The 60,948-nt window shown below is 40.0% G+C and overlaps 1 protein-coding gene across 5 annotated transcripts; it reads right to left on the reverse strand.

The window, feature by feature from the left end:
- Window positions 1-1,904: 1,904 nt before the first annotated feature.
- Window positions 1,905-45,365, reverse strand: LOC117427643 (sialate:O-sulfotransferase 2-like). 5 transcript variants are annotated; one of them, XM_058994424.1, is made up of 10 exons: window positions 45,019-45,365; window positions 44,728-44,819; window positions 22,163-23,163; window positions 13,636-13,750; window positions 12,465-12,649; window positions 10,578-10,699; window positions 9,608-9,782; window positions 8,660-8,824; window positions 8,088-8,288; window positions 1,905-4,802 (listed from the first exon to the last, which is right to left on the reverse strand). In XM_058994424.1, exons 3-10 carry the CDS (start codon window positions 22,518-22,520, stop codon window positions 4,450-4,452), a joined length of 1,674 nt encoding a protein of 557 aa, XP_058850407.1. In that variant the 5' UTR covers window positions 22,521-23,163; window positions 44,728-44,819; window positions 45,019-45,365; the 3' UTR covers window positions 1,905-4,449. The 5 variants fall into 5 exon arrangements, with proteins under 5 accessions (XP_058850407.1, XP_058850405.1, XP_058850408.1 ...); XM_058994422.1 differs by having other exon boundaries at window positions 45,014-45,365; XM_058994425.1 differs by lacking the exon at window positions 44,728-44,819 and having other exon boundaries at window positions 45,014-45,365.
- Between the last annotated feature and the right edge of the window lie 15,583 nt (window positions 45,366-60,948).

Here is a 60,948-nt window from a genome sequence, read left to right on the forward strand (position 1 = left end):
GTTGACGTTTCTTGCTGTAGAAAATGAACATATGCTCAGAGGTTAAAACAGATTCTGCACAAGAAGAGTCATCAAGATTTTTCATGTTTGTTTCCATTAAAACTGCCCTATCCAAACAAATGAGCTACATGGCTGTTGATTCATATCCATATTAGATTTGCCTTAAAAGAAAACATATGATTGCTTCTGCTGTTTTTCGCTAAATCAGACCTCGGTTTATTGTTCTGAATGACGTACTCCGAACGGCATGGATGGATTACTGTTGGATATTTCAGACTGGATTGGGAAACAAAGCATTAAAGTGATGCATGACGCAGTCACTGCAACACAGAGTAAGAAGTTCACTCATTCTGTGCCTGGGTGACTGTCTCATGTGTGCAATTAGAACGTGCCAATGGGAACTGGAATGGTGGCTCATTTATCAGCAGTGTGGAGTAGTGGTTAGGGCTCTGGACTCTTGACCGGAGGGTTGTGTGTTCAATCCCCAGTGGGAGACACTGCTGTTGTACCCTTGAGCAAGGTACTTTACCTAGATTGCTCTAGTAAAAACCCAACTGTATAAATGGGTAATTGTATGTAAAATAATGTGATATCTGTATAATGTGAAATAATGTATAATGTGATATCTTGTAACAATTGTAAGTCGCCCTGGATAAGGGCGTCTGCTAAGAAATAAATAATAATAATATATATGTTTATTTTTGTTCACAGCTTTTAACCATTGACCATTAACAGGGCATTTTCAAAGAAACATCGGCCCATTTTCACAAAGCAGTTTACCACAGTGCTAAGTTTTATAGCAGTTTTTTTTTTTTTTGGTAGAGTTGACATGTTTTATAGAAAACCAATTCTATCACCTCAAACGCACACATTCGATTTTACATGCCCCATTTTTGAAGATGAATTAAAAACAAAAATAATTGTGTTGATACTCCAACCATAAAAAATGAAATCTCAACCAAGACATTGGTAGTGGCAAGCGTGGCCCATTTGTTTCTGAAACTAGTTCACAGCCATTACACAACACAGACATGTATTTATATACAGTATATGAATAAACTCTGTTTAAGCCACGTTACATTAAAAAAAGTGTGTCTTTTAAGCTGCAAGACGGTTCTGGAATTCTCACACTAGGGTCAGAGAAGCATTAATCAGTGAACAAGGAAACAAATACGTAAACGAGGTAGGAGATGCGAAAGAAACTGGCAGCGATTTAGTTAATGGTTTACCGTGTGTTTACACTTTTCACAAAGTCTTTTTTTAATTATATAATAAGTAACAGATTGGAAAGCATTAATGCTTACATCTTGTATCTTAGGGTAGTTATTATAGTGTGATTTATAATATTCAAAACCCTTTGTCTTAAATAATTATCTTGCAATTCACTCCATCTCATTATATTGTTCTGTACCTGTGTAGAAGCTGAAGCAGAAACTTACATTTATAAAAGTAATCTTTGTTTAAAAGATATTTATGGATAGAAAGAATTGTTATTTGTGTGATGTATTCTAAGTTACCATTCCGAATGAGCGGTGTCTCTCTCGTCATTTCACACAGTTTGCATAGCCAGGAGCCCTCAGCGCGTGCAATCTCTTATAATGGCCCTCAGAAGTCATTAACGTTCCGGTGCTTTTAGGGTTCCGCAGCATCTAACTGGTCAACTTAAACTATTTGTTTAAGTTGACCAGAGTGCTTATTTACTTCCTGTGGAACGTTAGCACCTTGTCAAGAGAGAAACTTGATAAAATGTGCCTATTGTTAACAGTATACTAATGCCTATATCTATCTATCTATCTATCTATCTATCTATCTATCTATCTATCTATCTATCTATCTAAATATATATATATAGGATGGGGCATATGTGGAAGGGGCATGTAAAAAAGACACAAAACACTCATTCAGAATATTAGGAAACATTTAATTACAGGTACAACCTGAGGATAATTCAGGCAAGTGCAATATTTTAACATTATAAAAAGGGGGATTTGAGATAAATGTTTTTCTCCAGGAAATTTGGTTAAACATGCCAGAAACGTCATCCAAGAGATTGCACATCATCATATCCTGTTGACATCTTCCTTTCATTACAGTTCTTCCTTTTTTAAATGTATTTATTTTTGGGTAAAAATATCATTTATCGATTCCATACAAAATACATTCAAAGAAGAGACTCCATACCAAGCCCATAACGTTTAGCTCATTAAAAAAAAATAGTTGAGCTTTTTTTTTTCTTTTCTTGGTATTATAAATTTGACTTTCCTGCGAACTATAAAAATATATATGGAAATAGCCTTTTATTATGGCTTTTGTATTTTGGGAGAGGCAGAATGCACCAAATCTTTAATGTACTTTATTTTTGTTAAGAGCTCAGTGTTACAGTCTGCAATGCTTTGCAACGCGCCAGCTTCAGTAACTAAGAAAAACAACAGGCACGGCGTGACCAGGCTTAATAAGGTTTTTATATCAAGGATTTATGAAGTAGAGTTCTTCCATAATGATTTGTGCGGCTGGAAATCATTTGTAAGTGCTCTGTCCTCTCACACTCATAGAAATTGAGGGGGTCAGACAGAATGCCACAATAGCTGGGTGGTTTACCTGTCTCAGGTACCTTTCACAGCAGGACTACACTTACCAGAATGCATTGGGACGTGAGTTGAAAAGCCTGAACTGTCACAAACTGTAACCCTGGATGTGTGGCATCATTTGAACATGTAGCATTGGTGCTGAATGAGAACATAGCTGCACTAAACAATGCCCCCACAACCTCCTGTTTCCATACCCTACTAATACTGCCTGCCATGTTTCATTGCTCTGCGGCACCTTAATATACATGTGACTCTCTAGCCACTCTGCTTCAGGCTGACACTCCTTTCTTCACAGCTGTGAGATCTGATTGCTGTTCAAGAGTCTATGGAATAAAGCATCTTAACTGTAGATGAGTGTGGTATTACAGATATGCAGGGATGAGGTGATACCTTTAAAGTGAGCATGTAGAATGAAGTGCACTGAACGTTGCCAATAGGAATTCCTTGCTCTAGGATTAGGGGTGATTGGGGATTAGGGGTACTAGACCAACAGGCAATGTGATTTCTAATACTGTATGAATTCTAATACATGCCTGGTGACATTCAAATCCCAAGTGGTTAAAATAGCACAATTGTTCTGATCTCATTTCAATTCAATCAGGAGAATCACAGTCCCATACCCTTACACCACAAGCTGTTTTATAAGCACAATAACCCGCCTGAAGGCGTGGGTTTTACTGAAACTGATTATAACACCTTTGGTAACATCTCCCACATTTGTTAAAGTCTTAGTTTCACATTGACCTGTAGGGTTCAGGGCTATAACTAGTGCAGGATTTTCATCATCGACTGGGAAAAAAGTTGAAAGGTACAGTATGGATCTGCGTAACACACTCGGGGAGGTTGGGAGATGCTGGTCTGTGTAAGCTGGAAGCAATGCTGAGGCACACAGTATTATATACGGCTCTATGGATCATGTTCAATGCTTTCCCTACTTTTACATTAACCCTATTTTAAAGCTCTTCTGCTGTTGATTTAACAGCGTGCTTGGTCTTCAAGCAAAATAAAACAAGTGCTACAATTTTTGTTTTTGTTTTTAAATAGATTGGATAATCTCTCCTATTTTGCAAATATTGTTAGACACCTCTGTGATAAATAACAAATAAATAAATAATATGAAATCTTCTTGGTCAAGTCTACTGCAGCATCCTGTTCTTTAACTAACCGGGAAACTGTGAACTACATGTAGATCTTGTCTTTCTTTATAACATTGGCTGTGCATCCATTTGGAAGCAGTCTAGGAAGGTGAATATATATAATTGCTGGATAATTGCACGATCGATTTAACATGCACTGTGCAAGTCAATATGGCTGACGATCAGGGCTCCTAACTGATCCATCAGTTGCTAGGGGAGATTGGTATATAGAACATCAAAATCAATAAAATGAACTTAATTTAAAACAAAACAAAAATCGACTGTTCTACGTAAGGCAAGGCAAAACATATCTCCAGTTGTTCACATCCACCTGCCCTGTTACTAGAAAGGGGAAGTATTTATGCTTTTATTAGAGTTTATTTTGCCTGGCCTTACTGAACTGTGCAAGAGAAAGTAATATTCTTGTGGAGAAAAATATCAGTAGGATGGGTTTCTTAACAAACACTTTAGTTGTTTTTAACCCAGGACAGTAGTGCTTTTTACTCCCCTCACAGTATATATATATAGCTTCAGTGTGTGGTGATCCTGTTCAATTTGACATGAGCCAATAGCAGCACAAATGTATTTATATATTTATATCTTTGTTTTTAAAGTGAGCATGTAGACGTGAAAGAAAAACAAGCTGGCTGAAAGAAATCAGCCATAACTGCTTTTTTTTTCTTTAAAAAGAAAAATGAAACAAAAGAGTTTTGAGAGGAGCGCTATCATCTCGGGATGTAGTCCTCTGGGACACCAGTCTGGTTCTTCATCTTCAAAGCCTCGTCCACCTTCTTGATGAAGCCATCTATCATCCTCCTCATCTCGGGGGTGTAAGGGTCATACTCCAGCTTGCGAAGTCCAGAGCGCTTGAAGTTACCGTCCTTCTGCCCTTCGACACACAGCAGCCTGTCCTCGGACACCTCCAGGCCCAGGTAGGAGACCATCTTTTTCATCTGGCTGAAGAGATGGTGCTTGAGGTCCTCAAAGTGGATGACCTTCACATTCCTCCCATACTTCAGCCAGTCCAGTGTGTGAGACACCCACCACGGCGCATAGTTTTTCACAAATTCGGGCCACTCTGTAACAGAAAAATGACTGAACTTGATTATTTTTTATTAATGTTAACAAAAAGTAAAATTATTTTATTTCAATTTTTTTTTTGTATTTATTTAAGGACATGAGAAATTTCCAGTCTTGTGAACAGAATTGAAATTCTGGTGTTTTTTTTTTTTAACATTTTCTTTCTTTTGTAGCAACATAATATATTTATGTGTGTCACAGGGCTACCTCCTAATGATTTAGGAGTGATATCCAGGGTCCTTTGGCAGAACGTTGCAGATGGACAAGGTGGCACAAGACATTAATTACTCTTACAACAATAAGTTGTAGCCCTGTGACAAAATAAATATACACAATAACAGAACAGATGAATATCACACTTTTTTGTGAATTGTGAAAAGGTTCAGGTGTTTCCTTTTGCCACCTGATTAACAACCAAATGCATTAAAGTGCAGCTACACCCAGCTGCAAATATCAGATGTAAAGAGGAAGGGGAAAGTAGGATTCAAGTAAATTATTATAATATAGCATTTGTCATTTTCGTGTTAAATACACATTTAAAAAGGCCAGATTCCGACCAAGCACCGATCCCACACACCTGTTTCCACGGCACGGCTCTCTCCTCTGATACCCAGGAGCAGATGCCTGATTAGGCGGCTAACTGTAACCGAATCCCCAAAGAATCATCAAACACGGAATTGATTTAATTAAATAGATACTGCGCAATTCACCTTGTCTAATCACTGCACATAAACTTTACTTTGAAACGACCCCCGAGGGATGACTAAATTAATGACATTGAACAAAGATACATTTTTATAGACAGCTGGGAACGCACATTAAGAGGCTAAAAGGGCAGCCATGGATCATTGTACGTCAGCTTTTTTAGACAAAGTGCGTAATATGCATTGCCTATTAGGGTGGCTTTTAAAACGAGAATAAAAAGTTGCTTGTCATACTTACTAGATGTCAGTAACATTTTGTTCTGATCAAGAATGGGAAACTGGATTATTTTTTCACTTCCCCATTTTAGGGCAACAGTACTGCCTAATACTGTAAAGTCCCCCATATATCTTAGGCTCACACTCATCATGGTCTCCTCACATTGAACAACTGGTGCCAGAGTCTATGCTGCCTGGGTTTTCCAGCACAGGGTTTATCAAGCATGGCGTAAGATCACATTGAGCAAGCCATTGTGGGAACCACTCAGGAAATCAAGAAATTCTCACTTATTTGTCAATGACATGCAACAACTTTTAGATGACAGATAAAAAAAACCTTTCTTATGATGCAACTTGGAGTGTTGACCAACAAAACAAGAAGACTGCCGAGGCGAACAGATTACTTGCATACAGGGTTATCATACACTTATTAATGTTGTGGAATAAACATATTTTTCTATCATATTCTTAAAAATGTAGTGGAATCAAATATATTCCAAGGCATGCAATGCATGCATTGCGTACATAGACGGCAAGCCGCTGCTTTTTGTAATACCAGTTTTTTTTCTGCAATTGAAATCCAGGCTACAGTCTGTAACCAGCTTCTGCAGAACTTCTTCTGAAAGCTTGTTCATGCAATCTAATAACGAAACTATGCTTTAGGTTTTGAATCATCTTGTAGGCTACAGCAATTTGTTTTTATCTTAGCTTGTATTATACATGATAGTTTCATTGTAAAAAAAACAAACATTTCAAGCCCACCTACATTTAACAATAGATTATTTCATCAGAAGATCCAAGAGGCAAATATGCTTACAGAAGAACAAAACTGAAAACTTATTAAGGATTTATTTTTGTTTTTGTCGAGTGATAAAAATGAAACCTGACAAAGTGAGAAGCGTCATTGCTATCTGACAAAAGTGTTGAAGCTTCATTGCTATCTGACAAAAGTGCTGAAGCTTCACTGTTTCCAATTGCAGCTCCCAAAAAGCCCTTCTTTGGTGCTCTCACGGGACACTCAGCGCTTTCGGCTATTAAACTGCTCGCCTTTCTCCCCTGCAGTGTTTTTAATGTGGGAGGGGAGGAGATTCGAGAGTGAATGTGATTTATGTCAACTGCCCCAGAATTTTATGCAGCACCCAAAAGCAACATTTAGAGCACAGAGCACATGGATGTGTGTGTGTGTGTGTCTCTGTCTGTCACTCAGGTTCTCACTATGGAAAATGTTTATAAAATGTTTAACATGTAGATTTCTTTTATTGCATATACTGCAGTGTATAACTCATGCTTTCATTTATATGACTCTAGGCTTGTGGTGCCACTGGTCTTCAATCTGGTATTAATATTCACTTTCTTTTAATTGAATTACCAGTGTCAGCCCCATGCAGCAGTTAACTAAATCTTTCCATAAATCTTACTTGTCATGCACTTCTGTTTGCTACATACAGGTCTCAAGTGACCAGTTTTGAAAGAAACACACGTATTTCCATTTTGAACCATTATAGGTTAAAGAAAGTTCTCAGTTTGCTAGTCTTGCCTTCAGGGCATCTGTTACTGTTCCACTTCCAGGTCATTTCACCTCAACTGTGTCCTTCAGGTGAAATCATGTTACCCGCTCCACTACTATTTTTGTGAGTTGCAACCACTTGATATTGATATGTTTGTGACATGCAGTATTTTTATGAGAGGATGATGCTGTACAATCTGTATCTCATGTTCATTATCAGATAGGGGATCCATATACAGATATGATGGGTGGGTCTATGTGTGAGAGTAGATTCTTAACTGTTCATTCTTGATGCAGTTATTTTAAAAACCCATTCAAGGTGTCATAACAGGCCTTTGGAGAGATGCATCTCCTGCAGTTTATTTAACACTAAATAATAACCGTGGCTCTGTGGTTTTACCACTACAGTAAACTGCTAATGACAGTGGAAACCAATCCTAAAAAAACAGCATAAAATCGTTTTCCTTTGGGATTTTAGCCTAACGTTTTACAACCTCTTTTCACGTCTTATTTTCGTGAACTCTCAAGTCTTGCAGCCCTGAGGCTGGTGCAGGATACCTCATCACAGGGAGCTAAATCCACGCTCCCTAAGCAGCGTTTACGATAAACACAGAACCTGCATGGCTATGAAAACCTGAAGAATCCTAATTTCTTATATTGAAATTGACCATGCGCTTATTCTTTTTTTCTATTCAATTTTCATGTGATTGACCTTGCTTACTGATGCCTTTACAATGCTTTAGCACACTACACCACAGTATATATGCCACAGAAAACCATTGTAAGACCTAAAACCAGCTGTGCTTTACCACCAACTTGCTCCCACCTTAACAAAGAGGAATCCGGCTTTACCTACCCTTCCCTTTCCAGTGAGCTTGAGAAGCAAACCCGATGTGACCCCCGTACTTCCGATTGAACTCTGCCATCAGCGCTTTGTAGGGGTTACGGATCATCAGGATCCCCGAGTCGTAGGATTCGATCTCCTTCCTCCCGCTTTCATGCGTCTTAATGCAGATCGTCCTCCCGCTCCTCCAGTGATCCCTCTCTCCTTTGAAACCTTCAGATAAAGAGGCAAATGCCAGGTGCGTTGAAACTCTGCTGGTATCTCACAGGGAGAAAAGGTATGACGTGTAAACCCTCACCCCCCCCCCCCCCCCCTTCCCTCCGCGCCCACCCCCACCTACCCCATGAGTTTCCAACAAAGAGACACTGCTTGGAACCCCCTTCGGTCATGGTTTTTACATTTTTTCAGAAATTTCTGAACGGTTTGTGGGAACTCTGTGGAGTTCGAGAAGTTGCCCTATAAAACATATATGCATTTAAAAACAGATGCATCGATAGGACACTTAACATGGTACAATTATGCATGCAGTGACTGAAGGGGATATACTGCAGGTAAGATCTGACCTTGTGCAAGTTCCTCCTCACCCTTATTGTAGAGGGAGCCGTCAAAGTAGTAGCTCCCTGTGTAATAGCCCGTGGCCAGCTCAATGAGATGCCGAGCCCATGTGTTACCAGCCCCGGGAAAGCTGGCCAGTGCAATGAGCTGCTTCGAGGGAGAGGGCAGGAAACGTCTGTCCATGCAGCGGTTATCTGGAGACGGAGTGCGTTCAGCAATGAGGGACATTTCATGGGGGACAGATATAGGAGACTTTTTTTTTAAAAATTTAAATCATTGTTAAATGTCCAGATTTAGATGTCACTTATAAATATTGAAATTCTGTTAAGAAAAAAAAAAGCTTAAACAAAGGTAACTAGTACCACCGAAATAGAACTGTATTTGTGCATCTCAGTGTGATTCGTGTCAGCGAACATATACCTTAAAGTGTCTCACTGCTTTTTCAGGTTCATCATCAAATAAAGAAGTAGAATATGTTGTTTTCTATATTATATTTTAAGCTGTTAAGTGCTAACGAGCGGTGGTGTTTGAGCAGTCCTAAGATGAAGAAAGGGAATTAAAACTGGGTCTTTGTGCCATGAAAGGAAAACAGCATGAGGCAATCTAATCTAACAGTGAACCTCAGGAGTGTAAGAACCAGAAACACAAGATCAACTCAATGAGCCAGGTTCATTTATGGTAGCTTAGCTGTATGGTGGTGCCTTGTGAAAGACTTTAGAACTGCAATTTAACTGCTCACTTCACAAAGAACACCTTCAGGGCCCATAACACTGTAAAACAGACACTAAAACAATACTTGTGCTACAATCAGGTTGGTGCATCTCTTGTAGATGCTTACCACAGATTTTTGCACAGTGATTTTGCAGTATAGTTTGCACATTTACTCATTTTACAACGTTTTGCGGTGAGTAACTAAAAGGTAAGTGTGCTGCCGTATTGTAGGCACCCTCAGATTTCCACTGACCTCCCCCCCTTACCTTGCACCTGTGTCTGATACACCACAAAGTAGTCCTCGTTGCCACAGCTCTCAAACTCCTCTCCACTGCAGCGCTGTGAACAGAGCTGCTCGTCCTCGCGCTCATGGAGGGGGAAGCGCAGCGTTGGGAAGCCGCAGTGGCAGGTTTGACCTGCGAGGACTGCCAGGGAGTACTCCTGAAGAGGAGGAGGGAAAACACTTGTCTTTAGATAACAAAGCCAGCTGCACTGCCATAATAAAAACAATAACTAACCTCAAGGTCCAAGCCAAAAACATTTCAAATATGGAAAAACAAAAACGTTTAGAAACCTCTCTGACAACTCCCATGGATTGCAAGTGGAAGAGAAAACACTGCACTAACAAGAAGCCTGGAGGCAAACAAGCGTCGAGTTGACGATAACAGGAAAATAAATAAAACACCCCCACCCAATAACCAACAAGCCCCACAAGAAAAAGTCAGCTACAAAAAAAAAAAACTGTTGATGTGCACATGTTGATCAAAAAGTTCCATGCGCTGGCAGTGCATCTCAAATGCATCTTTTATCACAGAGATCAATAGTGTATAGGGGCAGTGGTGAGTTTATATGTGCGTGTTAACAGCAACTCGCATTACTAGTTTAGGTTATCATGCATTCAGCATGTCATTACAAACGGCTCCATCAGAAATAAAATGGTACACGACAGAGCTGTGCAAATCCATTCCTTTAGAGATGGGATAATACTAGAGATAATATCTACGTGGCGCTGTGAGCCAACAGTCACTTGCCTCTCGTGTCTTTCCCCAGTTGGAACCTACATACATAGACAGGATCTGGCCTGTGAGTTTCAGCACAATTTGGCACAAGTCCACTTAGCTTTCTGTTCTTACAAGAGGCTCAGGACTTTTGCAGAGCTGGGAGAGGAGGCTCCCATGGCACTCAACTATGGGGAGCACAGATCTATTCCGTACTGTAACCTGCAGCATTCCTCACCTTTTCTGTGCAGAAATCCACACACTTGTCCACAGTCATGTTCGGTATTAGGGCACTGACTGGCAGAGCGAAGGAGACGTTGTCTGGTTTTCTAAAACAGCCTTTGAAGATTGCACTCCCATCTGGAATTGAAGCATAAACAACGTTAGTGCGACCCTAGCCTAACCCTAACCCTAACCCTAACCCTAACCCTAATCCTAACCCTAACACAGCACTTTGCAGACCCAGATTGCACTTTTGTACAGTGGTTAAACACTGGGGAGTGAGACATGCTGCACGCCACGCGTGTGAAATATCAAGAGTTCTCTAAACCATTGATTTCTTCTTGCTGCTTAACACTTTGTATCATTTCCTGTTTTTACTCATTTCTAATCAAAGTTCTAAGCATTCCTCTGGTCTCAACAGAGCAAACCCTGCCTAACCCCCAAGTACATCTGGCACCTCAGAGTGTAACCATCAACCTTTCCCCACTGTAACACTGCAGTGGATGCAACAAGAAGAGGTTGGTTAAGAGAACCTATACCAGGTTGCTCTCTAAATCCCCATTACATCAATATCCAAGACCCTCATAATATATTCTATGAATAAATACACATTGTGAATACAAGAGAACGATGTTAGTAATGAATTGAGTGAATAGACATCTAATAGTGTACTGATCCCAAAAGTAATTAAGACTGCAGCCCTCCTAAGTACAGCTGTCGTGATTGAAAAATCGACAGAATTACTCATCGTGAGTGGGATTAGCGTGATGTCTCAGAAGCGACAGCAGCAGCTATTTGAAACCCTCTTCATCCCATACGGAATATAAACGTTTGCTCGGAAAAACTGTGTTTGCATTTTCCAGCTCCCCCTCATGCCGCCTACTCTTGTGATTAACAACAGAAGCTCTCTTCATTGTGAGAGCATGCTTTTACTGTGCCTCGCTGGGTGGCTGATAATACAGGGCTGTGTGGCGCTAGTGCCTGCGTGAGAGGAGGGGAGGCGTTTTCTGATTTATTCATTCTGTCTCACACACACATAGAAATCTCTTTTTTCATTCCCTTTTCCATTCTTTTCTGTTTCAAGCAAAAGAATATATTCGTTTTTCACATTAGAAAACCAATGTTTTTTTTTTGTTTTTTTATTAAGTGTTCTTTAAAGATCTGACATACAGTAAATGTGTCAGCATGCATGCATAGGATGTATTTAGGTATTATTATTATTATTATTATTATTATTATTATTATTATTATTATTATTATTATTATTATTATTATTATTATTTATTTCTTAGCAGACGCCCTTATCCAGGCAAATCCACGATGGGTAAACACATTTATATTGCTTGTTTGTTTATGTTTTGAATTGTTTAACTGTGTAGGTTGAATTGCATATTTCACTCTGCCAGGGTCCCATTGAAAATGAACTATGCTGTACACTGGGCATCAAAAGAACCAAAAAACATTAGACATGTCGCTGAATCGGAAACCTGTGTTTGAAACATGGGAATTACAATAAACTTGACAGTCTACAGTAAAGAAAACAAAGGTCTAGGGAGAGGGGAGTTTTATTATCCCAAACCATAATGGTTGAGTTTGAACAGTCGTAAAATAAACAAGTCTTTGCTTTGGCAGTATGTCTCATCTAGGGAGCCATCCATCTATCAGAACAGATGGGAAAGGTCTAAGACCAGCCCCAAAGGCACGATTAAAAACGTTAACTTTGGGACTCAGAGACAGTCTTATTGAAACACAGTATGTTGCATATTTACACGTTTCATTTAATAAACGTTTCATTACAACCCTTTCAAATACAGTATGTAACGTACCTGTGAGGCAATACATACTGTTTCACACATGTGTAACATGCATTGGTTTTCTACATGGCTAGCTATAGAGTACTCACATCGCCTGGCTGACTCCTGGCTCAGCTCCAGTCTGAAGATGGTGAGCCGGTTTGTCCCTCCGCACATATTATTCTTTTCCCCCTTGCACTCCATGTTGCAGTCCGACTCGCTGGCGTTGGGGGCTTGGATCCTGTGTCCGCAGTAACACTCTGCTCCAAATTCCAGACCTGCATACATATAGCCCCTGTTTCCACAGACAACCAGAAATAGACCGTCTCAGTGCTGGGTGATTTTTACCTGCTGCTAATCACTAAACACTTTGGTTTCTATATCTATCTATTACTTTATCTTTAACTGCTTTGGCCAAAACAGTTAAAGAAGATGTACAGGGATTATGCACTTGACAAATCTAACAGAAAACACTGCAAGCACCCACCTGTGGGAATGCAGATTGAAGACTGAAGGAATGGAATGAGGGAGGCTGTTTAAAAAAACTATTACAATGACATTTGAAGCTGCTTTCTCTTCAAGCTGCAACACTCCTCAACACAACAGCTCATAAAATATGTAATCGCCTGCTGATCGTGGTATTGTGGTAAAATATTTAAACACAAAGAAGGTCCCCCTCCACATAATAAGCCAGGGAAGAACCGCTGGTATGGGAAATACGCAAATGAGCAGAATCAAATTGGAATCACTCATAGTTACAATAAACTCTGCTGGGGTAACCAACTCACATCAGTCAAATCGTTCTGCTGTGTATTCGCCTAGGCAAAGAGCTTTTCAATGGGAAGGAGAAATAAAAACAGTTAAAATGGGTGTCATTCTTCAAAGGCTGGGAATGACAGGAAAAAGCTAACAATAAAATATAAATATTTATTTTCTTTCAACAAACCAGCGGTGGGTGTAATGGGGGGCACTCAGGTGGAAAGCTTGAAGTAAACTAAGAAAACGCTTCTGAATAAACACAGGGAGGGTACAGTACACCTCAAAATACTGATACATGAACTTCCCTGTAGCTGAAGTTATGTGCAGTGTTCAATATTCTCTGAACAGGACTGCAGAGACGGTTATTTTCTGGATTAATGGAGCATCTCATTCAGTCCCCCTCATCACATGCATACCATCACGGAAATGACTCTTTTGTTTCAGGTTGTTTACAAATACCTGCAGATTCAGAAAGAAAGAAAAAAAAGAAGTAAAACGAATCTTCTTAGTTCCCGAGCCTACCTTTCTGCACAGTTGTCTTGGCAACGGAACACAGTCATCTTTTTGTAGTCGAAAAAGGACGATCCTCTCAGAGCTCTCTGCTGGGTGTTGTCAGTGTAACAGCCGATGTATTTGGCTGGGGAAAGAGAACAGATAAATACAAGGAATTGGTCATTTGCGTAGAAAGACTTTGTTCTTTAAAGCAGATCTTTCAAGCAGACGTATGCAGTACAACTGTTAATACATGTAAGCAAATCAGTGTATTGTATTATATCCTGCAGTTGAATGCATGATCAAATTAATTATCAAGTTAACTAAATCTATTTTCCTTTTACATGTTCCTAGATCTGTAGGTACAGTAGATTAGTCAAGCACCTCCTAAAATAGCCTTTCTGTGTCCACTTTATTCTATAATTAGATCTTACAGTATTTGACTTGAGTAGGGAAACATTAGTTCAAGAGCATGGCAGGAATCAAAGAGCATTTACCTGCCCATGATTCCTCTTTGGTTATGATGGAAATTAATGGGTCCCCAGTGGCTAACCTATTAAAAGCAGGAGTTCACATAAGCCATGCAAGTTTAGTTTGGATCACACGTTGCTGGGTATTTTGCTCGGTTAGGGAGGAAAGTCAACGGGGCTACAGTAGTTCACATCATCACACTTCAGCCAGTCCTGGTCAGGCACCCAACGAGTCCAGGGCTCTGTAACCTGGTAACATCTACTACTGAGGCTCACCCAGTGAAAACTGTCACTCACATGTTATCTTCCTGATGGGTGAGTGGGTTGCAGCAGTGAGATGTCATTTCAACTGAGTAGAAAACAGATGCCAATTCCACTGCCTGTTATACATGGCTTAGTGCACCCACTAAGAAGCACACGAGGCTGGCGGTTGAGTGCTTCAAACCTGAGGGTTTGTGGGGAAGACGGCTGTTGTCTTAGGAAGTGGTGCATCATCAGCAAAATAACAGAAAAATGCTGTGCGTGCTGAAATACTCCTTTCATGGATGTGCTATTGATCACAAGCTGCCATTTGGCGTGAAGGATTGCTTAACCACACTCGCCACTGAAGTAGCTGAAACCTACCCATGTGGCACGATAAGGGCTGGGCACATGATCAAAGACCCTCTGCATCGACTCAGACAACACAAAGATCACAGAGAGAAGACAGCAGCCACATGGAAGACAAGGCTGTCTTTATGTACTGATTCCACATGTAGATTCTCAATCCCCACTAATTGAGACAGCTTCTCTTAAGCTGCCGTCTCAGACACAGACAAAGTATTTTCTTTTTGTAGAGGCGGCTATCGAGCTCCAGTGGACAAGACCATGGGCCAAATTATATTACGCTTCATTATGGGCATGGTCATTTGTCAAAATGCAATAAAGAATTGTTCATTTGAAATCCTGTGGATGTCTCCTTTAACTGAATTAATCTGGGTTCATTTCTGTGTGGGTGTGTTTTTTTTGTAATCAATAGTTGGGTTTATTGTACTGCATTGTGTTTTCTTTGTTTTGTGGATTGGTGCAATTATTTGTCTACTGTCTGTTACGAATAATAAAATAAAAATGAGCCTGGGAGACCGAAGCCTTTTGTCTTGCCTAAAGCTGGTCTTTCTCTTCCATAGAGGAGTTGCAATGCAGTTATACACAGTCGCAGTGAAATCAATTTCCAATTGATTAGACTTGCATGCCCTAGCAAACATATCGCTGCCTGCAAAACACCCTTCTTCCCTTTCTAGAAACCTGGCCATTTGCATTACTGTAATTGTGTCAACATTGTGGGCTGTGCGCTAATCTTATTCACAGACATGCCCTATTTTGTAGAAATAAAAGAGCCCATTTAAAAAGGGTAACTTCAGTCTGGAAGGTACTGTGAGGATAAGGAACAGCCAACATAGTTTCCAACAGACGCCAATGCCTGCTATGTGCTTCCTCTTTTCCTGCGAGTTTCACTAAAGAGAAGCACATACAATGTGACACCCCTGTTAACATAGTGGCAGTAATTATTGCAATGTTGATATTCATGGCTGCTGTATGGTGCAATGTAAGGGTCTTCAGGGGTTAACCTTCGCTTGTCCAGCAAATTCAAATAAAAGTCATTCACACATTCTTGAATGAATCAGCTAATTTGCAGGCGGAAACGGTACAAATTACAAAGAGTTTCAGTGTCAGGGGTATTCTCTCTGATGCCCATCTCCTCCCAACTATGTGGCGCACCCATTGACCTTTGTGGTACTAGGCCTCTTCACAGGGTCTCTTGGGTACAGTGGGGTTCTTAACATCGTGTTATGTGCTGAACACAAAGCAGAGGTCTATAAAAGGCAAATTCCCTAAGGCAAAGCTATTATCTCCAAATCCTATTTGCTGATATTGATTCGTATTGATTATCTTAAAAAAAAAAAAAAAACACCCACACTACGGGTTTTACATTTAGATATGTTAAAAATAATGTTTTCCAGGATATCAAAAAAATTTTGACTTCAAAGGTTGTATAATTGTACTACTTAGCAAGCAAAACAAAGAAGAAACCGAAGTTCTGACGAGAACTTACCACTGACATCTGGCAGCTCTGGCTGACCAGAGCAGCAGCTAAGCCTAACGCTTTGTGTAAACCTCCAGAGCCATAATCCTGCTCAGTATTGCATACGCCAGCACAGAGCTCTGAACATATGAGAAGAGTTCATTACAGATGCTCCACTCAGGTCGAGGTCTCAGCACAATCAACTGCACATGGCTCAGTCACAGAAAAGCTCTTCTCAATGAATTATTACAAGACTGGCTCTGTTGTATAGATATTCTATGTCCCATGAGCTCCTGATCAAATACTTAAAAGCTCTTAGTACTACTAGATCGCTCGTCCCAAAACATCTTAGCCCCCTCACACTGCAAATGTCTTTCCTCTTGGCAGATGGGCTCTTGGTGCTAAAATGTATATAGTTGTTGCTCAAGAGCCAACTTCCCAACGTTTTGGTTTGTTTAACAGACCTTCGTCAAGGGAAAGTGTTTGAAAACAAACAGTGGCGGCACTAATAGGCTTTTGATGCCATGGTAACTACGCTCACTTATTATCTATTTAAATCTATTAATGTGTTTGTGATGTCATGTACTACATAGTTAATGATGTAACGATTTACGATTCCTTTCTAATTAAACCTTGAGGCATCAGGGTAATTATCCATTTATTTTCCTTTATTCTTCTATATTGCACATTATTTCATCTAATTGTAAAGACTTGGTTAATTTACTTGTATTTCTTATGTTTGATAGGTGATTCTGTCTCTATACACACACACACACACACACACACACACACACACACACACACACACACACACACACACACATTACTGGTATTTCACTACATACTGAAGCTCATTCTTGAATTTTTTTTGTAATGTTTCCAAAGTTTGAGCACATTGTTTTCATTGGTGGCAGGATAATGTAATCTGATGGTCGTAAGCTTAGTCCCCAGTTTGCCAGCAGCAGCTGAGAATGGGAAAGCATCCCTTTCCCCTGCACACTGTAGACTTTCTGCCCCTTTCTGACTGCTCTTAAAATGCCCGTGGTAGACTGCTGTTTGATGAGGAGCCGATTTAACATTCCAGATTTGAAACATTTGATGCCAAGGCAAAAAGGTCAGCTTTGCAAAGAGTGAATTAGTCCAACCGCCTTTGTCAGAGTGCCGCAGTTTCCTCAACGAGAGAGAGAGAGAGAGCGAGCGAGAGAGACCCTGCTTGATGAGTTAATTAAACACTAGCGTTTGACACTCCTGCCTAGAGAAATGAAAGTGCTCAGGAATGCATGGGCAGCAGGAGAGCAAGAATATGATTTACCAGCCAGCGCTCCGGAGTTAGTGTTGGAAGATATGAAACGAATAATGTATCACTTCCACTGCAATAATAAAGGTACCGCTAATCTTTAGTGCAGTTTGCAGGTAATGTCCTGTACCAGATTCACCCCCTGGTCTCCAGCTGTACACTGGAACACCCCCATCCAGCAACCCAAATTAAACAAAAGCTTGTACATTTCCTCCACATTGATGCTTCAAATTTGTTTTTGTTTTTTAACCTCACAGAGTAATGCACCTCATCAAAGCCTTCATGACGGCCCCATGAGTCAGTTACAGGCCGTGTACCGTTCACAGGGCAAGAAAGCTTCTGCACCAAAAACGCCTGTCTTAACATGGCCCCCAAAATGTTTAATACCAAGCTTGGGCCCTCTGACAGTTAACCAGCCTCTTAGCTTCTTTTCTCCGAGATCCCTCCTTCACACATTCACACTCCAGTTCTTCAAAGCCATTGGCTGTGTGTGTCCCCCTGCAGTATGCATGCTTATTTCAGACCCTGTGTGTGTCCCCCTGCAGTATGCATGCTTATTTCAGACCCTGTGTGTGTCCCCCTGCAGTATGCATGCTTATTTCAGACCCAGGTTTTTGTCTTCGATTACATCACAAACTCACAAAGCTTTCACTCATTTTGTTATTTGAACACGTTTGCTGTTCATAAAACTGTCCAGTGCTGTTGCCATGTCTTTGGAGTCTATGTGGGCAAATCTCTTTTAAAACAAACCTGTATTATTTAGGTTAGGTTTGGGGGTTAAGTCATTGAAAATTAAACAGATAAAAGATGACGGCTTACCAACCTTAGTAGTATTACCCTGCAAGCATTTCATTTTTAATGTTTTGCATATTAGAAATCTGACTGAAGCGATAAAAATCTGAAAATGCCACCCACATCATATCATTTGAACAGATGGAGACTAACTATGACTCCCTGTAAGTTTAGAATTATTCATGAACACAGCTTCACGACTGGTGGTGACTAGTCTTCAAGGGCTGGCGATGAGCACGTAACATGCTTCACTGCAACCATTTCTTGCACTTCAATGTCCAGTGCTTGAAAAGCCAAATGGAAATAATGTCTTCTTAATGAGATGATCAGTCTGGGGGCAGAATGTGAGCTGCTGTGCATAAGTATTAAGGGTTTTAAATGATAGAAACTGCAATGACATTTTGCAAAACAAAATCAACAGGACAGATGTCCTACGTTAAACACCCAAACAATGCACCAAGGGATGTCAATACCCAGTATACGTTCAATAGACAGTACCTGTCTATCGATCAATCATAAATGTGTATTTAATTTACCTGACTGAGCTGCTTTATTGAACTGAATGGGCATAACAATAAACGTGCAGTACTTTCCATGCATGTCCATGCAAACCCATACTACAGTAATCTATGTATAGTACTGACCAAAATACAATGCAGTTGAACCTGAAACTTTCAAACTGGAATGGAGGCTTACCATATATCTGAAATGTCTCTTTATTTCCAATGACGTAGTGCATGTGTGGTGTTTTCATAGGTCTGCATATTTAATCTGAGCTATACTACTGCAGAAAACATACAAAAAAGACCAGAGAGCCATGCTTACCAGACGCTCTGCGTCTGAGCTTCATGTTATGCACAGTGGTTAGGAGCCCTGCTTCTGGTTTCAAGTGTGTTTGGTTGTCCACTCAGTTCATAACTGTGGTGTTTATAACTTTGAGGTTCTCCCGTAGTTAACTTTAAGGCCATATCGGATGAGACATAAAACCGAGGTCCTGTTGTAAGTGACTCAGTTGTTGTTGATCCCCCAAGTCTTTGTAAGTCACTTTAGATAAAAGCGTCTGCTAAATGACTAAATAATATCTACAAAGTTTATTTGGTCTGCAGGGATACCAGAAACCTTTATCAGAACTTTTAGATCATTTGCGTTCACTTTTCCTCGTTCTGTTGTAATCTCTTGCTGCAAGTGATTTAGAAAGGGCAGCTCTGACAGCAGCTGGATGTGGTTACAGTACACAAGGAATCCATCCTGTAACGTATCCACTGATAAGTGAATTTCGGGACCTGGGTGATCGTTTTGCAATATTAATGGCTAGATAATCTTACAGTGACGCAATTAATTTCCATCACTTGGAGGACGAGGTCGTTTTGTCAGAGGTTAATTGCTATGGACACATTACATATGGGCTGGAAAGGGAATGCTGTGTGTTTTTACAGTGACTGGAGATTTGTACTTAGAAACCATCTGCTAGGAATTCTCAAATTGTCAGCTCAGATTAGCTTAATGAACAGAGAGTGATGCAGTACACTCTTGAAATTAGTTTTTCGTAAGATTATTATTAACTGTTCAGAGTGAAGTCTTTTTGTTTTTAAAATAAACAATAGAGTGGATTACTGACACCAGCGCAGACTATTCCATCATTAATTTTGTTTGCATCCCCTTGCATGCCCTCCTTCGTCTCACCTAGCGTTTGCTTGGATCTGACCCATTCTCCACCTGTCCAGGTTTTCCCCCCTTCTCCTAAGGTGTCACAAGCAAACAATCATCTGAAGCACTTTTAACAAATCATTATCGAATCTAAAGCTTCAAAACCCTTCAATGAGAACCTATTACACCCTAGTCCCTTGGAGCTGTTGCAATGCAAGGCTGGGCAAATATGGTATGCTGTTGCTTACATCATTCTGTCATTAAATAAATGATAACACTGCAGCTATTTCCCTAAATACCAGCACAATCCATTATGCTGCTGTCCCCGATTCAATGTACTATAGCAGAATGGTACTGTGTGCTGCCTCTTGTCAGTGACCCACTTTATTAATGACAACAAATTGCAACCACATTCATGGTCCCAGGGGGTCAGAACCGGCTGTTGCGAAGAGTCCTACTCTACTGCATTTTAACAGTGCAATCCACTTAATCCATATATCTTTGTCAATTATCAATAGAATCCCTGGTTCTCTTTTCAAATTCAAATGTTACCACTCAATCAGGAGGGCTGAAGATCAACCGATTACCTCTGTTTCAAGCCAATCGCTCTCTTAACCCACCGCACCTGAGCAAAGGATGCTGCCAAGTTACTGAGGCAGTGGGGGTCGTCCCCACCCATGGGAGCGCAAAGGCCAATGCAGAGCCAAGACGGTCCAGGACTGGAACCTGCAGGAACCTGTAGGACTCACCCTGCATCCAGTGCAGTAGTGCCTTTACCAAATGAGTCACTGTGGGACCCTGTGTGGTCCAGTGGTTAAAGAAAAGGACTTGTAACCAGGAGGTCCCTGGTTCAAATACCACCTCAGCCACTGACTCATTGTGTGACCCTGAGCAAGTCACTTAACCTCCTTGTGCTCCGTCTTTTGGGTGAGATGTAATTGTAAGTGATTCTGCAGCTGATGCATAGTTCACACACCCTAGTCTCTGTAAGTCGCCTTGGATAAAGCCGTCTGCTAAGTAAACAAATAATAATAAAATCCATATATTCAAATTGTACAGAGGTATTCTCTTATTTATAATCAGAACAAGGGAATAGTGATGTGACTTTAATAGAGGTCTGGTCACAATCGACTTCAGATTGTCTTCCAGTTAATACTGATAACATGATTTTAATGGTGAGCTATTTTTGATATGCAGATGGTCAAAAAGAGAGATTTTACAGAAGACTATAAGAAAAGTCATGACAAGAGGGGATCTTCAACATTAAAGAATGGACCGACGTTAATATATATATATATATATATATATATATATATATATATATATATATATATATATATATATTATTATTATTTATTTCTTAGCAGACGCCCTTATCCAGGGCGACTTACAATTGTCACAATATATCACATTATTTTTACATACAATTACCCATTTATACAATTGGGTTTTTTTACTGGAGCAATCTAGGTAAAGTACCTTGCTCAAGGGTACAGCAGCAGTGTCCCCCACAAGGGATTGAACCCACGACCCTCCGGTCAGAAGTCCAGAGCCCTAACCACTACTCCACACTGCTGTCCTATATATATATATATATATATATATATATATATATATATATATATATATATATATATATATATATATATATATATATATATATATATATATATATATATATATATATATATATATATATATATATATATATATAGATATATAGATATATAGATATATAGATATATAGATATATCATTAACAGCAATTGGAATGTCTGTAGGCAAGACAACTAACATCAAAACATCAAAAGAATAAAGAACTCACAAAATGTGCAGGTTTTAGCCTCACTACCCAACTTTGTTCTTTCTTCAAGAGAGAAATAAAACCAAGATGGACTGGCTTCAGAAATGTATTATCTAGGAGTCAATCTTCCTCATGTCCCAGTTTATATAATACAGAAATAGAAGACAAGTCTTATTGAAGGGCAGTTTGGCTGTTTACTGTGGATGCTTAAATTAATCACTGACACTTTTAGTTACTAGACACATGTTACCCAGTAACAATAACGTAATAACACATTTCCACAGCATGACTAACACATCATATGATCCTAATCTAATCCTAATCTAATCCTAATCTAATCCTTACACTAAACCTTAACAATACAGGTATATGATGCATTAAAACTGAAACATAATTACATCCAGTGTATGTTATACTTAGACTGGAAGTACCTCATAAGCTCTGTAAGTGCTCTTTAAAATTAAAACTAACAAGAAGGCAACTCACCCCTGCTTTCTTCCTGGTCCCTGGTGCTCCTCCCTTTGAGGGCACGGCTCCAGCTGCCCGCTCTGTCCTTCTCTGACGGATCCTTGGAGGCGGGTTTCAGCCAGGGCGGCCCGTAGCGCCTCGACGGTTTGGGGGTTTCCTTGAAGACCCTGCCGATCAGGCCCGGGTTCTGAGTGACCAGAGCTCCGTTTATAGTTTCAACAGCTACTGGTTCCTTACTGGTCTCCGTAGATTCCCCAGCGAAGCTGGAATGCAGGAATGCAAGACTCCCAGCCGTCAGGTACAAGATGATGAAGGAAAAGAACCGCACAGGCTTCCTTCGGAAGTAGCGTTGTAGTTTGAGCAATAGCTTAGCCATTCTCTACCTGGCTGCCAGTGCCCTGCTTTACTGAAACTCTGGGCACTGAAGCCGGACATAAAGCCACCGTATTGCTGCAATCTGCTGGGTGCCTGGTTGTCTATATCCAAAGTCTTTCTTAAATGAAAAGTAAAAAAAAATAAAAAGTAATATTTAACAATGGAATACAGAGCTAGATCCTTACGCACACTTTAAAAAAAGAAAAATGTTTTAAAAAAACTAAACACCGATACTGTAAAAAAAAAAAAAAAATTCCACTTTCAGTTTTTCCGTCAGTGGGAGACTTGCATGGTATCTATTCCAGTGGGTTAAATGTATCCTGTGTCTCGCTGTTTTAGCGCTCCTCTTATTTAAGTCCCTACAGCATGCCCAGGAGACTCATTTCTTGGAGGGTTCATGTCTTGTAAATCGAACTCTCGCCGGTGATTTGAAAGACGATCAGCTGACGCAGCTCCAGGTCTGTTTTCAAGTCCGGAATGCAGGCTCTTTGGAGCATTTTCTTTTCCTAATGGAATTGGCTCTGTCTACGATTCCCAGCCAGACCCCTGGCTGCCGATTCTCAGGTACAAAGTGCTGACTGATACCCTTCCTTTTAACAAACCACCGTTTATGCAATCTCAGGCACAGGGGAGAAATTCAGCACCTGCAAGTAAAATAAACCAGCTCGGTTATTTGTTTTCTAGCCCCTTTAGTCTAAGGAAACATCAGTCATTAGCATCGGCCTTTCTTTTTTAATTACTTTGTCATCTCTTTTCTCTTTTCATGGAAACAAACATCGGCAACATACAGCACATCATTAACTGTCAATTAAAATACCCTGTCCCTTTTGTGAAAAAAAACCATAATGCAGTTAGGATAGATTTATCACATTATCAGTGTGTGCACATGAGATAAACTAGTCAAAGCATTTGCTTTCTGATCAACAGCACTTTTTTCGTGGTTACACAACTGACTGAGTCACAAGTAGGTACAGATACAATGTTCCTCACATATGGCATCATTATCAAATAACACAGCATTATTCCAAAGGGCATATTGAGTAAGAGGAAACCACAAGTTCCTTAAAAAACACACTGCTGCTGTGGTCTACTTATTTTCTTCAGTGTAAATCTGTCAATGGGGCTTTGAAATCAGAAATGCTTTTCAGAAAACCATTGGATTGCTTGTGTGCATTATCCTTGATTGTTTGACAGTTGGGGTGGCAAGGCGGTGTGGCAGGATAATGCACTAGCCTTTCATCTGGAGTGAAGCCTGTATTCCCACTGCTTGCGCTGTCTAGCTCAGTGGCTATAAAGAAAAGTTTGTTTTTAATTACGTTTTTTTCTTCTCTGTGAACTAAGATGGTAGACTTTTAAGAACTATAAATCCTGGCCATGGAGATGAAACAATACAATGCTGTGGTAATCCAGGCCTTTAGATTAAACAGGTACATTAAAAATGTAAAGAATTTTCAAATAATGTATGTCAGAATTACTTTATAATTCCTATTAGTTTTTTGCTATTAAAGAATGCAGCTTTATCTAATTGGAAAAGTACCTACTTTTAAATGTGTGCTTCGCTATTGGCTTCTGTCTATGCATTGTACGAGATGTCATTGGGTGACATTGGTGTTTAATGGTGTAATTGGTTATAAAGTAGCATCTCTAAGTTTCCATTCTGTTTATGCCTTACTGCCCCATTATCAATTTTGGAAATTGCATCAGTCCTTCCTACAACTGTCAAGTCATTTAGCGAAGTTGCAATCTTTCAACAGGAATGGAATTTTCCAATTGGTTCAGAAACAGTGGCGGTTGTGTGACCAACAAAGCATACTTGTTACTTGATACACAGATCCTCCTTTCTAATTTCCATTATTGCAAAGGGAACTGAGGAGCCAGCCTGTTTTAAAGCTTGGGCAATTTATGGTGCTATGATACTATGCAACCAAGTGTTTCTGTAAGTAGTATCGTATGTAGTAACACGTAAAGACCTTGATGAATATCAGCTATTATTTTGATACAGGACCTCATTACAAGGAACAGAGAGAAAAAAACAACCATTACTTGTATTTATTTATAGCCAATGTTTGCAAAAATAGCAGCATCTTTGTGTTGCGAATAGAGTTCTTTGTTAATTCACAGAATTCAACCACCGCTGCCTTACTCACTGCCTCCTTGCTCATAACACGCCATGCTCAGCCTTATGCATTTAAATCCATTTTTAAAAAATCCCTGGTCCTAGCATGAATGAAGCGTATTCAATTACAGAATATTAGAACTGCAGCAAAAATTTAAATTAAAAAAACAACAATATTAAGATCTCAAATCCCACACCTGTTTCACGCAACTGTAATGGCATCGCCTCCACATTAGAGAGAGAGAGAGAGCGACACAAGCAGCTGGCAAACTGCATTTCAGATAACAAAATGTACCTTTGTAGAAAGTTATTAGGTGTAACTAATTTGGTTTCAGTATAATCCGCTGCAGTGGGTTTCATGTCCACATTATTTCATGCTGCAATGGAATCATTGGCGTCAGGTCCCTAACTCAAAGCAAACTACATTGCAGACCCCTATTGGGGTGTGGGAGTCCTTCTTGTCCCATGGTCTCTTACCGCAGACATCAAGAGGTACATTCCATTAAATAATCGGTGCCTATTACAGAGCAGCCATGCCTATACTGATATAGTGGCAGTTTACAGAGGATGAAGTACATTATTGTGAGTCATGAATAATGAACCACGAATGAGAAAGGCACAACTAACACGAAACGGATTCAAAGAGGAAAAGCTATTTCAATATGCGTGAAGCGTGTAGGTTGCTGTTTACAATTCTCTGCCTAGGATCAGTCTTGCCAGACACTGGCCTCAGGCCATATCATAAATATCACCCCCATAATAACACCCTCTTCAACAAAGAATACCACTCAAGGTTACAGATAACAGTTTGCATTCAGTGTTGGGTCAGTATTCAAATATTTCTGCTGTAAAATATCTTTAGATTTAGATCACTATATCAGTCACTGTGTGCATAATTGTACCATGTTAAGTTTCCTATCTACGTATCTATTTTATAATGCATACATGCTGTTTTTTTCAAGGCAACTTCTCAAACTCCATAGAGTTCACACAAACTGTTTTAAAATTTCTACACATTTTATAAAAAGTTTTGAAATATTGCCCCTTGCATTCAGAACAGCTGTCATGTGTGTTATACTGTGATCACTCTACATTTACATATGCAGAAAGCTAAGTGGATTACAATCACACTTTTAGAACAAGCTCAAGGGTAGTTTGAACAGGGTATTACAGATGTGGAGGTCAAATGAATGATAGTGGCTTCCCTTACTGTAGCTGATTGACTTTGCATCCTCCTGTCTAGTACATCCCTCAGGTGCTTAATAATATTTAGTTTAGTTATGATGTGGTAGATTGGGTGTTACCTTGAGGTACTATATGATGGATAAGAAAGATATCACCCATGAAGATGCCATTTGTATAGCTCTGCGCAGTGCACCTTGAGGTTGAGCCCTCTACATGGTCAGGTGCATAGGGATCCATGAGCAGGGATCCCTCTATTCCCACGAGTAAGGGACAAGGATTTTACAAAACTATTCAAGTGCAGATGGTATAATGGGTGCACTCGTCTTACATTTTATACTAGAAAATAAAAGATTAGGCTGCATACTGACAGATGGTGATTGCGTTCAGGGCCATGATTTGATACAGATCCCAGGCCAAGATGCTAGAAGCATTAATTAAAAAAGCAGCTAATTAACTACATTTTGATGCGACCAAATCAGTAAAATCAACTAGCCAGAATGTGCTGGGTGAAACCCCAAACCAGCAGGTTTTATGGACTTGTAACAAATAACTAAATTGAAGGTTAAATTCAGAAAACACTCAACACATAAGATTTGCTGTCAACATAGCAAAATAATAATAATAATAATAATAATAATTATTCTCATAGCCCTGTCTTTTCTTTGTGTCGGCTTTGGGTCATCTTGTGAGATTTCAACATTGTTTTAAAAAAATGTAAATGATAAAAATGGGGAAATTTTTTAACAGCCCAGTCACGGTTAGACCATCAGTCAGCAACCACAGGCACAAACCTCTGATTGGTCATTAATTTAGATTAATATTTAATGAACCAGCAAATATTGAATCAGAGTGGATTCCGGGAGAAAATGTCAGAATTAATCATCGCGTAGCCTACGCTTCAGGAGATGTTACGCCAAACAGAGAAAGGAAGCCCATAAATAAACTTGATTTGTCAGGGGGCACTTGTGTGTTGTGAGGGGGAGGATGTCACATTGTAGTTTTATGATAAAATATTAAAAGTAACACAGTAAATCTACTACTTTTGCTACAACAATTGTATCTTCTTTCACCTCGGTAGAAGAAAGCCTGGGAAGATATACGGAAGTACTTAAATTGCATTGAAAGACATTTGAATGATTATTACCAACATAACATACATAGAGTTATTTCCCTTAATCCTTTTGCTTGGCAAGTGACTAAATAGCCCCTGTAGTGTCTCCTATTGGGCACAACAGGAGCCAGAGTGTCTGTCAGCACCCCACAGCCAAGAGCTGTGCCCTTGCTCAACCCTTCTCTGTTTAATGACAGCTGATATTCCATGGTTTTGCCCACACCTCACCCACAGAACCCCCACACAGTCCCCATCACATCCCCTGCCATGGATTGTTTTTCTGTTGCTTATCCAGTCCACATAGTTGACAGTCAGTCAACTGAATGACTGGGGATCCTTTGTACCCGTGTTGTCTCTATTAGCAACCCTCTCGAACGGCACACTCAGTTGGATTGTAAATACCATAAGCAACCAGGGTGCTGTGCACAAACACACCTGCACCCTGAATTTGGGGCACTTAACTCAAACAGTCTTGAGATTCTCCTATGATTTCTGACGATTGCGGAAACCAAAAAAAGATAAAAAGAAAGAGCCAACTCCTTGATCTTATCACAAAGGCCCACGCCCCATCCAAATCTATGTCAATCGAACTGGAACTCAAATACAGCCATCATAGCCAATGAATATGCATTGCAACCAATACCATCCTTCGGTGGTAATTCAGGATTCTGGACAGCACTCCAGTGTTAAGTGAAGCCATGGAAAACAGAGAACAAAAAGACACCCTGCTACAGAAGAAAAAACATACAAATATATATATATATATATATATATATATATATATATATATATATATATATATATATATATATATATATGCAGCCTGGAAAAATGCACCAGGTCACTATATCAATTCTCCAACATGAAAAAGAAATATCATAACATTAACGAGTTTGAAGAGTAGAAGGGTAAAAGAGTGGCCCCAGAGAAAATGCTATCAGTTTCCCATCCCTGTACATTGACCCTCTGGATACAATTTCTACTGGAACATCAAACAGGTCTATTAAGATCTCAGGAAGGAGAGATAGAAACGCCTACGGGGAAAGAGCTTTAGAAGGCAAACCATCGCAGGGAACTGAAGGCAGCTGTTTGAATGGGTGCTATTTTTATGCTGCATGGATTATCAAAGATATACTGTAGTGCATAGATTCAGGTTTTACTCCTCTGTACTATATTGATTTTTTTTTTTTAAAGCACAAACTATTGTGAAGAAAAAGATAAAGGACTGACGACCATTGCCACACTGTTTGTTGGTTTACGTTGGTTTCATTTGAGTCTCTGAACAAGTTACAGGTGAATCTCCATAATTCTAAGCAGACGTGCTTGTTGGATGATGAATATATTATCCATAGGATTTAACTGGGGGCACCTATAGGAATTGGCACAGGATGAGAATGGAGTGACAGGTTTAATGATTTAACTGGAGAGACCTTTCTGGCCTCTTGTAGCATTACAATTGCAAGTCGGCTGCGACTGCTGTACCCATCAAATCAAATGACCGCATTTGAAATGATTTCTGTAAAGACTGATCTGCATGATACAATGTTTACATTTCCACGCTCCAAAGCTTCAATAATTGTTGCCCCCAAGCCTTTCTCCCTGTTCCCGTGTGATCGCTGCTTTGAATCATATGATAGTCTGGAACATGTTCAGCATATTTATTATCAAGACAACCCAGTCAGCAGCTTGGGGACATGCTTTAGGGACATATGCACTGTATTAATATTAATGGCACACTCGAGATTATTATATGATTGTGTTAGACTGCAGAATGAGCACCCCCTACTTGATAATGCATTTCTTTGTAACCCCCCCCCCCCCCCTCTGTTTTTTTTCAGACTATAATCATGTTAAGATTTTTTTAATGTTTTAATTTCTCAGGAAAAAAGGAGAAAACTTTACACTCACTTTTTTAAAAAGAGCCGGTGTAGGTTTTTTTGACTCCAGTAGACGCTCATGGACTTTCTGAAACGCTGAGCTGGAGCATCATAGTAGGATTTGGATGTGTGCCAGCCATTTTAATTAGAGAAAAAAACAAAACAAACCTCTTTGGGTTTGCGCAGTTATATCCAGAGCCAGGTCCTATTAAACGCTGGCACTTAGTCAAATTCTCAGGCCCTATTTTCTGCTCCACTGTGCCAGTTTTGAGGCCCAGTAAAAGCCAGAAAGCCTCCATGGAAATGCCTTGACTATCAGACACACCTGCAGCATTCTTCTGCCTCCTCGCCTCTCCACAGGGAAGTATGGGGGGTTTTCATTGATGTCAAAATCCTGTCTTCATTATATTTGCCCCTCAAACTGGTGTTCTCTCCACACACACAATGCAGACAGCTGTAGAGATGTGCACGCACACCACCAATGAGAATGTGTGATGTCTCCTCCTGGCCTCAGAGGAGCTGCTGCTGCTGTGAGCACAGGTGCAGTTCCCAGTGGGGGGGTGGTTCACATTCACTGTGCTGTGCTAAATTAACACAATCTAATTAATGCTTTGGATTAGCAGGCAGATCTTCAAAGTGTGTTTCTGCTGCACTGCCAAATCTGCACCTGGTAATGCTACTAAAAATAAACCACTAAGAAGGTTAATTTAAGATGTCTGAGGTGTAGCAACAGTTTGCTACTTAGTAAAAAAAAAAATCATGTGTTTGAACTCATTTTGATTATATATATAGCAGCGCTGTATTTAACCCATTCTTCTAATCTTGACATAAGAAAATCTGCACATGATGAAGGTACTATAACTGTGTTATAGATGTCATTGGAAATGTATTATCCTACTTTTTGCTGTGTTCAGATTTCTCAGTGTTTATGTGTTTTTTTACTCTAAAACCTGCTAGGAAGATTGCTTTATAACTGCCACAATTACCATATCAGTGGGAGGCAATTCATCGTAGAAGATCTTAACCTTCCAGATGATACAAATATGATTTAACGTTAAGAGCTGGGTAGATCCTACTAACAAAAACAAATTCAAAAAGGGTCTGGATTAATCTGTTCAGTCTGCTAGAGAGGAAGCAGGCAGACACTGTAGAGACACTGCATGGGAGACCTGCTGAGTCTGATTCTGCTGAGCAGCAGGGAAAAGCAGAGAGAGAGAGAGAGAGAGAGAGAGAGAGAGAGAGAGAGAGAGAGAGAGAGAGAGAGAGAGAGAGAGAGAGAGAAGAGGGGGGAGAGAGAGAGCGAGAGACAGAGAGAGAGAGAGAGACTTATTAAGATATACTCAGTTGTGTCCTCTGGTGCAGCTTTTATCCTCATTCATCCAAAGTGAGCTCAAGCAATGACAGGAATTAGGAGGCATACACTACATCCAACATATGTCCTTACATTGATAATAATACCTGCACACACACACACACACACACACACACGCACACACACACACACACACACACACACACACACATGCACGCACACGCACACACACGAACACACACATATTTTGCATCAATCACTACTCCTTCTCTTTTTCTTCAGATCAAAGAAGGGACAAGAGAGTTACTCTACCAAGTGCACGTACATACTGTAGTAGGATTGCTCCAGGGATTTAGGGCAATATTAATTATAGAGCAAGGTTATTGGATTAACTGAGATTTCATAGTCTGTATCTCTGGTCAGCAAAGGTTTAAGACTACAAATAGGCTTTTGTTTACATTGCACCTGGAGTGCATTTCAAAATCTGAATGAACACTAATACTACTGTATGATCACCTCAGTAAGCTAGTAAATGAAGAAGGTACAGTACAGCAAAGCCGATCTACAACAGGCACATTTAAAATGTCACAGATATAATTTACAAAAACATGTAACAATCACGCTGCTGTGCTCTCACAAACTGATTGAGCTCGTAGATCTATTAATCGCCCATGGGTTCTGTCTGTGTTTTGTGGGAACGATTTGCTATAACAATCTGCAATTGTGCATTCATTCCCTGTTTAGCCAGACAGACCCCTAAGTCTGTCTCCTGCCACAGAGCACTCTCCTATGCCTGTGTAATTGACAGACATTTTAAACAATCAGACTGCTTCAACGGTTCCTTCACAGAAGTAATTATCTGCAAAGCCCCCAATGGGACAGGCTGTCAACATAATATCAAACGATATGACCACCACAAATTGCTGGCAAGAACAAAGCTGGTTACTTGAGTCCAACAGCATAAAAATATATCTCAGAAGAACAATCTCCTGTGTTCACAGCAAGCACTGATTGTTCAAAATCCTGTTGCTCCACAGTTATACCATTTTTTAACTATTAACCATCTTTGAGACTTTCTTGTGCTCTGAACGTTAGCTCTGTAAATGGTGCTGCATCCAGCCGCAGAAACAAATCACTGCATGTGGCAAAGTTGCGTCGCGGTCAGTGCTGGCCAGCAGCAAAAATAGCACACATTTTCTTTAAATAACGGGACAAACATAAGGTTTAAACAAACAGATAAATCCAGATCACATCAAAAACAGCACCCAAGCACAACTATCCCGGCGCAGAGACAGGGAGCACAACATGCTGCTTCCAGACTCCTGTCTAAACTAGTCTCCTCGCCTTTCCCAAACAAACATTTCTTGGTTCTTGGTACTGTCTTCTTCGGGTGGCTAATTGACTGATTGATCAACCAGCCAGGAACTGCATGCCTAGCATTCTCGGGCTGATTAATCAGACAACCAACCGCCCCAGAAAGACACCAAATTGACACCATGTGGCTGTGCAAAAGGTGGCCATTGTGGCTCCAGGCTATTCCCCTTCTGCCCTGTCACATCCCAATACTGAAGGAGTTTATTCACCTGTCAAGCTGTTCCGAACCCCACATTAGCAATCTCCAGCCTCCACCATCCACTGTCACCATCCGCTGAGCTTCTGACAGCTTTGCTTAACTTGCTCCAGCTTTACTTAACTTCCAAATTAATTCACTAGGCTGGCCAATCTTCAGAGCTGCTCCTGAGTGAGTAGACAGACAGCTGCTTAAGCAATGCTGTCACCTGGGTGTACAATTTGTTTGGCCTAAGAACGGATTACTGCAGGGCCTCATTGCAAATTACACTGAGGTGACATAAACAGGTTTGCCAGTTATCTGCACGCTGTGTAACCTACAGTGTATTAGAAAAGACAATAGTATCTGACAGTGTCAATAGCAAGCACTAACTACAGAATATTTTCCAGCACTATGATATACGTAGTGTACTACCATACAGTATATTATATTGTTAAATACGAGAGCGTGACTCATTACAATCCTTCATTTGGTTTCTTATTTATAAGGAACACCGGTACTGCAAATACTGGTTGAGAGGATCACACCAAACCCATGCTGTCCTCCGAAGCGTGTGCCGTCAGCCGCCCGCTTCTTTACACACTGCGAACTCACCGTGCAGCCGCCTCAGAGCTACAGCGTCGGAGGACAACGCAGCTCTGGGCAGCTTACAGGCAAGCCCGCAGGCGCCCGGCCAGACTACAGGGGTCGCTGCTGCGCAGAGAGCCGAGGGCACCCTGGCCGACCTAACCCTCCCTCCCCCCGGGCGACGCTCAGCCAATTGAGCGCCGCCCCCTGAGAGCTCCCGTCCACGGTCAGCTGTGGAATAGCCTGGACTCGAACTCGCGACGTCTAGGCTATAGAGCGCATCCTGCACTCTAGCGAGTGCTTTTACTGGATGCGCCACGCGGGAGCCCCCAAACCCATGTACTTTAATCAGAATTCTGTGACTTCTCTCCAAGACAATCAGCATGTCTGATTTTGACCAGGGGGGATGGAATTTATGAGTCCCTGAATGTCATTATGCTACATCAGTTACAGAGCGTATTTTATGTTCTCCGCATTAATTTAAAAAACCTATGACCTGTGCTTTTCAAATACATAATTCATAAAGACATATGTTATCCGAATGCCACAGGAAGTGACCCTGTAGCCATGGTGTCAGGAGAGGATTTCTTACTGAAACACTCGGGACAGTACAACAGGATAAAAGCCTCTCCTCTGAATGGGTGGATCAATGCGGCTGCACGAAGCAGTGGGGTTTTCTGCTTAGCAGTGGTTTCAGCTATGTGTTATGCATGTCTGAAGTGGAGGCTTCAGTCTCAACACTGTGATAATGATTTGGGCACTCATGAATCAACAAAGCGGGAGCCTGCATTCGAGAAAATAGAGTAATGTGATCTTTCACGACAGATAAAGAGGATTCTCAGTGCCCTACACTTGTGTTTAAACACATGCATTTGAGCCAGTCTGCTCCTGCTTAATGATTACAGCTACAGTACCAGCTATGCTGACTGTGACCAGGATCGTGTCAACAGGAATTGTTCTATTTTTTATGTTTTTATTTGTAGTGCTGTGGTTTTTTTTATTTTATTTTTTATTTTAGAGTGACCAATTATTATTTGTATTTATTTTTCCCCCAATTTGGAATATCCAATTAAATTTTTTTCTCTTCACCGCAGTGAGTCCCCGCACAGCACAGACGTTCTGAAGGCGTGTGAGCGTCCTCCGATCTCACAGGCCTAAAGCCAGAATCGCTTTTACGCTGAGCAATCCAGAGCAGAAGTGGGGGCGGAGTACCGATCCCGGTTGCACGATAACGCTCCCCCACCCTGGGAGCGTCAGAGCCGATGTGACGCCTCCTTCGGAGTCCCCAGCAAAGTTCAGCCTCTTTGCACAGCCCGGACGCGAACTGGCGCCACCCAAGCTGTGTGACTCATCCTGTACTCCCAGCGGCAGCGCTTTAACTGGATGAGCCACTCGGGGACTGAATTAGTTTCAACCCGTAATTCAAAACAACATATTAACATCAAGGCCCATGCATGGGGTCTGGTGAATCTGGTCCGGCTCCAGTTTGGCACTGCCTTCTCCGGTTTCCTCACTGTACAAACACACAGAGCTGGTAAATCTGGATAAAACCTAGCTGTGCGTTCAGGAGCCATATTCTGTATTCTGATGGCATGGCTACACACTTTTTGTACTAAACTAGGAAAACTGCAAGCACAGGCATGTTTCATACAGGTAATCTAATTTAACATAAGCTTCTTGACTATACTCTTTACATAATAATGTGGGGATTAGTTGTGCTAAAGCATGTGATACATATGTCCGCTATTCCTGTGTGCTAGATTGTAGAACACACTTTGAACTTTTGTGACCCTGTGAGAAACTAACAATACTTATTAAACAATGTGTCTGTTTATTGCGGTAACAGCACAGCAAAGTGCAGTAAACTTAGTGAAAACATGGTAAACTACCGTTAAGTCAATGGGAACTATGGTACTGAACCTGGTGAACCATGGTAAAGAGAAGTAAATGCATATTATGATTATGGGGGAAACGAAGGAAAGCGCTAAATGAGCATGGAAATATACCATGTTAAACATTTACAAGAGCCAAGGGCGTGTTACCAGGGAGAGAAAGAGAGAGACAACAGAGGGTCGATTCTGTGTAAATACATTTATAACGTGTAATGCTTTTTAATGGTTGAGGGGCCATAGGATTTTCTCTTTGCACATTTTCTTGAGTGTGTTTCTGTAGAGAATTCGAAAAAGTGTCACTTGCAACTGCACCAGTGGTAGTGGTGATGGGAAAAAATATTACTATATTTTACTGGCATCAAGTTATTTTCAATATGTTATCTCCCTATACGTGCTACTATTTTGGATAGGGGGCAGTTGGAGAATTGGGAAACACCTGTCAAATTAGAGGTAATACAAATCCGTCTCTCACTGGCAACGTGACGTTAGCAGCAAGAAATCGTTTCCAGGCAAGGCAGCCTGGGGATAAAAACACTAGCCGGGGGACTGATTGAACCTGCCAAATTAAACGCTGTGGAGGGAGGCTAACACTGCGAGCACCTCACACAAACAACGGAGCGCTCTGTCCTTTATCATTCTTCCTAGATGGGATTTCCTCCAAACAGACCTACCTCTATGTAGATTCGCAGTAGCAATTTGCACCTAATTAAAAGTGGTCATTTTACCTCACATGCAGGTCTGGTATACATTGGTAACACTTTACATTGTGTCTATACTACACTATAGTTACACATTACAGCTATGTAGTCACAATGCAACAATGGTAAAATAAAAAAAGGTTGACTAGTTGGCATCATTTGTAATTACTCTGTATTCACACATGTGGTTGTGTAATAGCAGATGTAATTACACATGTAATTACAATGCAGTTACAGTGTTATTGCAGTGCTGTTAGATGATTTTTGGGAAAGCACTGTGCTGTACCGGGCACACCTCTTTATCACCCATTGTGTTACACACTCAACTGTTAAAAAACCATCAAAGTTAGTTTCAGTAGCAACAGGGACACAAGCCCCTTCTACTTGCTTGATTCTCTCGCCAGCGTTTATTAATTCCTACTTTTTAATCTCTTTTTTTATAACTCAGGATACAAAACAGAAATAAAAAAATGTTGTTTTGTTTTTTTACCCTACAAGTGTTTGTACACTCAGTAAGCCTAATGTCTGATGTGTCTGAACAGTGCTTCTGTATCAACTGTCCTATTTGCAAAAGGATAAGGAGTCTGGAATTAACGTGTGCTTTGAGGTCCTGTAAGCAAATCCTCTACCCTCATTTTACAAGAAAAGATTATAAAGCTGTCGAGACCTTAAAGCAGGGGTCAAGAAGGTCACACTCCATGTAGCTCTGGCTTGTACCACCTTGTAACCCTCTGCGTGCCAGGGGCTAACTGCTAAAGAGAGCTGTGGGTTGTCAACATTTGAAGAAACTACTTTGGAAACTCAATATTTTTGTTAGCCCTTGTATCCTGGAAACATTAAATGAGAAATGATGTTGTCTAAGCAGGGATTTGGTTGATTTTTTTCCCCCCGGTTGCATAGCAACCAGTGTTGCCGCACAGCAGCAAAACTCTGGTGTCTTTTTCCTACACAACTGTTTCCTCATCACCTATACAGAGGGTTTCTTACACGTGTGGAAGTGTTGTTTTTTTTCAATGAGGCGCACTGTAGCAGTTCTCTAGACTGCTGTACTTAAAGCAGACAGACCCTGATTCCCCTGTCAACTATGACCATCACAAATCCTCAAGGCCTTTCAGAAAGAACTTATATTGCAAAGCAATCAGTGTTAAATGGTTTTGTTCCTCCCTCCCAGCTATTTCTCTATTCCTTATTCCTTTTTTTATACCACTTGATTAAAAACTGCAGACTTTGCTGTAAATATTATTCTCGCTTATCACAGAAGTATGATATCAAAGTTTGGTTTCTGCAGCTGCATTTCATTCTGTTGCAATAGTTCAGAATATATGTTGGGGTTCAGGTTATACTGTACTCTTGGTTTCTAAGGTAGGGGATGGACCAGTTAATACATTTGAGTCTGAACGTGGTAGTTCAGACAAAGGGTTAAAGAAACTCACTGAAACAATGAGTCTGTACTTTGTCCAGCACCTCTTTTGTGTTATTGTACTGCAGGCAGTTTGACAGCTGCAGAGATTTTTGTCTTACACTGCTACAACCTTGTGGGTTTTTTGTTTTGTTTTTGTAGCTTTGGGCGGCTGATTTCTAACCACCTTTGACCTCTGTTTTCCTAATAGTGGCCAAGACTACATAAAGGCTTTATAAACAAAAGGGTTAGCGCCATCTAGTGCATGGCAAGTGTGTACTACAAGTAACGGAACAAATGTGAGGAACCAGCTGTGCATCACATTGAGCAAGATCTAACAGACAGACTCTGCATATCTCGACTTTCTTATACATGTAGGCTACTCTTTGATATGTAATGGGAGGCCACATAGCAAGACTGTATGAACTGTGCATCCACCTGAACTGGGAGGGAAGCATCATATGCAGGCTTTGGAAAAGACTAAATACAATAATCATGATTTATGGGATAGTACTGTGTAATAGGGACAATTACTGGTAATTGGGAGCAATAAAACTTATTAGATTAATAATAAGGCCTATATCAGTCAAATCCAAATATGCAACAGAGTCTAAGAACAATGGTGAAGTGGACTGGTCATGCAAAAAAAAAAAAAAAAAAAAAAAATCCTTATTTGCTGCATTTATAGAATGTACCGAGATCATACATATTTCTTGTTGGACAGGTCAGAATTTTCTAACCCTAATATTGGCCAAGGCATTAGAACATAAAAAGAAGTAAGGGCTGTCTGGAGATTGACAGATGTAGATGATCTCATATCCTAGGTTACTTTTGGTTCCAGAAAGAACCTGGCAATAGACCTGTTTTGGGGAATTATAGTGGACTTAGACAGAACGGTAAATAATTGATATTTCTACTCTTTGCTTGCACAATAAAAGAGAGACAAAGAGTGAGAGAGGGAGTCTAATCCTCGGATTCTCCAAAGCTGATAGAAAATACTGCAGATAGGAAAATGCTTCTTAAATCTTTCTTAATTCAAGTGTATCCTATTTCACGCTGAGCTTTTAAAGGTGCTCTCCCCATGCTAGGTCTAAGAGTGACAGAAAGCAGTAATTAGCAGCACACGCTGCAAAGGGACTGGCGTTCAGATTCAGAATCCGCTGATTAAAAAGCAAGTCGCTGCAAGACAGAGGCTCGCTTTAAGAAGCCTTGATCAGAACTGCATTAAACACAAGCCCGGAATTGCCTTTCCTGAACAATATTCAGACACTCGTTTTTTTGTGTTGTTTTTTTTTTATTTTTGGAGAAACAAACACAGGAGAAATAACGAGGTACCTGGTTTACAGAGGTATTAGAAAAATCCCATTAAAATCACAGCTCCCTAAATAAAAACTGTCTCGAAAACATTTTCATTAAAAAACAAGTTTTCACCACTGGTAGGTACCAGAAACTAATGAAAAATAAGTCAACCTGCAAATCTAGCCAATGCGATGTGTTCTGACAGCTCAACAAACTGGCCCTTCAAAGACATGTTCTACTAACAGCTCTTTGCTGCAATTAAACTGTCTTTACAAATGGGGTTTCTGTCTTTTTCAGTTGTCTTAACACAGAAGGATGTTTCTGGACCGAAATCAGTCACCAGTTTACCAGATCTAGCTGCACAAAATCTGAAAATGTTCTACCCAACTGTACTGCTTATCTGTCTCACATTTAATGTCTAAAATATGGGACTGGTCATTGTGGACAACCTACATTTAGCTGGAACTGAAGGACACCCTTTAGCTGCGTGCATTATTAGAGAAGGCAATGGTTGTAGATCAGACAGCAACTGTATTACACGGTCCCCTTGAGAAATACATTGTCAAAAGGACGACTGGCCATGGAACCTGTGCATTGTCATGAAGGGATAGAAGGGCCTCTGAGCCGTGACCCATACAGACTCCTCAATTAGGTGAGGTATAAACAGAGCACAGTGCTAACACTGTGACAGATTTCAGGAATTCCCTGCTTTATCAGCTAAAAATATACACACAGTGTGTCCATATATCAAAACTCTGGACACCAAGAAAAAGCTTACACATTGTCCTCTGCCTAGTATATCCCTAGGCTGATCAACAACAACCTACTATTCTCTGTACGCAATTACTAATCCCAATGCACTGATATCTTAATCTCCATTAATGTTGTTAGCTGTAGGCAGCCTTTAAATGTAGCTAGCTTTCCACTGCACTGTTCAGTGGCAAGTATATTCACCACTGCCCAAGCTGTCAATTCAGCGGGGTAGTGTGGGTGTCAGTGTCATAATAAATAGTTTCACTAGACTGTTTTAAGAATACAAAAAATGAATCACACACATATCTGAATGTTAAGAGCTGGCTCTCCAATGAGTCTCAACGGAGTAATGATTCACCAGGAGTGCTAAGAGGGGGGCAAGACGTGTTGGTGAGCCACTGATGCTGCCTAATAGAGAACGCCAGTGGGTAGCTCTTTCATTGGCTGTATCCGCATTATCTTTGAAATACGACTAAACCCAGTAGCTGTTATAATTCAGCTGGACTCTGAGAGTGATAAGCGACCACAGTCACTGCTCTGAAGGTTAAACAATAAGGCAACTGGCTAAGAGGCATAGGGTCGCTAACATTGCCAAAGCAATTTCATTAACCTGTAAGGCAGCAATGTTGGACACAGTATGCACATACACAGGAATGTGTTTTTTGCATCTTGGCGTCCAATTATTCAGGCTTCGGCTTTTTGCACACCCATCATTATAATATGTTCTGCCCCTGTTCCTGGACTTAACCTGGCCAGATAATCTTTTATTGTCTCCTGTAGTGTCAGCTTTCCTAATGCCTTGATTTATATTAGATTATATTGTATTGTATTATATTACATGATCCCCCGGTTGCCTTTGTGTCTGTCAAGTCTCTCATGGTTTGCATTGTCTCGTTTTATAGATCGAGATGGCCTTGCTAAAGGTATGCAGACTAAATTGTCTTCTATAAGTGTTAACTGTTTGATCCATTTTAAGGACTTGTATAAATACTGTATTTTTTTATACCACGGTTCTGTATCTTTATAGATCTTAATTAAGATCTGCCAATGTACTAGTGGTGGATAATTATTTAGATTTACCTGTGCTGGCTATGGCTAATATAAATAAATACATAAGAAAACCTGCCCCCTCTCCCTAGATGCAAGAGATCAAGACAGCTCATAGCAGCATCTTAAAATAGTGTAGAGTGATTAGTAATAATAATAATAATAATAATAATAATAATAATAATAATAATAATAATAATAATAATAATAACAGCAGTGTGTTATACATTTAAAAAGTGTCCTCCAACTCAAAGCAGTGTTACTCAGTCATGAATCCCAGTAGTCAAGCAGGTCACATTTGATCCATCATCCCTGCAGTATAAAGTCACAAATGGGTTCGTGCTGCCTGCAATGTTGACAATACGAAGTGACAGTCTGCGCGCCCAGGTGCCACTTTGTAATTCACTACAGCTGTGCTCAGCAAACTCAGGCTGCAGACCTGCCTCGCCGAAGCGGATCCCTTGGCTTGTCTGTGTGCATAAAGAGAACACATCTGCAAACGTACTCAAAGCAACCGCTGCAATGCAAAGGATGGGCGCATTCGCATTTCCATTGCACACATACACTACAAAAGCAGGTTTGGAATACGCAGCCCCAGTGTTTTATTTTTAAAACAGTTCAGGAAAGATGTGGTGATAACACTGTCCAGCAGCAGATACACCCTTCACTCCCCTATGGTACACACTTTCAAATCTGGAACTGAACACCCAAATCTAAATATATATATATATATTATGTACAACTATTCAGCAACAATTATTTGAAAGCTGAAGGATCTCAGTGACTTCACAAGCTGGCAATGCTGTAGGTCAGTGTTTTCCGTCTCTAAGTAGCTGAATGGATTTGCACTGTACTGTGTATGGTACATACTGTACACTAGCACATTTCCTCCATGCATTTTTAGTTTGCTTTGAGTTTGTAAAAGGATACGATATATAAATAAGATTAAATGGCAGGTACAGTTGGATAAACAAACATTATAAAACAGCAGCCTGTCATCAGTCCGACTGAGTGATGAGGATGAAGTCAAACTCAGAGCTGAAGCAGCAGTTAACTGACTTTTCTATTAAAAACCAGGCCCTTAAAACAAAGAGACAAGCAAAGACCCAAGCACTGAGCCATATAATAACTAGAGGACTCATTGAGAGTATACTGCAGCCTCCACTGTTAATATTACACTGACTTTGTCTCAGAAGAACGCTGCCCCTCGAACACTCCATGTATCCTGCAGTTATCGCTCAAATATAAGAAATCAGTACAAACTGTTCGACATTACTGTGCCATTTTAATTACCCGAGGAATCTATCTGTGATTCATTGCTCACATTGATTTTTTTCCTCACCAGTCTCTCATCTATTCATTTATATACCCTTCAACCAACAATGCCATCTGTCTGGCTATCTCTTTATCTATCTATCTCTGTCTGTCAGCACTCATGGCAGGTTTTTTCTTGGCTGTCAAAATCACCTATTCATCTGTTTTGCCACTATCAAACAATCCATCTGTCGGTCAATCTCTCATTGTTCAGTGTACCTGTCCTCTGATTGTGAATGTACTATACATCATGCATCCATCGTCACTATTTATTGAATTATTTACATTCACTTTCAGTATAACATTAGTACGGATCACTCAGCTTTGTGGCTGGTTTTACAGACCCTAAATAACACACATCTCAGACTATCTGTGGTTAAAATTAAGTAATCCACGATTAGTGGTAATTGGGGTCTGTGAAACCAGCTGATCAGTTCTCTTTAAGTTCCTTACACCATGTGTCCACCGGGTGATGCTATGGGCCAAGCTAAAACCTAGATGGAATTAAAGAGCCAAATAAAAAGATTTTAAAGTGAAGTAGAAGACTGCTGGGTAACACTTTACATAAAGTGACTTTAATTACTGTGTATTTACACCGTAGCTACTTAGTAAATACATGTGTACTTACACATAATTACAATATTACTATGCATAGTTGCACGATATATGCAAGTACACAATTGTATCAGAAAAGTGTTTGGGTTAAGGGGGTTAGGTTTAGGTTTAGAGTTAAGGTTAGGGAATAAGGTCACAGTTAGGGTCAGGGTTATATCGTGCAAAGAAATGTACACAAGTAACTATGAATAATAACATTATAATTATGTGCAAGTACACATGTATTTGCTAACTACCATGTAAATACACAGTATAACTGTAAAGTGTTACTGGCTGTTGTAATCAATGTCACTGGCCTTTAATGATCCTAAATTCAGCCTTTACTTTTTGTCACATACTGTATAACATAAGAAGCTCACTGCATTTCTCAGGCTCCGCGAACAAACATTCTCCAGAATGAGGCATCGTGAAACTCCCACTACCTGTCAGCTCACAGCCTGGCTTCCTGCCTGAGTGCTGTCTGCTGAGGGTTAGGCTCTGTTTCTACAGCTCCACAGGTGCAGAGCCTTCAGATTGCTAATGTTTAAGTAAGGTCTGAGTTTGTGGAGGCGCTTGTGAATCGCCTGTGAAAACATTAGGAGGCAGTGTAAAAGGTAATTTTGGATCTCTTAGGGTTTTGTAAGGCTTTTAATCGATTCTGCGAAATACCAAAACGTCTGAACTTAAATCATATTAAAAAAATATAAATGCATGCAATTACTGTATGTAGCTGCTTTACGTTTTGACAAACAGAGAAGCCCAATGTGCTTTTCAGACTCTGTGAAACAATATGTAACCTGCTTGTATAATTTCATTTATACCACAAGTGTGGGTACACAGTTATCTAGCGTGGGATACATTTTTGTTATTCTGCTTAAGTGGAATAAAATGTTTATCAGCACTAGTTTCAAATGTGTCTTTGCTTACATGTTTCTGTATGTTTTTTAATTGGCCTTGAGAGAATGTCCTTACATAAACCACTGGGACGTCCTCCTGTGGTGAATAAAAACCGTATACCACGAACGATCATTCAGTACCCTCTATTTTCAAGTCCGATGTTGTGCCACTTAAAAATGTCCCAACATCAGCAGTATTTCTTCTTTTTTAATGCGTTCACTGCAGTGGTTGTGTTTGTATTTTAGTAGTTTGTATTTTACTTAATGTTTACTACAGTTCCTCATGACATGGGGCTTACATAAATATTTGTTCATTCACATGCACTAAACAGCTACATACCCAAGAGCACTACACAGCTGCACAACCAAAAGCACTCACAACACAGATTCCTGTTTGTGCAGAATGGTTGTTCAGTGGTGAATGAGTTGTGATTTATTGTTGGTATGAATACAGCCGCATCTCATTTAGTTTCTCATTAAAGATAAGCTTTCTCTTATTGCACATCATGCGAATAAATCCATCAGATAGTCACATGCACTATGACACATATAGTACTGTGTCGCTCATAGCGTGATAAGCATTTGACTTTAGTGTATCCTAAAGCATTATCAACAAACTTATAATCTTAGCCCTATAAAAACATCCTGGGCAGTGAAATGGGATCATTAAGTATATAGGGCACACAGATCCATAATTATAAAGCATTTGCACACCTGTGGGTGCATTGCGGTGCTTGCAAATGCAGCTTGTGCATCTAAATGTCAGCTGCTTATGTATTAGCTGTGTTTTTGCTGAACAGCTGATTTTATGGATCCACTTTGCGAACATAAGTCATTCAAATGCAATGCCGTTTGCGTGCATCCAGGATGTTATGTTATTTCTTACGGTAGCGCGGCATCCTAAGTGTTTTGCAGTTATCATAGTAGTCTAAACTGTTTGTATGCTCCTTGGTCAAAAGGAAATGTAGGATTATTTTTTGGCAATCAAAACTTTGCCACAGGCAAGTAGGATTTTTCTGACGTGGATCCATTCCAAATGGAAACACACTGTAGCACAGCTGGGATTTACTGGTCAAGTACTGCAGTGTAGAAGCTAAACAAATTTCCACAAGTATGTCGCACCGTTGTGAGATCTGACCAGGATTTTGTTCTGAACAATTTTTCTCACAATCTCAAGTGCAAGATTGTATTTCTGTTAAGTCTTAACTTCACCCAAAAGTCAATTTTACAGATTAAGTTGCTTACAAACCCTTTGGACAGATCTGTACACAACTGACAACTATGGACATATCCACTGAGGGCATGTATTTTATTGCCAGTGTTGAACACACAACATGTTGATTAAACACACACACACACATACACACACACACACACACACACACACACACAAAGATAAAAGTCCCACAACTGTGGTTAACTGTAACTGAAATAGATGAAGAACATCAAGCCTAAATGATGTTTTATATATATATATATATATATATATATATATATATATATATATATATATATATATATAATTGCAATTTCTCACATTTGTTGTATTGTAATTATTAAAAAAGCCATCCTGATTTGTATTATTCAAAGCCACAGTCATCCCTGATCCAAGCTACTGCAATCACTGTAGTGAAAATATTATTTTATTATATACAGCACAGATGTATCATACCATTCCAGACACCCATTTCTTGGGAAAAAATCTAATTAAATGTCTCACCCAGTCCTAGAAAATGCACAAGGTTTTGGATACCGCTGTGTTTGTTCAATGGCTTGCTCTTTAAAAATTTTGCAAAAGCTATCAGATATATCGATATTTACTTAGCAAGGGATCCGAGTGCTGTAGACTGCAGAATGAAGAAGAAATCCCTGTCGTTCTGTATTCACACTCTGAACAACTTTACAGAAATACCAAGGAAAATAATGAGTTTCCACAAATATATAGTCTGCTGGTTTATCTTGTAAATCATCTTGTCAAACCCGTCTCTTTGCAGCCAGTCTGCAGTGAAAGATTAAATACAGCTGTCCCCACTGATGCAGACCGTTTATTTTGCAGTGCACATTTAGATACTACAGTACAGCACACACTTCCAGACATTGAAAATGGTCCAATCTTACTGTATTGTTTTTCCAAATGTCATTGGAGCAGCACTAGATTGACAGCAACTTTCAATGCAACTGCTTTATTGTTACTCTGAAGGCAACACCGTACAATATGTTGTCAAATTGCTCATCAAAGACAAAGTATAAGGATACGCAGACTAAGCATATCTTGCAGTACACGCAGTAGCATAGATAAACTGAAGCCTGCAGTGAAAGTAGTAAGGAGATATATCTACCTACCCAAGGTAAATCGATACTTCAGGAATGAGAGTGCAGGCTCTTTATTTATTAAAAGGTGAGTCACGCATTATCGCTGTACTATCACGTAAGTATATGTTATCATTTGTTATCACTTGCTTTGGATATACATAATGAACATTTTGACAATCGGGGCACTGTTGTTTTCACTTTACTCAAAAGCATACACAAATGGGCAGGTGAACACGGTCCACGTCCGGTAATTATTATTGCTTACCTCAAAATAGAAAAACTGCTGTTCCGTTGAGAACACAGAATAAACCCGAAAAGCACACAATCCTGGTCCTCTGCTCCCTTATCATGTAAAACCTGGTTGACGACAAACAATTGACTTGAGTAGTACTGCTGTGGAAACTCATAGATATTATTTTTCACCTTAATCTTTCTTTATCTAAGGAAACATAGTACAACGGTCTGATTAATCCACTCTCCAGGTCGCATTTTCATTTGATTCGTAAACGATTAATCTTAATATATATATTTTTTTTAAGTAAATAACAAACCTCACTATTTTTTCAGCCGGTTTGTCTCTGTCTCTGCAGTTTACATACACCTCGTACGATACTGAGCAGCCCCTCTCTGTCCAGTATAGAAGCTGGGGTTTCTTGCTGCAGAAGAGCAAAAGCAAAATTGCAATGGGAGAAAAGAAAAATGGTTTGTTGTCCTAACGCTTTGACAAAGGAGCCTTTTCGTGGTACAATCGTGTAGTCCGTGGTTCCGTCTACGAATCAGGTCAGATCTCTACACCTGCGATGTGTCTGATCGGGGGGAAGATCAGCCTATTGCTCCCTTCCCCAGCGTGGCTGTCAGACAGACCCTCAGCTTTCCACACAGCAGCATCGCAGCGAACTAGGAGAGCAAGCACGTTGCACAAGCCTACAGCACTGCCTACAGTATTTAAAGACATACAGCATGGGATTAAACTAGAAAGAAAAAAAAGTCTAGACTACCAGGCTGGCCCCCACACACCCTTGAAATACCGCTCCCTGACAATTGTGTAGATCTGAAATACTGCTTGCTGGTTTAAATCTATTATTTGAATTACATGTGCACACTTTGCAAGGGAGGCCCCATCACTTGTTATTGAAACGTGATTTAAAAGCTAGAATCAGATACCATTTTATTTTCTGGATTTCCCAGCAGTGTGGAGTAGTGGTTAGGGCTCTGGGCTCTGGACCAGAGGGTCGTGGGTTCAAATCCCAGTGGGGACACTGCTGCTGTACCCTTGAGCAAGGTACTTTAACTAGATTGCGCCAGTAAAAACCCAACTGTATAAATGGGTAACTGTATGTAAAAATAATGTGATTTCTTGTAACAATTGTAAGTCGCAGTGGATAAGGGCGTCACCTAAGAAATAAATAATAATAATAATATTGGTTAAATATCTCTTATTTTATTGTTTTTCTTTACCAGAAAGCCTTAACAATAGCTAAACATGCTTAACGTTCTTGATAATCCACGTTTTAATTTATTATTTTTATTTTCAGAATAGAATATAACTGTTCTTCTTGTTACTATATTATATTTTTCAGGTTTATTTCTTACACGTCTAATAAATACAGTTCAGGTATTTTCCACCTGCCAAGCTGTCTTCCTACACACAGCCATCTGGTTGCCAAGGGGGCTACAGGTGTCTTTTGTTTAATCCCTATTCACCTGGATCTACCGTTGCCAAGAGGGCTTGTCAGTGAATTAAGTAACAGTTTTCCTCCATCCTGAGTCTTCCCTTGTCCTTATTTAATTAAATTGCAGTGATTTGTTAACACAAAGAGGCAGTGCCATTAAAATAAAACATTAAATATTAAAAAGGAAATGAGCCGCACAATCCCCGTTTGGATTTTTCTTTTTCAAAGAAAATCACCCTTGTCAAAGGACCTTATCACCGTCTGTCTAGGGAAAATATTGGCCTCTTTGATCAACTGTTATCAAGTATCTAGAAGTGTCTTAACCCTGGGCTTGTAGGGAGGTGGTGACCCAAATGTCATTCAGGTCTAACCTCTGTGTCTAACAAGTATTTGGCTCTTGCATTCCACGTTGTTGAGCGGTCACCAGAAAACTGAAGCCCCAAAGTTGAAGCTGATTGGGACGGGGCTGGAGGTGAAGGGAATGGGTCGTGCTCTTCTCTTCGTGAACGTCAATTTCAGAAGCATTGTGTACGGCAGCACTTGCTGTTCAGCTCAAGGACATATACTAAAAGTGTGCAGAATTATTTGTATAGGACTCTCTCTTCAAAGAGATGTGTTGACATTTTCTTCATAGGGGATGTAAAAAAAAGTTTAATTTCGGAAAGGCTTGCTACCAGCCAACCCCCCAGGATTTAGGAACTCATATGAAATCACCCCCTTTGAAGTTTTCTGTGTATACACTGTATGCAGTTCTGTTTATTACTATCTAAACCACATATGCCAATCATATATTGAATGTCTCAGATAAGGAAGCCATGGAGAGAGGAAATCATTGAGAGCTTTGAAAGAGGTCCCCCTCTGAGTGGAGCACTGGTTTGAATTGCTCGCCGCTGCAGTGCTATGAGCACAGCCCCTGGGAAAGGGAAGGTGACCCCTCAGCCACAAGAGACATTCTCTCAATGGATCTCACAGGACTTTTTATTGAACCCTCTTTTGTACTACTTTAATATTTCTTTACTACGTATAGCCTTTTCTCTCAATTTTTTTTTTTTTTTTACAATTTTCAGGAGAACTCAAGTTTAACCCCAATTTACAAACTCCAGTTTGGGGGCTTAGAAGCCTGGCTATCGAGTTTAATCCTCAAATCAGAGCCCCTATCAATTGGACATCTCAAACAATTATCTGCATATGATTTTAATATAGAAAGTGATTCATCTACCGTCAGTTGGTGGTCCTTCCACAGTGTATATAGCAGGTAGTCTTCAGGTTTGATTGACTAATAGGGGAGTCGTTTGCTTGACTGCACATGTGATTATGAAGCTATATCGTGCATTCTGCATAAATCATTTTCGATGCTCAGTGTTTTACAGCACTGTCTTACCAACATCTCAATACTTGACCTTTCACAAACTCATCTGAAGCAATTAGAATGTGTTATGTGGTTAGGAGAGTTATTAACAGCCAAGGTGCCTTGTGAAAATAGAGCAGGTGGAGAATACCAACCCCATACATAAAACATTAAGCTATTCGGATGAAGTGGCGTGGTGTACTATGTAATATGTAATATGTAATTTGGATATGTGACACTATTTCAAATGACTTGGAAGTTGCACGACCCTGCTGAAGCTCTGTTTGCATGTTTAAGCTCCCAAAATGAGGTTACAAATATTGTTGTTCCAGATTGGTTTTATCTCTCTGCAGCCCCTGATTGCACATACTCAGGTTTCTCCCTTTAACATGTAAATGCATGATCCTTGGAGAGGGTGCAATTAAACTGTTTGCATGAATCTGCATGGACCAATAAATGATATGATTGTTAATTACAATCTTCAGTCCATTTGCCATGCATTCATAATCAAAACTGTTGCTACACATACTGTGTATGTTTTATCTGTTACATATCATTACAGAACATAAACTTAAAAGATAAACAAAAATGCATACTGATAGCTCTTTACTACATAATTAACAGCCTTGACTGAGATTCGGGGCGGGGTCAAAGGGGATTGCTTATCCTTCCAATCCCTCCTTTAAATGATTTAATCCTCAAGGAAACTTATCTGGTCTGAACTTTATCCTCCACTACCCAACCTCCACTTTATTAGCAGGCAGTCCCCTTGGTGCGGGCGAGGAGCGTGGTTTTGTCACGGTCCCCTCTGGCTTCGTTCACCCCTTGAGATGCGGGACCAGGGGCCAAATCAATAAGCATTGACATCCCCCATACACCAAAGAAGCAACCACGATGTAGACATTGAATTGATACAAGTATTGCTCGCGGGACTATGTTACCACCTGATCTGACTAGAATCAGTCAATTCAATGGGACGTTATCAAGGAAAAATCATCCCATAGGAATGGGCCAGTAGGCACCTAGTACCCTCCCAACAGGTAGAGCAGGTCCAGATCAAGCGCTTTAATGGACGGCGGATGTAATAGCCGCTAGAGGGTGCTAAACAAGCGGTGTTGAAATAATAGTAACAGTTTAATAGTAACACAGTTATGTTTAGTGGTAGAGATTAGGTTAGGGGTAGAGATTAGGTTTAGGCGTAGGGGGTAGATTTAGGGGTTAGGAGGCTACTAGGTACCTACTGGCCTTCCTTCAATTCCGTCCCATTGAATCGACTGATTGTAATAAGATTGGGTGGCATTACACAGTAAAACTCTCACCGTGTGCTCATGCAGTGAATGCCTTGCATTTGTTGTGTACTGAATGCGTTGGATCTGTTCTCTTAAACCAGCAGGGCTGTTCGTCTCGGCACGGTCTTTGGTCTTTACTAAGCTGTTATTTAGACTGAATGGTGGGTGTTCAAGTTTATGCCCCTATAAATAAACACAAGAGTGATCTAACATGATCTTACACAAGCCATTGTTTCTATTCCTGCAAACCCCACCAGCGATTTCAACTCACTGGCACGGAGATGCTGGTTAGTGTGAAGTGTGAAGCCACAAGCTGGGCCAACCTGCTGTATAAATTATAATAGAACCTTGAAACCCCTTGGTCCCTCATGAACCATGTGCTCATCTGCAGATTTGATTCATGGTACGAAGCACATTAAAGGGATTTCTCGCTTGTTATATAGGTGTTTATGACAATAATCAAGATTTTTTTTTCAAATGTCTTTATATACTCTTAAATTGTTAAACTAAATCTATATGATGTTTGAGTGGTTGAGAACCAGAATGAGATTAGTGATTAACAAACAAAAATATAATAATAATAATAATAATAATAATAATAATAATGCTGTTATTCCTTCAAGGTTTAGGATTGTGGTTAGGGTTAGGTTTTGAGTTAGGGTTAGGTTAAGGGATAGTGTTAAATTGTGCAAAAAGATTTACACATGAAACACATTGTAACTTTGCATAATAACATTGTAATTATGTGTAAGTGCACATGTATTTACTAAGTAACTTATCATGTAAATACACGGTAATTAGAGACACTTCATGTAAAGTGTTATCACGATTTGATCTTTTCTAGTTTCTCAGGTTCCTCGCATTCATATTAAATTTGTACCTTGCTCAGTTTTTCATTGTTTTCTTAATCTGAATACATTTTTTCCTTCCTCCTCCTCCTCAAAATATTTCATTTTGATCTTCCATTCAATTGCAGACCTCATTTTCCTACCAGTGCACTGATTATTAAATTGACACAACTGATCAATTAAAATTAGGAAACATATAAAACAGTTGGAAAAAAATGGAAAACATTTTCAATTAAAATTATATTTAATATATGCTAATACAGCTATTTTCGATATTTCATGGATGAAAGGGTTAATACAATTTGCTAAGCGTATACAGGTAATCATAATGCATTCAGGGAGTTTTAGTTGCTCAGTCTAACTTCTTGCTGATATGTGAGAATCTGGCTTGAATCTTCCTGCTTTGTTTGGGCCTTCAGCTGCTTCACCGCATGTTGTCAAGGCTGTTGTGCTTGCTGTCATGTAAGAGCTGTGACCCCCTGCAATTCTGCACCCCAGGGTAAATCTGCAGTAATGTGATCCAGCTTGGCATAGCAGGGGGTTGGTAAACACAAGACTGAAGCAGATAACCTGCATTTAAAAAGAATAAAATAGACCTGATGCTGGTGAACAAATGTTCCTTTTTTTTTTTCAAAACGAAAAAAAAAAATATTCAAAAATAGTCTGAGCTCAAAAGCAGGTGGCGTGAACAGAAAGGTGGTGGTTGACGAACACGACCTCCAAGCAAGCTCAAGGCCAGTTCGAGAAAGCTCAGAATGATTGCAAACAGCATATAAAGGTAGCAGGGGGTCAGGGTTAGGAGGGTTACAGCTCTTAACTGAACCTTTACCTGTATAAGTCTGTAGGTTTATTCTTCTGATGGATTCAATCAAAACATATGTTTGATGGTGCTATTCAAGCAAATTTCCACAGAGGCTGGCACGTCCTAAATACAAATGCTACTGTTGACAGTCAATAAGCTTTTTAAGCTTTTTGAATGGATTGAATCCACTTCTTAATAGCCTTAATGATACTGGTCACTCTATACTCGTTAGTCTTTTCATTGTGTGGTCGTTGACTATGTGTGTGTATATATATATAATGTGTGTGTGTATGTACATCAGAGTCAATGCAGCTTTGCCGATGTATATCATTTTAACATATTATTAGTGCTTTCTTTTATCATTGGAATTTGTAATTACTGTCTTGCCATTACAGTCATCTTGTTCTAAGCAAAAGCACTTGCATCTCAAGCCATATTTCTTCCTGCTGTTCTGTGCATGGTTTAATACTGTTCTTGATGTCCTTTGTTGTTCTGATGAATGGGTCATGACTTCAATCCGTTGTTTTTATAGGTTTTTATCTTAAGGGACATTATTGTTACTGCTGCCTGTCTCATTAAAAAAGCAAGAGTGATACACGTCAGCACCAGGTTTATTCTTTCGTCCTTTTGGTGGCAAGTCAAGGCTCCTGCAGTACAGGTACAGTCTTGCTCTAAATGAAGGGTTTGTTTTGCTAATGCACAACCCTTAATAATAGTTAATAGTACTAACAATAACAGAGGCTTCTGGTAATGTTGTCAAGCCCCAGACTTTCCTAATGACAGACTGGCCCTGGGCCCTAACCGCATCACACTGCCACCTAGCATTATGGGAAAGAGTGTGTCACAGTGTGGCTAATGACAATGCTATCCAGCACTGACAGATTTCATCCTACTGTAAGATGCAAAAATAATCATTTAAAAAACTGATCAAATTGGTGAGCCCCTTTGCAGATTATTTCTTTTTTTTCACAAAAATAAAATAGGAACATTTAATAAAATGCATGAAAAGAATGAAAGACAACCTTACTATTTACACCTTTGTTCTGAAATAAATCTGCAATATCCAGACCCCTTGATGATTGTGGGATACACTGGACGCAATGCAGCAAGGGGTTGCATTACGTTGTATACTGGGGGGAGGGAAGGGTGTGATTCATGGCTTCTATATTTTTGCAATGAGAACTCTTATGAATGAAGAAGGACAGGTATGTAAAGGGTTACTGTATAGCTGGTGCTCCCATTCAACCTTCTTGTGAACTGAACATAAATGTAGACAAAGAAGCACTTATGCTTCGGATGCCAGCCACATTCACTGTCTCTTGTGTTCTTATCTCATGTCCTCAATTGCTTACCTTGCACAGTTAACCTTGCATTAAGACAGCATTAGAGCAGCTTTGGAATGTATTCTGATGTCATTGTATAAGAACATTCTCATTGGAATGTCTTTTTCCTTTATGGGATTGACTCTGCACCCTCAGTAAACTCATCGAATTAGGCAGATACTCTGCCACGCAGTATAGAATGCTTATCTGGTAGAACATTACTTTAATATCTGTACAGCATAAATCAGAAGCAAGCCCAGGATCTTTTTCCAAGCCAGAATTGTATGATCTCCAGCTCGTTGTTAAGAATGCTTACATTTTAATGGTTGTGCTGGTAGGTACTGTAGCAAGTTCGCCTCTGGGCTACAATAAATTGCAGGTTTAAATAGGGAGCATGAGCTTAACTTTGCAGGAAAACCAAGTAGATTGGGAATCAATGGAAATAAACATGCCTGGTGAATTATTTAGACTGTAAAAAATGCAGCCCCAAATAAAATCATCCTATATATTTCACTCCAATATATTTTTCACAATATGTATTTTCTAGTCTAAGTACAAGCTGAAAAGTGGCCAAACAGTTACCCACCTACAAACACAGATATCTGATTCTTAGAATACTAGACATGGAACCACACCACAGACAGTAGGAAAGAATGCCTGTATATACACAGACAACAAAGGATGCACGGCATCACAATGCACAACAAAATGAGTCTGCCACCTCGCACCACCTCAATTATTTCCAGTACAATAAATGATTATAAAGTATATAGCATCTATTTATGCTAAAATGTCTTTGCAAAGATCGATGCAGATTTACAGTACTCATTTACAAATGAATCATATTGGGGGCACTTGGGTTCAAAGATTAAGAAAAGGGATTAGGCCTCAGTTGATGCCCCTTTGGCAAGGTTGCAGCTCTCTTCCAATGGTTCTGATGCCAAAGATAAATGTGAAATGAATGACTGTAATTATCATTAGAGGAGTGTCGTTAAGGAGAATGCTGCAGGCACTTGCTAATCCATTTTGGCTTGCACTGAGAGGTCCGCCAACTCAGTGCATCAAAGATTTAGTCAGGTCTCATGCTAGGCCGCAGGTCTCACGTTAGGCCGCAGGTCTCATGCTAGGCCGCAGGTCAGGGAGATCATTGTGAATTGATTTGAAAATGCATTTAAATCCTTCAACATTTTGTAAAAAACAAAGCCCCTTGCAGTAAATGTATGAAATAGCAAGAAGCTGAACAGGGGGCCCAGCCAGACGCCCCGTGAGCTCAAAGAGGACACTTGCAGAGCTGGCCTTCGTCCTCCAGGGGTCAGTCACTGCACGATTATGAGGTGACATTTTCCATGGGTATCTTTGAAACTGGATGTCCATAATGTATGCACTGAAGGAAGGTAGGAAGGTACAAGAGCAGGAGTTTACCTTGCATACACAGTATCTGCAATAATAATACAACAATGCCCCATTTAGCATTCTACCCCATAAAGCATACCAGCATGATCCCTACAGCACAATCAATTTACTAAAGCCTTGCAATATGTAGAACAAATCTGTAATGCGTTAATGTTTTATAGATTCAGCTCATCAAGATTTATACAGACAAGCCTGTCAGACAATTAGAACAAGCTGGTTACATATAGCGTAGAGAAGGAGAGAACCTGAGAGATGAAAGTGTCTGCAGCGAGTAAGTGTTAAATCTGAAGGCAGGCCGCTGCCTCAGTGGATGCTTTCCTGAAAGCTCTAAACATTTGTTTTGTTTCCATGGGAACTGACAAAGGCAGAAAAGAATGATAATGTCCATGTTTTTCATTTGAAAGACAATTGTCTGATCTGTGCCTCCAAAAGAAATTCCCAACAAGGGACTGGGATCGGGCAGATACATTTTTGAAAGAGGGATTTGGCAAATATTTCTGTAAATGACGAGTATTAGTGCTCTTTAAAATAAAATTTAAATAACGGCATCCGTTATTATTATTATTATTTATTTCTTAGCAGACGCCCTTATCCAGGGCGACTTACAATTGTTACAAGATATCACATTATACATTATTTCACATTATTTTACATACAATTACCCATTTATACAGTTGGGTTTTTACTGGAGCAATCTAGGTAAAGTACCTTGCTCAAGGGTACAACAGCAGTGTCCCCCACTGGGGATTGAACCCACAACCCTCTGGTCAAGAGTCCAGAACCCTAACCACCACTCCACACTGCTGCCCACACTGTTGTTCAATGATAATACTCAATCAAATCTTCTGGACACACAGTTGTATCTGTTTTGGTAACACTACATTAAGTGTCTCTACTTCATATTTACATAGTTATACATAATTACAGTATACCAATGTTACTTATGCATACTTAAAATGTACTTGTCATGTACATCTTTTAGCACGATATATGTAAGTACACAATTGTATCAGAATGGGTTAGGGTTAGGGTTTTAAAATAAATAAATAGATGACACACACGAAAAATACAGAAGACAGATTTGTTAGTCCAGTCTCCTCGGCAGTGCCTCTGTGTTTCTGTGAGATTTTACTGCTGTTTTTCCTGCACAGACTGTACCTGATAATATCGTTCCTGGCTGTCTGTAACAATTTTTTACCAGTGAAAAGGAAAATGGAATTGAAATGATACAATAAAACCCCACCCAGCCTGCAGTCACCAGCCCGCGTACATTGCGCTGATAACTGTACCGTTTCATCAGTGATTCCTCTCAGCACAAAAGCGTCATTAATCCTCTGATAACACATCACTTCGGTGCTTCCGGATAAATGTTCTTCAAAACCTGAGATAGATTGCATGGAAAAACTGTAATTACGTTTCATTAAGGCTTATTGTAACTAATACTTCTAATCAGAGAAAGGTTACATCATAGCTTGCAAAGGTTTTTTTTTTTTTTTAATCTGAACTCTTTTTTGAGGGGATTCAAACCATTTTTTTTTTTTTTAATTTATCTGAATTTCTGAATATATTTTGTTCTGTTTACTATCCCATAAGAAATCTTCTTAATCATCATTTTCACTGTAACTACAACCCTTTCTTTAGCAAGGACAGTATAAAAAGTATCAATTGGGGTCTTCATCTGTAACAGGGTGGAGGCTGGGCACGAACCTGCGGCTCTGCGCACTGCAAGCAAGCGCCTTAACCACAATGCAAAAGAGCTGGGCTCGTCTGCACTCATGGTATCATCTCACCGTAATGGCAGGGTATCACACAACACTGCTCATTACACACCCGGCATTTCCTCCCCTGTGCAAATACAGGGGGGGGGGGGGCAGTAAAGGATTCCTTTAAGCTATGCTACAAAAAATAGTATCTCTGTAACTTTCCAGCTCTCTTTCTCTAGCAAACAATTTGTTGTCTGTGCAAGCTGAAAAAGAAGTGTGATCTCCCATGCTCCGAATCCCAGCCCCATGTGACAAGACCTCATTCTGTCAATCTGAGAAATAATCATATCTACTGTATATAAGCTAGGAAGTGCTTCAGACAAAACCCCTTCAACCAGTAAACCCTCATCAAGCTGGAAAGGCTTCTCTGCTAATCAAGCTAGCAGACTAGCTAGAAATCACAATATAGAGCATATCGCAATTACAGGGAAACAGAGGCATGTGCTCTGTAGCTCATTTTAATTATTGCCTGATTTATATAAAGTATGTGAATGACATCTTCCTTTTTGGACCTCTTAAAGTTGGTCTCCCTGATAAAAAGTTTCCAAACAGAGTCATCCATCAAAAATCTGTGCAATATTAAAAACTGTAAATCAGTGAAGAGCCCCCCATACAGTAAAAACACATTTGTGAACGAGTGAATCGTGAAATATCTTGGAAGCAGTGTATTCTGTATTGCCCGATCCGGCGACCCAGGCTACCACTGTGGGGGGGGGGGTGGGGGGGGATTCTATTGCATCACCATAAATAACATACTCTAACATGATGGAAGAAGAATGGTTTTTTTGTCTTCTAACAATGCACAGGAAACATGCGAAAACACAGGGCAGCTCCTTTACCTGCCATGTCACTCGCTTTGCAGCCGCTGTAGGTTTCATTAAAGCACTGCTAATCTGACTCATAGTCTGTGTACTTGTAGTCTTTTGATAGTTCATATATATATATATATATATATATATATATATATATATATATATATATATATATAGCAGACTCTTATATGATGTGACACAGCTGTCAGAAATGTATTTTTAGATGGCTTGCGTCAGGTTGCTTGTATAAGGTGGATGTTACATTACATTATCTGCTTATCGTTTAGGTTTTGTACGCTGTACGTATTTTCAAACCGTTAACTCCTGTCTTTATTTTAATTCAATCCTATTTTCGGATCACAGTGTATTTGAGCCCTGAGTAAAAGCTCATACCTTCCTATGTTGCCCCTAATAGTTGAGTGCTATTGTAGTGGCACTGCATTGCTATCGAAGATTATTTAGTAAGGGCTTTGCATCACCCTATGAAATGGAGGGAGGGGGTTCTGTTTTAATTCAATATGAGTGGATTCCATTTAATAAAAACAGTCCATCATTTCTCTCGGGGAGATTTCTATCTGCACACTCCTGGCTCAGGAGTATTAGAGTGACAAAGATTATTTATAATGGCTGCACAGCCGGCCCGGGGAAACTGAGAAGCACAATTTTCTAATGGATTCTAAAAGGCAATAGATTTGATGGCATGAGCCCCACTCTCATTTGTCGGAAATCCAATGAAAAACAGGTATTGCAATTTCGAAATCGTCTGAAATCAACACAGAGATCAACTTAATACTAAATGTGAAAAAAAAAACACCACACCAGTCAAGTACAAAGCACTGAAAGCTGAAAATAAATAATATCATTCTGTACAGAAATATCAAAATGTTGTTTTCTATATATATATTTAGGGGATCAAAACTTCTGGCCGTAGCTGTAGGTGGAAAATGCTACTCTACAGAGAGTCTAAGAACAGGTAGTAAGGAACAGTGCTTCAGACTCATCGCAGGGGGCATTTCAGTCTATAACCACAATGCCAGTCTCTGTCCCTGCCCAGATTAGTGCTATGTTATTCATTTAATTCAAATGTAACTGGTACCAGTGATGTTATTTATTCATAGCTTGAAACAACACAGGTAGTTTTCCTTCCCTCCCGAAAAAAAGGTGCTAATTATAGTGGAATATACAGCTTTGGTAGGATAATGTGGAAACTTTAATTAGAAAGGCTGTTGATGACAACAGAAAGTCAATGCATGCTTAATGATGAGGTTCCAAGCTGATTCTCCAGTGATTAGCATAGACTGTTCGGATATAGTTTGGAAACTGCTGGAGCTGATTTAATGAGGGGAATGTTAAAACACAAATTAAAAACAAAATAGTGGAAATTGCTCCATGGAGTAAAAGGTTTTGGTAAAAAGGGGTCTGCGTATTCCCTGTAATGGCTGTTTAAAATGTGTCCCCATGGTACGTTTCACTCCATAACCACAAAAGCATGATGTAGTCCCAGCTACCGGTATATCATTTCACAGGGCGCATCACTTAACCTTGCCCTAATGCAACATGCTTTTTCTAGGTGCTCAGTCATTGGTATGTCAGCTTATGACTGTTATTAATCACACTCATAATACATAAAAAAAAACTCGTTGCCACTGCATCTATAACCACCGTGTACAGAACACTACCAGAGGATACAGCAGATGGACCATGCTGGGCATACTGTAGTGTGTTTGGGTCCAATGGGCATGTCCTTTTGGGAAAGCAAGAAAAAAAAGAAAAAAAAAGATGATTTACAAATTGTTCTTGCAGCTTTCAGTTGAAAATCACACGTGGTGTCTATTGATTTACAGCATGTCTGCGGGCTGCTCCTCGGGGGACTCAATTTGTTGCTGTCAGAGAAACCTTATCGATGATGACCCCCTCGCTCCTCCGCTGGCCCTCCCTCCACACCATGCAATGTTTACTCCAGCCCCTGCTAATCAATATCCACTCACTGACTCAATCATTCTTGCAAATGACCTCCACTGTGGGGGGAGTACAGTAAGGCTGTGGTGGCTGTGTGACGATAAGAGCCAATAGGGCTGGAAGTTCAGGGGCATCAATGGGTCTCGTCAGGACAGCTGTGCCCTGGCCATTCAGACAGGGTGTGTCTGTGTTATTACTTTGGCGCGGTCTGCCATGTGAGAGGTGAATCACAGAACTGGGCTTCATGCGGTGTCACACATTTTAAAACATGGCGAAACTTTCTTTCTTGACCTTCTTTTTTGAATGCACTAAGAGGGCCTCTTTTCAGCCCCATAATAAGCCTTCTTTCAAAGAAATGCTATTTATAGACTTTTTTTTAATACACTTCATTCCTAGGTGCTAAGAAGCTTGGAGCTCTTCAGACGAGAATGTGCTTTTTGTTTTCAACTTCTCTCAGCTTTGACCTTTGCATAGCGTAAGATTTCTGTGTGTGTTTAAATATATAATGTTTTATTTTTCTTAAAGCTTTTTACTGCAGCGAAAAGATGGGAAATGCGATGTTCATGTAGTGTTATGGGAGGGAGGGAGATCCTGGCTTACTGAATCTGGCTGTGGAACGCTCCACAGCAGAGCTCCCCAAAGCACCTGGGAAATGGTTCAAGGCTTTTTGCTGCAGTAAATCCTTTGTGTTTCTTTCTAGCTCGGCTCTGATGGGAATTTACGCTGACATGAGCCCATCAACACGGCCGGTGGACTGTAGCATTTTAGCTGTGGGTCAAATTATGTTTCCATATTAAATTGTAGTTTATGACCTTTTTCCATACATTTTTTTTTGTGGCCGATTTGTGTTAAAACATTCAGTTCTCCATGCACTGGTTTACCAGGTTAATGACATTTACAGTTTACACTAGGCAATAATTGCCTGCACAAATTGCCACTGAATTGCTTAATGTAATCTTTCCGTGAGATTCAGGGACTGTTGCTATTACCAGTTGCCAAGTGTGGAACAAAAAACCAAAAAAACAGAATTAAAACACTCTCCAAAGCTCCCCACCACTATCTACTGTACCCTTTATTGATCAGAAACTTTCAAGGGACCTTCGTCAACCAAATATCTTATTACAGATTCCTAGCCATTACGCAGGTGAGGCTGAAATGGGAGGATTGTTACCTGTTGTAATACTGAGAGATGCCAATGCAACTCCCCAGCTCTAGGTGCCAAGGGTCAGACAGTATGAAGACATGATGACAAGCAACCTGGCCTAGGGACAGCGGTTGCTTCTGATAGTCAGAGAGGTTGGGTAAGTAATTGGAATGCTTTGGAAGTGCTTGACACTGTGTTCTCACCATCTGAACTCAGATCACGGTAATTTGGAGTTCTCAATTGGGAAGCTTGGCCAAAAGTCACCTCTCAAAATGTACATCGTCTATAATAAAATAATTTCTCTTTCAGCTGTAAATAATATAGCTGGTGCGTACAGTAGTTCTCATAACAGAATATGATTCAAATGACTTGCAGCTTATATTCAGGTACTGTTCCTATTCTTAATAGTTCTCAAATCCAAATGACTTAATCAGGACGAGCACCTTTATCCTGATACTGATATCATATCATCATATTTAGTGATATCTGTAAAAGTTGTGGCAAGACTTCATAGAAGAGCCATTGCCAAATTGGGCTGATTTAGCTGGTGGACCACGGGTATAAATGGCCTTAGGTTAGCTAGTCTCCAGGCATTTTTGTTCTTTTCTGGGACCCTTGTGTAACCGAACACTGTAAGGAGATACTTGCATCTTACAATAGGTCCTTATTAGATCGTTCAATGGACTTGGGAGTCATTGAAGGGCCATTTGGAGCTCATCTCCACTCCTGAGGCAGGCAGTGTTCCACGGCGCTCTGCTCACAGGCTGGTCTGGGAAGCTGTGTAGCTGCTCCACGTGCTGCCAGAGCCTGGCTCAACCTTGCAGGGGGATGTAGTGCTGACAACATGACCTTTCGGCTCTGTCACACTGGGTTATGTCAAGAGATGGTGAGTTGTTGTGTCACGTTTCTCTCAGTTTTTGGCTTTTCTTAATGTGAGAATTTGCTTCTTAGTAAAAAAAAAAAAAAAAACACGATTCAGGCAAAATGGTACAGATTTGTCTACATGACATATTCAGTAGGAATGTATAAATAAATAATTAAATAAATTATTAATACAGCCTGAGAACACCACTTCAAAACGGGAGTATTACCTCTGTTACAGCTTTAGCCTGGTCAGCGCAGTGAAGTCCAGACAAAAGCAGTTTCTCAGGCATTGCATAACAGACACAGAAAACGTCCAGATCTGTACCAATGGCTTTTATCTTCAGTGTCAGTTCCTGAATTACTGTCTCTCGCTCAGCCAGCCCAGTGCACATTTAATAATTCTTCCTAATAGGACTGTGGCAGGGCAGGGCCCTGCCTGTAAATAATATTGTTTGTGGTGTTTTGGTGGTGGTTTGCAGGGATGGGGTTCATTTCCTATCCCATTAATAGTCTGTAGGAAGCCTGTTGTTTTTATAAACCCCTTTTCTACAGATGAGCATAAGCACTTTACCCAAGCCCAGATTATTAGGTTAATGCCAGCCTGTTAGTTCACAAAGCAATGCAGCAATAATCTCCCTGTAGTAGGTGAAGGATATTGATGGGAAAATATATATAAGCGAAAAACATATTAGCCTTTGGTAGGGGCAATCCCTTCACACATGTAAAGAAGATTGCGAGATGCACAGCAATATATGTATAATGCACTTTGCATTATACATATAAAATAATTACAAGGCCATCATTGCTATTCAATTATGCTGCAGCATGTCGAAATGTCTCTTTTGAACTTTAAAACAAAGTGCTAATGCATTGCAATTCAATTCTGGGATGTGGTACTGTAGAATAGTGTTGTGTGGGTCGTGATCAGGCTCCTGTATGTTTGAGAGTTTAAGGGACAGACAGGCTTTTGGAGAGTTTGGGGCGGTGTTTGTTAAGACAGTTGTCACATCAGTTATATGGCTGATCAGGACACTTAGATTTCTTTTTTCAAAGACGTAAGGATGAGACAGGCTGAAAGCCTCTCGCTACACACTGGGTTTATTTCAGTCAAGAGGGAACTGCTGTGTCTGTCTTTGTTTTATCTGTCTGAGAGTTGACTTTTTCAGAGGTGTGAGTATTGAGTGTTAACATGATTTGATGGTGTTAACTTTTATTAGGGGATATCGAGTTCCCAATGTTGCAATTAGCT

This window comes from Acipenser ruthenus, chromosome 21, assembly GCF_902713425.1.
Source record: "Acipenser ruthenus chromosome 21, fAciRut3.2 maternal haplotype, whole genome shotgun sequence".
In the NCBI taxonomy this organism is placed as follows: domain Eukaryota; kingdom Metazoa; phylum Chordata; class Actinopteri; order Acipenseriformes; family Acipenseridae; genus Acipenser; species Acipenser ruthenus.

Coding starts and splice junctions, on each gene's coding strand:
- LOC117427643 (XM_058994424.1), bottom strand. CDS start 22,520: ATGGCTAAGCTATTGCTCAAACTACAACGCTACTTCCGAAGGAAGCCT. Junction 13,751..22,162: donor GGACCAGGAAGAAAGCAGGG/GTGAGTTGCCTT, acceptor CTCTTTCCCCAG/CCAAATACATCGGCTGTTAC. Junction 8,825..9,607: donor GTATCAGACACAGGTGCAAG/GTAAGGGGGGGA, acceptor CTCCGTCTCCAG/ATAACCGCTGCATGGACAGA.